Source organism: Lucilia sericata, unplaced genomic scaffold (assembly GCF_015586225.1).
Source record: "Lucilia sericata isolate MDLA Ls3-8-SP2 unplaced genomic scaffold, ASM1558622v1 Contig000292F_arrow, whole genome shotgun sequence".
Classification (NCBI taxonomy): Eukaryota; Metazoa; Arthropoda; class Insecta; order Diptera; family Calliphoridae; genus Lucilia; species Lucilia sericata.
In genome coordinates, this window is record NW_023994317.1 from 59,948 (window position 1) to 132,036 (window position 72,089).

The 72,089-nt window shown below is 30.5% G+C and overlaps 2 protein-coding genes across 2 annotated transcripts; one reads left to right on the forward strand and one right to left on the reverse strand.

Annotated features, from left to right (window-relative positions):
• The first annotated feature begins 3,760 nt into the window (after positions 1-3,760).
• On the forward strand, positions 3,761-30,074 carry LOC119603310. Its single transcript, XM_037955313.1, has 5 exons — positions 3,761-4,304; positions 25,517-25,817; positions 25,889-26,202; positions 26,288-26,572; positions 29,979-30,074. The coding sequence occupies exons 1-5, from the start codon at positions 3,761-3,763 to the stop codon at positions 30,047-30,049; spliced, it is 1,515 nt and encodes a 504-aa protein (XP_037811241.1). The 3' UTR covers positions 30,050-30,074.
• Positions 30,075-31,949: 1,875 nt separating this feature from the next.
• On the reverse strand, positions 31,950-44,706 carry LOC119603316. The gene is made up of 3 exons (XM_037955320.1): positions 44,614-44,706; positions 32,584-32,759; positions 31,950-32,523 (listed from the first exon to the last, which is right to left on the reverse strand). The coding sequence occupies exons 1-3, from the start codon at positions 44,704-44,706 to the stop codon at positions 31,950-31,952; spliced, it is 843 nt and encodes a 280-aa protein (XP_037811248.1).
• Positions 44,707-72,089: the final 27,383 nt, after the last annotated feature.

A 72,089-nucleotide genomic window follows, 5' to 3' on the forward strand; every position in this document is an offset into this window, starting at 1 on the left:
AGTTTTTATAACAAAACACTCATTTACTGTAAGATTGACATAACTTGAAATTCGGATTCTGAGAACGATTTGATAGCTAAAAAATAATTATTTAAATTTAGATGATAGTTTCAATTTTCAATTCCCATTATTTGTTAATCATATTAAAAAGTTATTTAAACAAATTAATAAAACAAACATTCAACAAAGTTTCCCTTAAAACTATTTTTTGGAGTTAAGTCAGTTTGGTAGTAAAAGAGCGACTTTAAAAACTTTAAACGCCTTAAAATTATAGCTGTGGTTTTATATTTATGCAACATGCAATTTTAGCATCACCCTCAGTAAATGTAGCAGCCAAAACAACATGTTGCAATTACTGATGCTGTTCAAAAAGTACACGCAGATTTTTAAATGAAAAACTAACTTTGAAAATAAAGAAAGAGTCAAAAGATAGAAAGAAAGAGAAAAACTTACACTTATGTATATTCACTTGTTGAAATGAAAACGATATGTTTAACTACTTCTTTTAGTTTTGTTTTTCAACTTATTATTGTGCGGTGTAATTAATACCTCAGAAGTAACCCCCTTTGGAAAGAAAATTAAATCTAATATCATTCACTATGGTTTGGATTTAGTCAAATAAGAAGTCAACTTCAAGAAGCCTATTTATTATGTAAAATAAAAAGTTAGTGCAAAAATGTTCAAATTGCAAAGTCAATATAAAAGCTTAGTAACCCATTTTATATGGTCCAATATGTTCTTAATTATTCTGTAAAGAGTAACGATAACCCCGCCCCTGATATGGGTATTATAGCCAAAAAACTAAAAACCCAATTTTTGGTATTTTTCAAATTTTTTTTTTTGGGAATTAAGGGATTTATGATTTTTATACCCACCGTCAAAAAAGATGGGGGGTATATTGTTTTTGTCATTCCTTTTGTAACGCATCGAAATATTCGTCTAAGACCCATAAAAGTATATATATTCTGGGCCCTTATTAAATTCTAAGACGATCTAGCCATGTCCGTCAATCTGTCCGTCTGACTGTCTGTTGATAGATAGAGTCCAAATGGAAGTAGCTAGCGAGCTGAAATTTTTCACAGATATTTTATATTGATGCAGTGTGTTTAGTATTGAAAATGGGCAATATCGGTCCACGATTTCGCCTAGGTCCCCTTAAAAAATTACTTTTACACTCATAACTGGCTAAAGGAAGATTCTATAGCGGTAATATTCGGCACAAGCATGTCATATAAGAACATTAATCTCTTTGTAAAATTGTAAAAGGATCGGCCCATAATTGACCCATATAAGGCCCCTTCCGAATATGACTTTAACGCTCATTACTGGCTTAAAAATGTGAGTATAGCGATGAAATTTTTCATGAATAAGTTTTGTGGGATCCAAAATTTCTCCACCAAATTTTATGAGGATCGGTCTATAACTGACCATACCCACCAGAATATGACTTTAACGCTCATTATAAACTTAAAAATGCGAGTATATCGATGAAATTCGATATGAACAAGTTTTATGCGAGCTAAAATTTATGTACCAAATTCTTAGAGGATCGGTTTATAATTGACCCTACACCCCATATAAGGTGTAGGGTCAATTCCAGAAAATTACTTTACCGCTCATTACTGGCTTTGAAATGCGAGTACGGCGATGAAATTCGACATGAAAAAGTTTTGTGTTAGCCAAAATTTCTCCATAAAATTCTCTGAGGATCGGTCCATAATTGAACCTTTCATAAAATGAGCGTTTATCGTTACTATCTGAGAAATACTAGTACGGCGATGAAATTCAACATAAACAAGACCTGACCCTAGTCAAGGCCACCTTGACTTTAACGCTAAATACTGGCGATGAAATTCGACTAAAACAAGTTTTGTATGAGCCAAAATTGTGCTACAAAATTCCACGAGGATCACGCCACAATTGATCCTACCCTCCATATAAGGTCCCCTTCAGAAAATTACTTTAAAGCTCATTATTGGCTTAAAAATACGAGTATAGTGATGAACAAGATTTGTTTGAATGAAAATCATTCTACAAAATATTACGGGGATCACGCCTTAATTAATCTAATGAATGAAAAAATTGTTTCCATAATAACAAAAGCATCGATTCTTATATATCAAAGTTTATTCTTGATATTTCGGCAATGATTTGATGGTGGGTATATAAGATTCGTCACAAATATAACTCTCTTACTTGTTTTCTTTTTACATTGACGATATGTCGATGTGCTTTACGTGAACACCTGCGTTGCGGCCTTATTTCACGGTGATCTTTTTACCCGGAGGCTGAGCTTTTTTGACGACTCACCAACATCCCTTTGTGTATCCTTTTTTTGTACATAGTTTTGTCGGTCCATGTACAAGCACTTTGCTGAAGTACTAGAGTTATCTAATTTTTAACCATTGCTGACCCGTTGCTTAACTTCCGAGATGAAAAACATCATATCCGTTTACAATCACGCAGACGTGATGGTCTCTGTTCAGTCGGCAACAGCGCCTAGAGACGTATTCGGTAGTCCGGAAAATGAATCCATTAAATAAGCCGAGGATTTTGTTCTTACTCACAGAGAACACACTGTGGTAAATCTGGTATAAACAGAGTTTTCTCTAAACATACCTGTACATGGAAGGAAAATTCAATGGTATCACTTGTATAAGATAACTTTGATCCAACACCATTCAATCCTGCACACTTCTCATTCATTCGACACACCCATAGATAACAATCTGTTGACTTCGACAACAGCATCGAACTTATCCATAATTATAGATTTCACCGTGTACCAGTCTTTTAACTGACATTCTCTTCCCGCGAATTTGGGTTTAAACCACTGCCACCACGTGCACCCCGAAGGGACCTCTCCAATAATCGGGACAATACAAAGTCCGAAACTCTGCCCTGCGGACTGACGGTTCCCGTGGTACCATATTATGTGGTTCTCTGGTTCGACCCCATGTTAAATCATTCCAAGGAAAGGCCGAGAATACATTTGATCATCACCAGTTTATAGTCCCGGCAGACTGGTAGTAACTCTTTTGCTCGGGATTGCAATCACACCAATTCACAGAATAGTCACTTGAAATTTGATAATGTTTCGTCAAATAGCTCAAAAGGAATTCTCTTGCTTATTATGTAATTTCAACTCTTTCCATCTGTCAAAAAATATTTTCTTTGACTTTTTTCTTCTCCCATCCCATTGTGTATAGCCTTAAAACTGCAAAATGCAATAGAAATACATTTTCTAAAACTAAATTATATTTAATCATAATAATGCAACAACAAAAATATCTTTATTTACAAGAAAAATATTAAATTGTAGTATTCTTCTATATACCTACTATTTGCGTTTATCTTACGCTTTTAGTTTTTTTATTAATAGTTGGTGCCACAGAGACAATAAAACTGAGTTGCAAGATTGCAAAAATAATTAGTCGACATTGAACAGCCACAACCATAAACTCACACCATAAAAACAATAGAAGCAAAAAAGAAACACTATTTAATAATACGCGAACGCGTCTTTCGCCCCAAAGTGGAAACTGGACATTTCAAGTCCAGGATAATAAATAAATGTGTGAATTATAACCAAAAAAGAAAATCCAATAGGATCCTATACTATTTAAAAGAAAATCCTTAAGTGTAAAATAATTCAAAATAGAAAAAAAATAAATAAATTAATAAAAAAATGGCTTATAAAAAATTCTATAAAAAGCAATTGAAAACGATAACAGTGTTGCTAACTTTATATTTGTGTTGTATGCTAATACCAACAGTTAAATCAGAAATACGTTCACGCGGTGCAAATAGTGTTAATACAAACAAAAATAAACATGAAAGCCATTTATCAAACAAATTAACAGACAATGGTGATGGTACAGCATCATCAGCATCTACAGGCTCATCGTCCGCAACATCAACCTCATCATCGTCATCATCAGCAACAACTTCCTCTCATGTTAATACGGATTTTGTCGATAAACTTTCTTGGAAGTGTGCCAATAATGCCAGTTGTTTGTATTCCTTGGCCAGTGGCATTTTAAGCTCATATCGTCGTGGTGAAACGGTTAAATTTGGCTTTTTAGATTTGGTGAAATTACCAACATCGTCGACCCACAAAACAAAATCTAAATTAAATTCAAAGCCAGCTGAAACCGGTCGTAGTATGTCGACATTTGTTGACTTCATCAGTGGCAATGCCATTCGTATACCGGTTGGTCCCATGGTCTTCAGTGTACAACGTGCTGAAGATGATGACAATTACATTGAAGTGGCTCTATTAAAAAAAGCTAGAAGTAGTACAGGTAGAGTAGTGCTTGATAGAAAAAGAAGAATAATGTTTTTTTTTTTTTTTTAACTTGTAACACAAGGAATTAAAGAAATGTTTACTTTTATTTGAGTGGATTATGTTGGTTTTGTAAATAGTTTCTATATTGTGATTGATGTTTTTGAAAAGAAATTATTTTTCTAAACGCATCGAAAGTGGATTAAGTACTTTCGATTAAATTTTTAACAGTTAAAAGGACACATGCTCTATAAGTAAATATTTCTAATAATTGAAAATAATGTGTTCAATTTAATAAATAAATAAACAATCAATAAAAACTAGTAATAATTTAAAGTAGATCATCCCAGCAAAATCTTTACTTACCCGGTAAATAGGCAAGTAATATTGGAGCAAAGTGTAAGTACTTACTTTTTGGGTGAATAACTACTTATTTTTGTTCGACGATGACCAACAAATAAGTGGTTACAAATGTGCTTACCCGACTTAAGCGGATTTAAAACCGGCTTTATATATATTTTCTGTGATTATTATTCTATTCTCTTACTCAATGCTCCATTTACACGTTATTTTATCGCTATTTGGAATGGTTTTTACATAAATGTAAAATTCTAAATTTGTTCAAAAAACTTTTAATATCGATTAGGTTTAGAATCATTAAGTAATTCCTTATTAGACATACGCGCTAGACGATTGGCTACAAATCTTATTAAAAAAAATTAATTGATGTTACTGATAACGACCACTCATTACCAAGTAATGTATGAAATAACAACATTACCTACATTACTCATTACCAAAATTTGAAAATATTTTGCTGGGATGGTCGACCTTATGATACCCTAAACCATTAATGCGGTACCAATTTTCCGCTAGAATATCAGTTAAAGTTCAAAGTATTATTAATTTTGGCAAAAGTTTATATGTATCACACAAATGATGATGTAAATGATCATGATAAGCTTATTAAGAAAGATCAATTTGTTTAGAATTCCAAAAAAGTGTTCAATAGGAATTTTATATTTTGATACGCACTACCTTTATGATTGAACTTTTTACTAAAAAACTGTCATGATCCTATATAAATTAAATTAAAACTCTTTTGTTTCCTTTTAAAAGTTATTTTAAATAAAATCTACTTAAGTTGCAAAAAATATGTCAAAAACATACACTTGTCAAGGGTACTTGAAACTTTTCTTTAATATTAAAATAAATGATACTTCTGTATAGTTTATCATAGTCACATTCTATATATGGGAATTTCCAAAATGTCGAACTCGACATTCGAACACATTTAAAGTGATAAAAATGTCAAAATAAGAGTAATTTTTATATTGGCAATAGGGGTTACTTATAGCTTTTAATTAGCCCTATAAGCTAAGCAATTTTTAATTTCAAAGATAATTCAAAAAACTAGGTGTTCGAACGCTACAAGAATGTCTCCTTAAAATTTTTATAATTTTACCGAAAAAAATTATTTTTTCCTTTTTTTAAATTAATTTTAACCATGTTCGAACGGGACATGTTGAACTCCACATTTTTTTCCATTTTAATTTTTAGGTCGTTCCGTTGATCCTTTGAAAATATATATGTATATACAATCGCTTAAACAAATACAAAAGATATAAGAAAATACAGTCGGGCATGATCGACCTATTAACATACTTTAGCAATTTATTGATAAAAATAAAAAAGTGGTGTTATATGGGAACTAGTATTAAACGTGGACCGATCCTCATGAAGTTTTGTGGTTGAATTTATGTTTATATAAAACTTACTTATGCCTAATTTGAAAACAATACTAATGTTTATGAGTGAGTTATGGACTTTTAAGTAATTTGCTAAATAATTACCTTGTATGGGGGCTAGGGTCAAATTAGGCCTAATGATTACAAAAATCTGCAGTACGGTGGACGATTATATAAGTTATATATCTGCCGATTTTTGTAAAAATACTAGTATATTTAACAAAATTATGAGCTCTAAAGCATAATTTAGGGGTCCGGTTGTATGGGACATATGTATGTGAAATAATGGACCAATTTTAAATATTTTCCACACACTTCATCTCTAGTATAATTGTAAGCCCATGTATCAAATTTTTAAAAATGCGAAAGATAGAAGGTTTTTTATTTGTTCAGCCTTGGTAGACCTTCTCATGGAAATGCCCATATGCTATTAATAATATTATGTCGAATTGAATGTTAAAAAAAAAACAATTTTTTCAAACGATGGTTTTTTATTTGAAAATAAATTTTTTTTCAATTTATTACTCAAAATTTTGACAGAATTGTTAATGCTTTTCATAACACTTGTACTCTCTTTTTGTTTCATATTCAAAGCATATTCTAAATAAACATTTTTAACAATTACTGGAAATTATATTATTTCAAAACAAAATTATGTCAAATGTCACAGAATTCAATTCCAATTAAAAGTTTAATTATTTTCTTATTGTGCTTTTTGAGAAAAAAAAATTTAAAATTAATTAATAATATTATTTTTAAACAAAATTTTAAAAAATTTAAAATTTTTTCTCTGAACTCCTTTGAACAATCTTTGCTAGGACCAATGGTGAAAAGTTGCACTCATTTGAATAAAACCCTGTATGACCAAAATGTCCAACTTTGACCCCCTCTAAGTCCGGCAGTTCTGGACCGATAACGATGAAAATTGTGTCTGGTCTACTATCCAATAGTACTAACCTTGGTGCAAATTTCATCAAAATAGGAAGACAACGATTTTTAAAGTTGGGTTACTGGACACGAAATGATCCATATATCTATTAGGTAAAAAGTTGTAAAGGGACCAAAAAAGTATCACCGTACGAATTTCGAAAAAAGTACCAGATGTAGATAATGTGCCAGATAGTAGGCTAATGAAGAAAACCAGTTTAACCCGTTTTGTTGTTTTTTGTTTTAAATTTCCAAAAATACATTTACATAACTAAAACAAGTACAAAATTATAGTCGGGTGAGGCCGGCCATATAATATCCTAAACAAGTTATAAAAATAAAATGTGATTTAGTGTTCATAATAAAGCATTTAAGTGTAATTGTACCTTTCCTCAGATACATTTGAGCCATTTATTGTTGAATACAATTGTCGACATTTAAGTCAGAAGGGAGCTTTGTATAGGGGCTAGGGTCAAATGAGGCCCTATAATTATAAAATTCATCAGGATTATCAAGGCTAATATAGAACTTGGTTTTGCAGCTTTTTGTCGAGATACGAGTATATAAAACATTAACTTAAAAGCCCTATTCGGGGGGCTTCGTCCCTGGCAATAGAAAATCATGTACCAAATTTTGATGAATTATATTCAAAATTGCGACCTGTTGATTACAAGGATTACATGGACGGACGGAAATAGCTACATCGAGTTTAAGGTGGATATAGTTCCAATATTAATGTGCGTTAAAAACGTCAGCACAAGTCCAATATACACTCTCGACTAACGTGGTGTAGGGTATAAATAAAACTACCGTAAAAATTTTATGATTTTAGCAAGTAAAATGTCAAAACCGATATGCCGATATATAGTTCTAAGAAACACAACCGAACAAATCACTGATTTGCAGATATCGTAACTAAATTTCACATGGTTGGAACTGAGGTATTTTCGATTTGATTGGCAGTGGGTAGCCCCTTAAAGTTAGTAGTTAAAATAACTACTCCTTGAGAAGTGTGTTATATCTTTTGCTTCAAGAGATATTTAAGTCAAACTTTTTTATTTATAATTTTTTCCGATCTTTTTTTGTATTTTTGATTTAGCGGGCCTATGGAGGTTCGTAATTTTTTAACAAAAAATCGTCTGGTTGGAAAATTTTCGAAAATACCCCAACCATGTGAAATTACGATATCTCCAATAGTTACAGACATACTGAATTATTTTCAAAAATGAATGTTTTTAAAGCAGTTTACAATCGTTTTAAATATTTTGCTCCATTTAAACCTGTTTTTGAAAAACTTTTTTTTACATTTTATATATTAAAAAACATGTATATGAAAAATGTTTACATTGGTTGCATTTTATAAAGAATTATTCTTAGTTACCCACTTGTTTCTATACATTTTTATGCAAAAACATTTTTATTTAGTTTCACATAAATGCCAGCATATAAATACTTCTCCATGGCAATAAAAATAAGAAATAGGATGTTACATACGGCTATGTCGAATCTTGTATACGCACTATCAAAACATTCGTTGTATTTACATTAAACAAGATAATATTGTTTGATATCTGCCCCAGAATATGAACTCCTCAGTACACCTAATCCTCGTATTGCACGATTTTTTACACGATTTTGCTTTAACACTATTTTTTATTTCTCGTGTTAAACGAGGGATGGAAATTACCTAGTTTTACACGATTATTTTTATTATTTACATTAAAACACTAGCTTGGGAAGAACATTTGGAAATTAAAATGAAATATGAGGTTATTTGGTACCTATCTCCATGGAACGATTATCATAAAATTTTACTAATTTCGTGATAGGCCAAATTTTAGAAAAAATACTTCAGCTTAACAATTTTTGTTTGATTTTGAATTGAATTTTTCTTTGTGTGGTATTTAATGTTTTTATAAACAATAGATACCTTAAAGGTTGAAAACAAGAACAACCTACAAAAGATATGTCAAAGTTAAAGGCTGCAGTCAGGGAGGCAAAAAATTATAAATAAATTTTCAATTTTTCTGGAATATACCACAAGGAGCCTTTTTACCAATTTGTTATCAACTCAGATAATTAATATAATTTTTGATGAGTGTAGAATCAATATTTTTGTATTTTACAAATATCAGTAATACTCTCCCAATAAAAGTGTAGGGTATACAATGTTATTTTGGTTTGTATTATTCAGATTGCATTTCAAAAGGTATTCCATAATATTCATATGTACATAGCTATAATATGAAATAAATTGCAATAAAAATAATGAAAAATTTGTAAAACAAAACTGTTACAAACTCAAAGAATGCTGGTGAAAACCATTTCAAAGCGACATCATATTTATTATTTCACTAGCTATACCCAGTGTGCTTTGCTACACTAAAAGCAACATAAATAAAAAAAAAAAAAAAACACTTTTGAAGATTCTAACTACAATAGTTTTCCACATATTCAATTTGGTACATATGATAGATGCCACATATGGGGGCCCCAAGCCCCCAGTTGAAAGTCCGCCTTTTTTTCTCCAAAATATTCAGATAAATATTAATAATGTTCTTCGTGCAAAATTTGAAGAATCTAGTTCTATGAGTTTCCCATATAAACCAAATTTTGTATTTAATTCATATGGGAGGTGCCAATCACTCCATTGAAAGTCCGCCCGTTATTTTCTAAATGTTTAGATGAATGTCAAAGTTCTTCATGTAAAATTTGAAGATTCTAGTCCTAATAGTTTCTCATATATAAGAATTTTTCTATTTAATTCATATGGGGGCTCCAAGACTCTCCAGACGAAAGTCCGCCCTTTTTTTCTCCTATTAGTTTCCCAGATAAACGAAATTTTGTATTTAATTCATATGGGAGGTGCCAAGTCCCCATTGAAAGTCCATCCGTTATTCTCAAAATGTTCATATGAATATCTATTTCTATTTAAATTATTTGGGGGCTCCAAGCCCCCAGATGAAAATCCGCACGGTTTTTTACAAAATGTTCAGATGAATATTAAAGTTCTTCGCGCAAAATTTTAAGAATTTCGTTCTATTAGTTTACCAGGTAAACGAATTTTTGTATTTAATTATATGGGAGATACCACTCCCGCTCCCATTTGTGGTCCGATAATTTATAACCCAAAATGTTTACATGGATGTTAAAGTTGTTCGTGCAAAATTTTAAGATTCTAATTGTAATAGTTTCCAAAATAAACGAATTTTTCTATTTAATTTATATGGGAGGTGACACGCCCTCTGCTGCTAGTCCGCCTACTTTTTGTCCTAAATAATCATATTGACACTAAAGTGGCTCTGACAAAATTTGAGGACTCTAACTGTTATATTATCTCAGATATACTGATACTGATTTAGTATTTTCTTAATAGGGGCGTGGCTCCTCGCCCACTTCAAATTCAAAATATAAAGTAGCCTATAACCTCTTCCAGACATACAGGAATATACTGTGAAATTTAGTAGTCAATAAACTTCAAATATACAAACATATAAACATATAAACATACAAACACACATTCATTTATATACATATATATATATATAGATTTATATAGAGGAAAATACACTTTTCTAGAAAATTTATTTTTAACAAAATCGTTGAAAATAATATTACGATGCTAGGTTTTCTAAAATTCTCCTTTTTTCTTTTTAAAGTGAAGTAACATTTTTAATAAGGATATGATATCCTGGATGCATACTAGATTGTTCCGAAGAACACTCATGTAGGAGTACCTCTTAATCGATGCATTTAAATGTACTGAACTCGAGAAAAATAAAAAAATAATTTTTTTCGGAAGGGATCCTCAGTTCCCTACCATCGATTGAAAATCTTGATCTCAGTACAATATGTTAAAAGAAAAATTGCTGCAATCTTTTTTGAAATAGTCCGTAATAAAATTACATATTTTTGAGCTGAATATGGGAAAATACTTTTAAAATCATGTTAGAGTACTTCTGATTCACAAAATGATTTTGACACCTATTTCATAGTTTTAGCTGTCAAAATTATCGTAATATTCAGCTTATACAAACAAATATTTGAAAAATTGTTTGGCATTTAGTTCAGTCCATTTTAGAATTTTTTTATATTGTTTTGGAATATTCCCGTTATATTGAGATCAAAATCGTTTTGCAGATCAGGAATATTCTAAAAAATATTTTAACTATTTTTCTCGCGATAAGCTCAAAATAACGGAATATTAGGGACCCATTTCGAAAAGATGCCAGATAATATAAACTTGTCAAATAACATAGCACAAAACTGGTTGATACACCACTGAAAGCACCTCTTAAAGACCTTTGTCTGAAATATGAACATACATAATTACTTGACATCTAATTAAAATGTACTTCCAATTATATATTTTTTTAACTTATAACACCGTCTAACACTCAAAATTATACACGAACCGGATGATATACGTCTGAACCTAGAAATTAAATGGAGAAAAACTGCGTTTTTAGTTTTTCATTTCGTGATCCTGCGTCCTTTTTAAAAGAATTTCAAAGTTGTAAAAAGTACATTTTTCAAAAAATATTTAAAAATACTTTAACTGATCAAAAAACAATGCCAAATTGATGTCAAGAGAACAAGAAGAGTTGTAAAATATTTTGTGTTATTTTTATTTTATTCTGCCAGGATAAAAAGATGGTAAAAATGTTTTTAAAAATTTTTTGGAAAAAATAATATTGAAAACCTTAATAAATATTAAAGGACAACAATTTTAAAAGACATTTTTGATATATTTTTATCCTGACACTATAAAATAAAAATTATACAAAATATTTCCCAACTCTTCTTGTTCTCTTGACATTAAATTTGGCATTGTTTGATCAGTAGAAGTATTTTAAAATATTTTTTGAAAAATGTTTCTTTAAAACTTTGAAGTCCTATAAAAAGGATACAGGATCACGAAATAAAAAACTAAAAATACAGTTATTCTCCATAGAATTTATAGTTTCAAACGTATATCATCCGGTTCATGTCTAACGAATATTTTCTCTTTTTGTTGGACGGTGTAATATTTCATCATTTTCATTAGTAATATACTACATATTTTTATATAATCCCCCAAACGTCAGATTCATGCTCTTTTTCATCACATTTTTTTAACTTATAAAATTTTTGCATCAAAAAAATTGTCTAATCTCACACCTGTGGTGTTCATTTGATTGTACCATGGTGTAAAAGGCATACACTATCGGACAAAATAAAGTGCAAAAGTACTCATGCTATATTCTTTCATCGAAAAATCGGTTAAATGATTATTGAATATGGAAATTTTTTTCAAAATCATTTAGTTAATATACAACGCTACAATAATAACAATAAAACTAAATTATTGTAATTACAATTTTTCTGTAAAACTTCTAAAATAAAAGTAAATTCAATTTTTTTGTCGGACAAAATAAAGTGTAAATTTTATATATCATTATTTAAATTTCTTGTATATCAAAATTTTTTATCTATTTTGGTTCTGATTTGAATATCTGGATCTACTTAAGCCATTTTGGTAATTTTGTTCACCATTGATATTCGCAATCGCCTTTCCTTCCCCTTGCTTTTCGCATATGATTATTTTCAAAAGAAATCCGTTTTTGATCACTATTTCATCGGAATTTTTTGATCAATTGTGGTCCAAAATTAATCTATTGGATTTAGGGCGGTGCTCTGAGCAACTTATTTAAATTTTCAGTGTTCTTTGCTACAGTAATGCTATTTTTTAACTTTATCAAGCGCTTAAGCTTATTATCTTTCCGAGATATAAAGTTGCCCAAGTCCATTTCGAAGGCACTGATCTTAAGATTTGACTGTAATATGCTCACATAGTGTTCACTAGAGCTTTTTGAATAAATTTCCCCTAGGTTCCCCACAGCTAACATTAAAAATTAAACACATACGAAGAGTCAACTGACCCATACGTTCAATCTTTCACCAACACATTTAAAAGCATGGAGATTTTTTTTCGGTTTTAGTATTTAATTTTGTATTTTTTACCTCAAATTTGCGTAGATAGTCAGATGATTCCTAATTTGTACCGAAAATTTTAAAATGTCGACAATGAGTGTGAGTTAAACCCTTCAATATAAAAACAATACCCCAGGTTTTAAACATTATGGTGGGGGGCTATCGGTATTGGTACATTATTCAACCTTAGGAGCGGGAATCTTAGTGAAGATGGAGTAAACAATAACAATTGAGCAATTCACGAGCGTATTTAATAATTTTTTTTTAAATAAATGCCGTAAAAATGGATTTGGGACACTTAATGCCTCAACAGATTTATGACTTCAAACACACGACAAAGGTTAAAAACATTACTGTAAGAAAAAAAAAAACACTGAAAAATTGGAATGACCTACTCAGACCATCGCCCTAAATCCAATAGATTAATTTTTGACCACAATTGATAAAAAATTCTGCTGAAATAGCGAACAAAAACGGATTTCATTTGAAAATAATCGTATGGGGGAAAGCAAGGGGAAGGGAAGGCGATTGCGAATAATAATGGTAAAAAAAATTTAAAAAATGGCTTAAGTAGATCCAGATATTTAAATCAGAACCAAAATAGATAAAAAATTTTGATATACAAAAAATTTAAATAATGATATATAAAATTTACACTTTATTTTGTCCGACAAAAAGGTGAATTTACTTTAATTTTGGATGTTATACAGAAAAATTTTAGGTGGAATGATTTTGTTTTATTGTAATTTTTGTAGCATTGCATATAAACTAAATGAATTTTAAAAAATTCCATATTCAGTAATCATTTAACAGATTTTTCGCTGAAAGAATATAACATGAGTACTTTTGCACTTTATTTTGTCCGATAGTGTATGTTAGACAAACGTTATTATATTGTTTTTAACTTTTGAACGAAAAAAAGGCACACACTCACGATATATCAAACATAGCGTTATAAGAAATGGGAAAAGGATATTTTTATAAAATTGGATATATTTCAGTCCATGGTATAATTATAAGGTAGTGTCGTCTGCGAATTCAGCAAAACAGAGCAAATTCATTTTATTTTATTAAAAGGGTCAGAACGATGTCAATCTATGCAAAAAACAATCTGCTGTTCTCTTAAAACTACCTTATAATTAATATACCACGTTTGAGTTAAAACCGAGTTAACCTAAAACTAGGTCTTTAGATCTGAAATTTAATATGCGGTCGGATTCAGAGAAATTATATAACAGAAACATGTGGGGCAGTGAAAAAAATTACTGTACAGAATGAAAATCTCATACTAAATTTAAGTTTATTATATATTCTCAAATCAATCTAATGATTTCGTCAACATTTAAGTACGATTTCGCCAAGAAACAATTAAAATAATTTGAATTGAGCGTAGAAATCTGTTTAATTTCAAAATACATTTATCATTTAAGGGATTTCATATTAAGTGACCCAACTTTTGAAACCGATACCTTCCGATCAGGATGTAATTTGCTCTTTCACATGCCGCCGACTTCTTTTGGCTCAAAAGCCGCTGATAAAGATTGGAATCGCATAAGTATTTCAGAAAATAATTTCACTAATTTGAACGGAGTTGCCACTAATTTAAATTCTTATGGCAAATTGAAAAGAGTTGCCACACAATATTGTGCTAATATTAAAATAGTGAAAATTACTATAATAATGTCCATTTTCTGCAGAAAAAAAACTTATATAGAGACAGGTTTCTATATAACAGACTATTATACAGAGATTTTTCAATATAATAAACGCTTATAGGGTAAATTTCTGAAGTAATAGTTAAATTGACCCGACAATATATCCGCCGCCGATATTTTCTATAATAAGCCGCCGACCTAAAATGGTTGCGCCGCCGCCGCCAATAATTTTGTATCGGCCTGTGTTAAAGTATAAGAGAGCGGAATTTATAAAATATGTTAGATATATACATACCTGCACATTAGGGTGTCCCGTGGACCACTTTATAGGAGGAATACCTCTATAACGATGCGTTTCAATGTACTAAATACGATAAAAATAAAAAACATTTTTTTTAAAAAGGTCCTCAGTTCCCTGCGATTAAAAAACTTGATCTCAGTACATGTTCAAAAAAATTTTCTGCAATCTTTTCGAATTGGGTGTCAAAAATTCCGTAATTTTGAGCTTGACGCGGGAAAAATGATGAAAATGTTTGTTAGTACATTTCTGGTCCGCAAAACGACTTTTGCATATAAATTTCAAAAAATTTAAAAATTATCTGAAATGGACTAAACCAAATGCCAAACAAATTTTTAAATATTTTTCTATATGACCTAAAAATTACGACAATTTTGACACCCATTTCAATAAAATACGAAAACAATATGCCTCTCCAACCCACTAAAAATAATTTTGTGGACCAAAAATATTCTACAAAAATTTTAAAATTATTTTTCCCGTAATTACCTCAAAATTATGGAATTTTTGAGACCTATTTCGAAAAAATCGAAAATATTTTATTTTTCAAAATTTATACTGAGATTAGGATTTTTAATCGCTGGTAGGGAACTGAGGACCATTCCAAAAAAATATTTTTTTATTTTTCTTGCGTTCAGTACATTAATAAGCATCGATTGTGTGGTATTCCTACATAAAATTCTTAAAAACGCTGTTCCTCGGGACACTTTACTGTAAATGTATGTATGTACAGTAGGATTATAACTATTAAAAAATTTTTAAAAATTTCAATTCGGTCCTACCCATTCCATATAAAGTATAAAAAAGGACGTCGAATACAGTGAAACAGCAAAGATAGGGGCTGCAGTCAATCCCTCTTTCAATTTTAGTACCCAAACATATAGATTTGGGTACTACAATTACAAATTGTAGTGATAGGGCCAAATTTTGGTTATACCCTAATATACATCATACAAAAAATGTATATAAGAATTATTGTGCATTTCATGATTATTTGTCAAAAATTTTTTTATGTGGTTTCACATTCCTTTAGAGCTTTTTGTGTTTGGGTTGACCATACATAAAATATCTCTCATAGTAGAACAATACCAACAATTGTTCTCATAAACCCAGATAAATGAAAACGTAGAGAATATATTATGAATATATTTGTAGATACAATTTAATAAGCTCGACAATAAATAATATACAAATAACTTTTGTTTGGTTTGTTTTAAATAAAATGACAAGAACTATGCGAAACAACAGCTTTTCATATACATATACTACTATGCACTGTGGTTACAAATCAAGATCTAGGTGGAGAAAATTATTTGGGGCTCTTTTTTATAGAATTAGTGTCTGTGAAGATAACGAAAATGTTAAAAAAAATTGCATAAGCTCTTTTTGAAGTTACAGGAGGATCTAGATATGTATCTGAAACTAAATAAAAAAAACATGTTTTTTAAAAAAGTTTCCAACGTTTTTATAAGGATTTTGTGTCTCTGAATCTAATAATAGGATGTAGTAAAAAATTTCCCGATATTACATTTTATTAGAATTGAAAAATCCTATTTCACTGGGTCTTAGCGATTATAAATTTACTGCAGAGAAATTTCTTGGATGTTTAAAAGTATGGACCTCTATTAAGATACATTTAATTTAGTTAAGCACTTATATGCACATTAGGGTGGCCCCGTTTGTATGGAGGAAAAATAAGGTGTCGATGTTCCCGACTAAAATTAAAGTTTAATTGATTATAAGATAGCGTTTCTTAAAATTCCTTGGGTCAATATTTGGCGAGCTGGATTAAAGGATAAAAAGGTCCTTTTTTGAGGTTTTCATGATTTTTTTCATATTTCCTCCAAAGGAAAGATATACAATTTTGGTATCATAAGAAAGGTCTTTGATAGACGCTTTCAAGGGGATATCAGACAAATTTGTGTTACAGTAAAAGTAATCGAAATTTTCTAATTTTTTGTAAAATTTTCAGATTTTTTACATTTTTACATAGATGAATTTAATATAATTCGTTGAAATTAATTCACAATAATCCTCAATAAAATCTACTGAAACGGTTTTTTCCGTTTTTCAAAATTCAATCTAGATCAAATTTTATTTAAATTTATCGAAGCCTATGTACGCTACCAAAACATTGCGAAATAATGTAAACAATAACATAGAAACCGTTATTTACAAAGCAAGCTTAACAAATAAGTAAATGTTTGGAATAAATTGTGTTAATATTTCAGTTAAACTGAAAAATTTGATTGATAATAGTATGAAACCGTTAAGTGTTATATATCATTGTAAAGCTAATAAAATTACGCGTATGATGTACATATTAAGTACGTTAGATGAATATACATAGGTAGCAGAAAACCTGGGACAAAATAGAGTTTATAATATTAAAATAAAATACAAAACCCAACGAATTTCGAAAAAAAGAAAAAACCATTTGGGTAAAATTGTATGACGTTTACAATGTAATAATTTCAATAAATTACATTAAATAATTCTATGTAAAAATTTGAAAAACTTAAAAATTTTCCAAAAAATTACGACATTTGTAATAATTTTGGAGTTATATACAAATTTGTGTTATATCATTGAAATCGTCTCCCAAAGACCTTTCATATGATACTAAATTTGCATATGGTTTATTTGCCAGAAATATGAAAAAAATCATAAAAACCTTAAAAAATTACCTTTTTATCCTTCGATCCAGCTCACCAAATATTGATGGCAGGACAAAAATTTTGAGAAATGGTATCTTAGAATGAATTAAATTTTCATGTTCAGTGGCAACATCAGCAACTTCCATTTTGGGGCCACCCTAATGTACATATATTAAAAAAAAAGTTAAACAAAAATATTATCCAACATTTGTTGAATTTCTCGCGCTTCTCTTATGAAAACAAAACGTCCATATGATAAACCCTTTGTATACCCTACACCACTTCAGTGGGGAGGGTATATTGGGTTTGTGCTGATGTTTGTAACGCACAATAATATTGGACCTATACCCACCTTAAAGTATACCAATCGGCTCAGAATCATTTTCTGAGTCGATTTAGTCCGTCCGTCTGTCCGTTTGTCCGTCCGTCCGTCCATGTAAACCTTGTAATCAAACTACAGGTCGCAGTTTTGAAGATAATTCAATGAAATTTGGTACATGATCTTCTATTGTCCCAGGGACGAAGCCTATTAAAAATGGTTAACATCGGTCCATTATTTCACCAAGCCCCTTACAACTGAACCCCCGAATAGGGCTTTTAAATTTTGTAATCAAACTACAGGTCGCAATTTTGGAGATAATTCAATGAAATTTGGAACATGATCTTTTATGGTACCGTAAACGAAGCCAGTTGAAAATGGTTTACATCGGTCCATTATTTCACCTAGCCCCCATACAACTGAACCCGCCGAATAGGGCTTTTAAGTTCATAATTATGTTTAATATACTCATATCTCGAAAAAAGGTTGCAAAAACCAAGTTCTATAGAAGATTTGATGACCCTCACGAATTCCAAATTAATAGGTCCTCATATGACCCTAGCCCCTATGAAAAAAGCCCCCATCAAAATTTCACTTAAATGTCCACAATTTTATTCAACAATAAACGGCTAAGTATGTACATCTGAGGCAAGGTAAAATTCAATTTAAATGCTTTATTATGGCAAATAAATCACATTATATTTTTGTCAAAGGTGTAGGGTATTATATGGTCGGCCTCGCCCGACTATAATTTCCTACTTGTTTGGCTTGGAGAAGAGCAAATTGTTAGCAATATCGAAAAATCTTTATACAAATTCAAAGATACAGATCTTTTATTTTTGTCCACATAGATTTTGATTTGGAACCACAGTGCTATGGCATAAATAATAATAAAATATAGATAGATTCAACTGAATAAGGAAGTAAATTTTAAATAACACAGGCCAACGACTGAAAGACTTTTTAAATAATTTTCTCTAATGGCAGTATTATTTAGCGTGTTGATTCGTAAAATGGAAAAAGACGTATTTGCGTATATTTTTTAACTTCTAAATTGTCTGCTTGTTTTTCTAGCTATACTTATGCTGTATAGCCACACGTCAAAATTTTTATAAAAATTTGTGTACGTGTTGTTTATGGTTCTTCTTCTTCAATGATTGCTGGTATACATATATTACTAACACAAACAAATTTTGATCAAAATTTTGACAGCTTTAAAATTTTAGATTGGTATTCCAAATAGTTTCCGAACTGGCAATGTGAAATTGGAATCTATTGCTCCAATTTCACATTGTAGCTTATACGATCTGGCAATGCCGGGCTTGCGATAAATGAACATATTAACAATAATGATTGATTTATTTTTGTTGATAAGCCTAAGCTTTAAGTTTATAAACATTGTATTCTCTATTCAAATGATTCGTACTAAATGTGTCTCTATATCTGTTTTTAAGATACCAAAAATATCCCATGTTTAAATATTACATGAACTGACAAGATTATCCCTGCAGTTAAAAAATAGTCAGTGTGTTTCTTTAGTGTTGCTTGGTAATCTTAACTAATTATGTATGTATTGGGCCAAATTTTATGATTTGGTTATATCAAATAATATTTAATACGTAGAATATGAGTCTCATACAAAATAAATTTTCACTAGCGGGTCGTTATACATAAAGAATACGTGTAAATTATAACAACCCGCACGTCGAGATGCGCATTCTTGTAATAAATATCCTTTGGTTATATGCAAATATGACAAAAGCTGAAAAATTGTTAGTGTATTTAAACTATTTGGAGTTAAGAATTGAATTAAATCTTATAACAATGTACTACATAAGTAAACAAGTAAGAAATTATCGACGGGCGAGGCCGGCCATATAATACCCTAGACCTGTTACAAAAATAAAATGTGATTTAGTTTTCATAATAAAGCATTTAAGTTGAATTGTACCTTGCCTTGAATTATACTTAATCCATATATTGTTGAATAAAATTATGGATATTTAAGTCAAATTTTGAAGGGGGTTTTAAATAGGTTCTATGGTCAAATGAGACCCTATAATTATAAAATTCATTAGAGTCATTAAGGCTAGTATTGAACTTGGTTTTGCAGCTTTTTGTCGAGATAAGAGTATATTAAACATAATTATGAACTTAAAATCCCTATTCGTCAGGTTTAGTTGTATGGGGCTAGGTGAAATAATGGACCGATGTTAACCATTTTCGTCTCCGGTACCATAGAAGATCATCTGCCAAATTTCATTAAATTATCTTCAAAATTGCGACCTGTAGTTTGATTACAAAGTTTACAAGCCCTATTCCGGGGTTCAGTTGTATGGGGGCTTGATGAGAAAATGGGCCCATGTTAACCATTTTCAATAGGCTATGTCTCCGATACCATAGAAGATCATGTGCCAAATGTCATTGAATTATCTTCAAAATTGCGACCTGTAGTTTGATTACAAGGTTTACAAGCCCTATTCGGGGGTTCAGCTGTATGGGGGCTAGGTGAAATAATGGACCGATCTTAACCATTTTCAATAGGCTTCGTGCCTGGGACAATAGAAGATCATGTGCCAAATTTCATTGAATTATCGTACGTAGCTAAATCGACTCAGAAAATGATTCTAAGACGATTGGTATACTTTAAGGTATAGGACCAATATTATTGTTACAAACATCAGCACAAACCCAATATACCCTCCCCACTAAAGTGGTGTAGGGTATAAAAACTGGTAACTACCTCCAAACTAGACACAGTACTAGATCTGTGACGTTTCCGGACAAAAAATATACATCGGAAAGCACACCCTAGAACTCCGAACTGCAGGTTAATTTTACACTACGAATGATTGTGGGAGTGTGTGAAAAAAATCTACAAATAAGCATTTTTTATACAATGTTCATGCCATGAACAAATAATGATGATGATTGTGACATTATATTCACTCGACTGTATAAAATAATGACGTATGTAATATATAAATATATCTAGCTTAAAATATACATATGTCACCTTTATACTAGACAGAATACATGTACATACATATTTTCCAATATTGTTTTTTTCGGTTTTTCTACATTTTTCTTTACAATAAAGTTATTCACCAGAACAAACAAATATTGTATGTACATACATATGTATCTATATACATATGTATGTATATTCATATAAGTATTATACCGGCTCACTCTGTAAGGATAACAAAATCGTGATGAAGGTATTTTTTTTTTTAAATTTTAATACTTTTTAAAACAATATATTCAATAATTCAATAATCCTTTGTCATATTCCAAAAAATCTTAAATTTTTAAGGTATTTTGTATAAAAACCATTTAGAACATTAGAGCCGTTTTCGAAATCCATTTCAAATGATATCGCACATTATATATTTTTTAAAAAAGAAATCTAAATTTTCAAAAAATAATTAAAATATAAATTTTTTAAAATCGTTCCAGCAAATCGGTAATCACAAAACAAAGATTATTTAATGCAGCCTAGAACTATGAATTACACATGAGAAATTGTGTTCTCATTAGAAAAAAATTAGATTTTTTGAAATCGGTTCAGATCACGAACAGACCTCAAAAGATTTTGGAAATCATCATATTACAAAACAAGTTTGAATTAAAGATGTAAAAGAGTGTATTATTCCGGATAAAAATTACACTTTTACCACTTTAGTAGGGAAATGGTAAACATCGGTCCATTATTTCACTTAGCCCCCATACAACTGAATCCCCCGAATAGGGCCTTTAAGTTCATAATTATGTTTAATATACTCGAGATATGAAAATGCTGTAAAACCAAGTTCTATACTAGCCTTGATGACCCTAATGAATTTTATAATGATAGGGCCTCATTTGATCCTAGCCCCTATACAAAGCCCCCTTCAAAATATGACTTAAATGTCCACAAAATTATTTAAAGCTTTAGGGCCTTATTCATAACAATTTATCAGAGGTTCATAATACAAATTTTGTATGAAAATTTGTTGCAAACTAGACCGTTTTCCAAAAAAAGGTGGAACTTTTTTTTAATTTTTATTAAGAACTTTTTAAGAGGGTTATTCGTAATCTGGACAGATTTTAACAAGTAAGAAATTATAGTCGGGCGAGACCGATGCTTTATTATGAAATCACATTTTATTTTTTGTGAGTCGGTCTAATCTACATAGCTGCAATATGTTTTTATGAATATAAAGTATACTAATTTTCTATTTCTATATATGAATATTGACATCAACATTAATAGGCTATCAGTTACACATATCAAATATTGGGTCCTTCGTTGAGGATAACTTATAATTTCACAAAAGCAAAAAGAAACATTATAGAAGATAGTTATTTTTTTAGTATTGGTATTAAAAATAATGCAAAATTATTAAAGTGTTTTACAGAGTAATTCTCTTAAATAATTTATTAACACTCTACGTCACTATATCAGAAAGGAAATAATGATGTTCTTGAGTTGATGTTGAAAATTACAGGCGAAAACTTTTTCTTTAAAATATGTACATTGTAAATATATCAATTGTTTTTAAATTTATTTCTGTGTGGATTTAAAAGATGTAAATTTGCTAACAATTTTAGTATTTTTTTTAATGAAACACCAAAATACATTTATCTGACTTAAAATGTTTGTAAATTTTTCCAACGAATATTTTTCTTAATTTGAGAGATTTGTAAATTTAAGTATTTATACAATGTTAACATTTGTTAGGAAACGAATCTATTATTTTTAAGCATTTATTTGCCTTTATTAATCACTTAATTCAAATAAATTCTATAGGATTTTATTAAGACATTTATGTAATTTACGTCAATTTCGATAAAGTGATAAATGATAGCTAAATTCCTACAATTTATTTTGTAGACGTCATAAAAGATTGTTGTTCACTTTTGTATAAAGTGGGAAATAATAATCTTCAAAGAAATGTATTAATTTTTATATTAATGGCACAGGCCAACGAAATGAAGGTTTTTAAAACCAATTTGACTAAATTTCATTTAGTTGCTGAAACCGAATCTTGTATCGGTTTTTATTTATCACTCACAGTTTTGAATTGAATATTTAGTTCATATATTACTGACATTTCATATAATTATGAAAATATATTTACGTTTAAGGGTTAATTTCTATTTTTTCGATGTCATTTTAAATAAGTATCTTTATAACATATTTTTCTTAAGTTTCATTTAAATCAGTTGAAAACTAAATACAATTTCATTAATGCTTCATTTCCCAATATTGCCCCACTCAGTTTATGGGTTAACATTGTTCGGTAATATTAAAACTTAAAATACATATTTTCTATTATCTAAAAGATCTTATACAAAATGCAGAAATGTAAAAAATTATTTTCAAAAAATTTTGGTAAAAAATTTATTTTTTTCGAAATCATCAAAATTCAAATCGCAGGTACCGTTAATCTCTAAGAGATATTGACCTAATATTTTTACCATTTTTATCCTTATTTATTGTCCAAGCATCACATGGATATTTTCTATATTTTTTAAAATATAACGTTTATAATAAAATTTTTGCAAAAATCGTTTTCCCTTTAAGATCCGTGGTGCCACCAGTTAACGTGATTCTATCGCCCTAAATTTTTCCAGAATCCATTTCTGTAAGTTAGAGTATAAGTCTAGAGTCAAAGACGGAATTTTACATTTGGGACATAAGTATACAGTCGCAAAGAATAAAAAACAAAATGTGGAAAATAACAAAATAACACTGGGATTTAAGATCTACTTACGTATGATTGTTTGCCAGATGGAGTTGCTAGAAGACTGAATATTTCCACATATACATACATATTATCAACTAGTCTACATACTTATAAATGTACCCCAAAATAAAATTTAAATCGTCATTAATATAAATACCGCAATCGTGATAAAATTTTGAACAACTTAGCTTGTAGTACCCAGTAATTGTACTGAAAATGTTATTTTCCTATTTAGGGAGGAATCAACTTTTCTCCATCAAGTTTCGGTCCATAATTGGTTCCTCTCACATATCACTGCTCATATTCTGTAGTGTTCGGTTCATAATTGTCCCACGCCCTATAAAAGGCCTGTTTAGATGTTGACTATATAAGAAGCCAATTAACAGAACACTCTTACTTATTATACCCTAATCAATATTAGCGTTGAGGATATATTGGGGTTAGACCCGGTTTTATAGTTCACACTAAGGGAAGAAATTTTACTCAAGGATTGAAAATCATAAATTTTTCAAATTTGAAGTATAATTTCTTCCCTTAGGGAGCATTGCTAAACGCGGCCTTAGTCCTATACCTAATGTATACCAATCGGCTTATAAACATTTTCTGAATCGATTAAAACCAGTTCGTCCGGCTGGCTTTTGAAAATTTCAAATCGGCCCTATCCATTCCACATAGAGTATAAAAGAGTACGTCGAAAAAGTATATCACTTTTTCCCGAGTGTTAAAAAAGAAGACAATAAGGATTTCGTTATTCAAACTCTACTAGTGATAGGACCAAATTTTAGTTATAACTCTGTTGTACTGTAATATTTGTGCGTCAGGTACATGTCGCAACTTTCAAGATAAAATATTGAAATTTGCCACATTCGCCAAGGACGAAGTCTATTGAAAATCGTTGAAATCGGTCCATTGTTTCAGCTACCACCCATACAACCGAACCCTATGTTAAATATACTAATATCTCTAACAAAATAACTAACTCTGTATTATTCTACTGACTTTTATAAAAATCGGGCTTCATTTTAACCTAACCCCTATAAAATGTTTCCTTCAGAAAATGGCTTAAACATTGTTATGTTTTAAAATATTCTTTTAATTTTTTGGTAAAAAAAATTCCCCGGTAGGCTACTTATATGTGCTAGTACTAGCCTTTCAGTCTGAGGGTTGTGTATGGTCATCGTCAGCCTGGTTTATAGCTGATATAATTTCTAAGAAATACAAGGGATATGATAGGAATAGTAGGTTTATCATTGGAGGAAGTCCTATTATAACCTAACATATTTTCATGGTATAAAAATTGATTAGATTTTAAAAACTTTGAAAGCTAAAATCGTTTAAATGCAACAGTGCTAAATGTACCTTAAAATCTTTGTTATAAATTTATGCTTTCGGAAAGTTTAAAAATTAAGTTGACGTATTTATTAACTGAGAGATTTCAGAGCAAAACATCCACAGTCGTATTTAGCAAACTGAAATGTCTGTCCCTGGAAATTAAATTTTTTGCTCTAAAAATTCTCTATTTAAAATGCTATTGAGCCTTACTCTCAAATCGAAAATAACATTCTCGTTCTTGACAATGAAAGTGTACTAAATTGCAGTTGATACTAAATTCTGTGTAAATTTTCAAGTTTGCATATTAGTTGATATGGGTCGTAAAGTTGAGGGCTAAACTTACACTTAATTGGAAGTAATAATAATGAAATTGTTCATCAATTTATTCAATCCTTGAACATTCAACAAAAGATTTATGATTTTGTGTCGTATATTAAGACATGTTTCACATAGATTAAACATCAATCACAATTAAGATCCTACATACATACATGAATGTACAAAAGCCAACTAGAACACAAATGAATTGCGTAGTTTTTATTATTAATGATACAACGTATGAGTGATATGAAACTTAATATAATCTTTAGCTCGTCTGGGTGGTGGAGGTGGCGATAGTGGCGGTCTATTAAGTGGTGGAGGCGGAGGAGGAGGTGGAGGCCATGGGCATGGTATTATACAACGCATTAAGGAGAACAAGGATAAGGATGATAAGAAACAAATGCAAATGTATATACCCATGTATTTGGCTGCTACTACGTTTGGTTGGACTATGGTGGCAGCCAAAGCGGTTGGATTATTAACACTCAAGGCCCTGGCCATATCGAAGATAGCATTTGTGGTGGCCGCTATGGTTCTAATGAAAAAACTTATGGAAAATGCATCGGAAAAGTAAGAGAAATATATATATTTTCAATAACAGAACTTTTGTTGGTCAATATGACAAAAACCCATAATTTCAGAATGATGTATCAATATCCGGAACAATCGCCTTATATGATGCCTTATAGCATGGATTACGGCATGCATTCAATGGCTGGAGCTCCTCCTGATATGGCTGCTGCAGCAGACATGTATGGTGGCGGTATGCCCATGCATTCGGCTGTAGCACCCATGCAGGCACATCAGGGACATCCGGGCTATGAGCATTTAACAGCCGAAAGTACGATTCATCAAAATATAGCGGATATTCAAAATAACACACAGGTGCTGGCAGCGTTAAATGCAGTGGGCTTAGGTCAAAAAGTTAAACGTGAAGACTCCTGGCTGGCCAGAAGTATGTATTAAATAACACCATATCAATTTGTTATCAATTTCAAATTGTTATAACTCACACTCACTTTTTAATTGCACTTTGTCAGAACCCCTTAAGCACATTGCACCTACTACTGCACAATTATCGCACAAAAATTTACCTCCATATAGTATAGCAAAACAAAAAATCTATTTAAATGAGTTAAAATCTTATGATGATTTTATCACAGTGGCAGCAGTAGCAGCTGCTGAGGTGGTGGTGGAGGAAAATGAAAAGCGTCTAAAATTTAAATCGGATTTCTTTGGTGAAGACAACGACGACGACGAGGATGAAGAAGAGGATAAAATTTTTAATAGCGAAGAAAGTATTAGAGAAACATTGCAATTTTTGGGTATGGAAATACGTAAAAAGAGGAAGTAGTTCACTTTTATTTTTAGTTTAAGTTTTAAATTAAAGCACATAGAGTTGCACGTGAAATGAAACAACTGTGATAATTTTTTTAAGAATTTTTGTATTTGTAGTGTTTATTTTCAATATTTTAACTGTTCGGAGAATTATTAACAAAACGAATAGTGAACAGCAATTTTTGGATTTTTTCATCTTTTAATGAAATTCACTACATACATACATATAAATATTGCGTATTGAAAATGTTTCTCAAATCAATAATTTAGTAAATAGTATAAATAAGTAAGTTTACCTAATCATAACACAAGCTTCCAGGCAGAAGTACGAGCAATAACGGAATGTGTAAATTGGATTAGAATAAATATGGCGCCCACAGGGCTTAATATATTTACCGACAGCCAGAAGGCAATTTGTGCGATATCAGGTGATAGAATTAAATCTAAGACCGTATTGGATTGTAAGAAAGCTTTAACTGAATACTCTCCCAGAGGTAAGGTTCACATCATATGGGTACCAGGCCACTCGGGAGTAGTCGGCAACGAAAGGGCGAATGTAATAGCTCTAAAAGGGAGGGAGCTCGATGTAGTTAACCTGACAAACGCAAAACCATTCGACGCAACAAAAGCTGAATTAAAAATATGGATGAGAGAATCCCATAAGGCCTCTTGGAATAATGAAACGGTGGGTAGAACCACAAAGATTCTGTGGGGTGACCCTGATGAGAGCAAGACGAGAAATCTTCTCAAAATGAGCAAGTCTGAGGTTAGTATGATGGTACGTATATTATTCTTTGGTACGTATTCTGAGTGGACACACAGAATTACGAGCACACCTATACAAAATTGGACGTGCGGATTCAGACGAATGTAGAGCATGTGGAGAGGACAGTGAAACTCTGGATCACTTTCTTTGCCATTGTCAGGCATTCGTCGAAGTTAGATCCAAGTATCTTGGAAGTGATGTTATTCCGGAAATAACATTCTTAACCAACACCGATTGGAAGATTCTTAGGAATTACGTCCAGGAAACTGAGTTTCTGAACATGGAAAAATAATACATTCAGTGAACAATTTTTTTTTTCTTTCTTGAATTGGAGCGCACAACAGGCCCGATAGTGGCCTAGGTGTATTTCCGATCAGAAGCGAAAATAATTCCACTTTCGATCGGAATGGAATTCTGTGACAGGCCTGTATAAAAACATAAATCTCTGTACCATATGTTTAGAATCACTTTCTGAGTCGATTAAGCTATCTATCCGTTCGTCCGTATGTGTGTCCACGTAAACCTTGTGCGCACGCTACAGGTCGCAATTTTCGAGATACTCATACTCTTTTTTCAATCCAAGTACGAGGCCTATTGAAAATTATTAAAATCGGTCCATTATTTCGCTTAGTCCCCATACAACCGTTAATAGCCCAACCGACCAATTGTAATTTTGGTAATTCAAATTGCGTCGAAACATAATAATACAAACTTTTTAAAGATATAACATCAATGATGTAAAACTATTAGGGGTCACGTGATTTACGTTTAACATTGCATAGCTCTGAATGTACCTTAAGAAACAAAACTAATTTTCAAATACGATTGTACTAACCTCAACAAAGCAATATTAACAAAAATATAAAAATAAAATCAACATATTAATTAAAAATATTGCAACGATACATAGCATGTCCCTTTTATCACATACTAAAACACAAATTCCTGTAATTCTATTGTCAAAAAATTATAAAATTAAAAATTAAGATCATTAATTTTGTGCTAAATCCCAGCAAAAACATTGTAATAACCAGGGAAACCAAAATATGCAAATGCATGTTTTTAGTGGTGCGTCGTATGGACTCATGGATAAGATATTTACACGTTTCAGACCAATTTAAGAATTTTGGCATCGATTTGTTTGAGCATATTTTTGCATATTTTACCCATAAGAGCATGATTTGACCTTTGTAGCATATTTAAGGCATATTTTCGAGTTTTTAGAGCATATTATACTCTTTTAGTGCATATTTTAATGTTTTTCGCTGTTTTTTCATTTTTGTACATTTTTAATTTTCTTTTCAAAATTTTATTTTTAGAAAAAATAAAAAAAAATCAAATTTTATTTTTTTTATTTTTACCCCCTTATTCACAAACAAAATTTTTATTTTATAAACGGTTTATAAATTAGATTTTGTATAGAAATTTTGTTTTATAAACCTTTTATAAAATAAAAATGTTGTTTGTGATTAAGGGGCTTAATCTTTTAGACTATTTTACAATTATGAAAAAAATTATTTTCGTTTGCAGAACTTGAAAACAGCATAAAATACATTAGTCTCATGAAAACCAACATAATAGTTTTTATTCAATAAAGCATTAAATTTTAAATCGGACATAAAACCGATTACTTTGGATTTCATGAGACCAATCCATTTTTATCGTTTAAAAAACTAGTAATGATAATTAGTGGATTTTATGACAACACCGATTAAAATGTCAGTTTAGAAGCTATGAATACCATTGGAAGAAATGTGTCAAACTTTGTCGTTTGAAATATATATTTTTTTTAGGGACCAAATGGTTTCATGTTATTTATTGGTTATCTGAACGTTAAACGGAATTCTATTAAACTAGTTCTTCAAACTATGAGATGAATCAATTATAAAAAAATCTTGTAGGATGAAATATGACATTAAATATTTATTATTTCATTATAATTTCAGGTTTTTTGCGCTTTCAATGTTAAAAAATAATTAAAAATTTTATTTTTAGAGCATATTTTTTAAATTTTTAGAGCATATTTTGAGTTTTTTACGGCATATTTTAAGCGCTTAAAATACTTTTTTTAGAGCATATTTTCGGTTTCCCTGGTAATAACATATACTTACTCAACAACTTACTTTTCAATTACTACTACATACCGTCTGCATTACATAGAATGAGTCTAGTAATAACTTACAAATAATTTATTATGTAAGTACTTACTTTTCATAAGTTCCAAAACTTTCTTTTTAACACAAGCGAAAAAAAATGTTTTTTTTTATCTGAGAAACAAAACTACTTACTTTACTCCCTATTTGTAAGCGTTCGTGATATATACTTGCCTCCAATGTCACCCAAGTGTTAAAATAACGAAAATGCTTTTGTGTTGGTAAATTTAAACATTTTAACTCCTTACTTTTCAATGTAAGGTTTTGCTGGGATGTATATATAAACATTTTATTGCACTGCACCCGATATACTACATATATCGCTAGTCGCTAATTGTATTACAACTTTATTATTGCAATTTTTCAATTATTATTCAAAGCCACTCATTGATACTAAAGCAGCACTTCCACTACTATTCAACACCCTTCCTAGAATTTTGAATATGTTTTAAAATATTTTAAACAATTTTATAGCTGGAAATGTGGCACGAAGGCCAATGGTTTACAACTATTTAAATCCACATGCTGCATATTATAGACAGTAAAAAGAGTAATATTTAAACACAACAATTTAAAAGGAAGGCATAAATAACATTATCAACCAGGACATTGAATGACATAAAATTAATGGAAAATATTTAGAATATTTAGTTGCTGTTAAGTTCATTAAATTTAATTATTTAAATTTATATTAATAAAATATTTAGTCATTTTTTAAATTATAAAAAAATAGCAAAAAAAATACAGATTAATTTTATTTTAATATTTTTTAGCTTTAGCAAACACACACATAACAAAAAGTTTTTATTTTGTTAAAAAAACAAGTAGGTTTTTTGTAGTTTTATATAATAACAAACATAAAAAAATTTTAAACCAGCATAAAATGCTAAAAAATAACAAAAAAAATATTAATTATAAAAATCAATACGAAGAATTATTATTAATTAAATTAATTAAAAGTTAATTCTTTAACAACAAAACATTTAAAAGCTAAAATAAAGCTAAAACAAGATTTTTTTTCTGTAAAAAATATTTTTAATTATTCTTTATTATTTTTTAGAACAATATTTGTTTTAAGTAATCAATACATAAATATATTAGTAAAATAAATAAATAAATAAATTATTACAAACTAAATAAATTCATAAATTATATAATTTTTTCTTATATTTTTCATATTTTTTATTTGATTTTTTTTATACATTTGTTTAATTAAATAAGTAAATAAATAGAGGATAAATTTTTGGTAAAACAAAATAAACAATTGAAAAATATTATAGAATGTTTAAGAACCTTAACCTTTGAAAGAAATAATTAATATTTTAAAATAAATAACGAACAATAAAGTTCAGAGTAGAAAAAATAGTTTTATTTTGAAATAATTTGCTTAACAATGGAATAGTTTCGTATACTATTGTATTTAATTAATGGAAAGTGTGTGTTATGGTATAAATTGACCCAAGAAAGTAATCCGAATAATTTTCTTATTTGAGAGCTAATACTTCCCTTTTTGCTTAAGTGTTGAAAAGCTGAAGAAGATTTCTTTAAAGAGTAGTACCGAATATCATGATTATTGTAGACATTTTTTGTAATAGGAGTATAAAACTAAGAGGTTTTGGTTTTTTTATATTGATTTGATCAGATTAGAAAAATTTTATCGGATTTTATTTTTTCAAATGTAAAAGAAATTAAATTATTTATTATACATGTTCTGAAACTTTGTAAGTCAAAGCTCTCATATTTACGAAGAGAAGATTGAAATCGTTATAAACAATTGTATTACCGAATGCATTTTACACCCGATTGCCTATGGTTGCTCCTTGTATATTATCTCTTTTCTTTGCCTCATCTAAGCATACATTGTGCCTATTCTGATTTCACTGAGAAAGTAAATTTCAAATCTGAACCGTTCATTGTAAACATTTAGTTTTCGAGTAAAAATTTAAAGCTAAAACTTTTTCTCTTGGACCCTATAAAACGGAAAGATTTGAACTCAAATTGAAAATAATTTCAAATTAAAACAGTTCATAAATGTAAGACTTTAGGATTTAACTTTCTTTCTTTCTTTTCTCAATCCTTCTTAAAAGGCATTCGATCACGAAAGAGTCTTATTTACACCAATAAAGTTTGAAAAGCGATTAGTTCGCTACTTAAAAATCAATCACGAGAGTTTTATTAGTTCTGTAGTTAAAAGAAAATTAGCATTTTAAACATAAATACATGATCAACAAAAAAAAAAAAATAACAACAATAACAAAGAAAAAATAACAATAAATAAATAAATTATTAAAAACAATAAATAAACCCAAAGACCTTATATTAAAGACTCTAAAAAATATATAAAAAGTACACAAATATTATATTAATAAAATAAAGAGATAAAATTAAAAAAGAAAGAAAAGAAAAATGTTACTTTATATCTACACCATAACATTTAAATTAGTTTTATGATTCATCCGGTTTCTGACCATTAAACGCCATATCATGAGCCTCTTCGGCTAATATTTTTGCCGGCACCTCGGCCATGCCCTCAATAAAACCATCTAAGGCACGAGCCCAACCACTGCTGGAATAGCTATCATGATGCGGCACCTCTACAACGTGTTTTTTCTGTGACAACAGCTTTTTCAAGGCAATTATCACCGACAGTAGTAAAGCTATTTTGGAAACAATTAATGCCTTACCGGCCAACAGGAAGAGACCCTTAAGTAGTATGGCACCCACTAGACCTGCCTTGCCGGCCATTAGTAATAAAATCGGAGCCAAATTTTTCATTTTACCACGACCCTCTTCCAAGGCCTCCACCGGACTAATGGAAACACCAAAATTTAAATTACCTTTTGGCTCGGTATTCACAACAAAATCAGCATTATCACTAAATTTATAGCGTAACGTGCGTGATCTAATAAATTTCCACAGTTTATTAGCCACTATTAGACCCAAGGTTTCATCATCTGAATCTATGGAACGGGCCAATAATATATCGTCATCCGGGTCATTGGGTATGTCATCAATATCGCTAAAATTTGAATAAGCATTTAAAATATTAACACATTTTCTTTTCTAAATCACAACTTACCGGTTTTGTGTTACTGTTACTTTCTTATTCACTTCTATAGATGACTTTTTAAATATTCGATTCATATATACAATTAATTTCAACATCATACATGAGTGATTATCTCTTTGACTACATTTTATATTCAACTTTCTTAGAAAGCCCTCCTCCAATTGATTGCGATTAATGGCGGGAATCTGTAGGAGAAAATAAATATAGGTTACATATTATAAATATTTTTTACTCATCATATTGTGTAAGTATTTTCTTTTAAATCATTAGTCTTCTAAAAGCTAAATAAAAAACATTTTTGTAAATCAATACCTTAATGTATACAAGCATGTTTTAACCCTGGACCATGTCATTTACCTTTTTTATTCGACTTGATAATATTTTAAAAATGAATGTAAAAGATTAATATTCTTGGAAAAAAATAAATATAATATTTGTAATGATAGATAGACAATAGAAAAATTTCTTAACTAAGAATATTAAATGGCTCTTCATATTGAGTAAGTAGCAAAAAATTCGCAAAATTCTGTGGAAAACAATAATATTGTAAATGTAGATCTGTTTAACATGACAAACATTTATTATTGAAGTACTGAACTGGGTATATACTTTATCGTAATTAGAGATTTTTATATGAAGAATCATAATCTTAAAGAAATCTAGAGTTAAAACTTACTTTTATTTTTTAATTACTTTTCTTCATTAATAAAAACTACATATCTGCCCTTTGAAGATTAATGTGCAAATTTTGAAAATGTTAAATGATTCCGATGTTATCTCCATTTTTTTTGACGGTGGTTGTAAAAGTTATGTCATTATATTCCATCCCTCAAAAAAACTGGAAAATGTAAGGAACAACTTTCAGGAATTGAGTTTCTGAACATTAGACAAAAATCCCTTTTTGTCTAATGGGGGTATATTGATTTTATCATTCCGTTTGTAACACGTCGAAATATTGGTCATAGACCCACAAAAGTATATAAGTATATTCTGGGTCCTTATTATTTCTAAGACGATCTAGCCATGTCCGTCTGTCTGTTGAAAACACGATAAAGACCAAAATTTATGAGGATCGGTCCATAACTGACCCTACACCCATATAAGATACCCTTCAGAAAATGACTTTAACGCTCATTACTGGCTTAAAATAAATTCCTTACGAGCTAAAAGCTCTCTACCAAATTTTGTGAGGATCAATATAAAATTGGCGCTATCTCCCATATGCAGCAACACTGCCAATATGTCTCCTTCAGAAAATTACTTTAAATCTCATTACTGGCTTTAAACAAAGGGTTAATTCATAAGTTCTTATACTTACCCCCTTATTCACAAACAAAATTTTTATTTTATAAACAGTTTATAAATTAGATTTTGTGTGGAAATTTTGTTTTATAAACCTTTTATAAAATAAAAATGTTGCTTGTGAATAAGGGGGTTAATATATAATTTTTTGTTTTATTTCTCTTATTCCTCTAATTATATAGAGCATTATTCAAATAGATAGTATTTTTTCGAATTTTTGAACTTTGGTGTTAAATTGTTCCCAGGTGCCTTAAGGGGTTAATCTACCATTTTTTTTTCACTATATTTTAAATATCGGACTATAAACGATAAATTCCAGTCATTTTTGGTAAATATGGCCGACAAATAAATATTATTTCGATATGGTACACTAAGAATTCCCTAATATTGCAAAATTTTACCTTTGAACTCCACAGTTTATGGGTTAAGAATGTCCGATTTTAATAAAACTTGGGATATATATTTTATATTATCTGGACAATAATAGTCTGAAAATACTTTATTTAAAATGTACATTAGTAAAGAATTAATACGTATTCTCTAAAATATTACCAAAAAATTCGATTTTCCCGAAATCCGCCGAGTTCAAATCGCAGGTGCAGCTAAACTGTAAGAAATATTGATCTAATTTTTTTACCGTTTAATAGCCTTATCTATTGTCTATAAATGTACATGAGATCTCCTAAAAATGTTGTAATTTGTTTAACAAAGTTTCAAAAAAACTGAAATTGGAGATTTGAAACGGCCGTTGAATAAATCATACCTTTTTGACCATAGCTGAGAACAGGTTTGCGTTATCTCATAAGGACAAAAACTAATATTCGAGTAATTATAGATATAAGTATTTTAAAGAACAAAATGTTTTTTTAGAATATATCCCAACAAAATTATATTTTTGTCACATTTCGAATTCATGTGCTGTGAGACACGTTAATGGCCTGGGGAATTCGCAATAACTTTTAAAGATTTCAAGCAATTTTTGTGTTTTATATCTTTCCGAAATGCTTACTCTGTGCATATTACGATTCCTTTACAATAAAGTTCAAAATTTATTACTAAATGGCCAAATTTGAGCAAAAAATTAAAAATATCGATATTTTCCCCTTGTAAATGCACTTGGAAACTTCAGAGCCGTTACGGCATCTGTTAACGTTATCCTATCAGCCTAATTTTGTGTATGTCATAGTTTTACAACCCAGAGAACAATTCTAGAGGGGGGACGGCCTGTCAGATAAAATGTTTTTCGTTCATACAAGCTTGAATCACTCTAATATAAAACCACCTTCAGAGTATGGTGATGAAAATCGACATACAAAGTTTTATGGGAATATAATTCCTCATTCCGAAATTAATTAGGATTTATCTATAACTGACCATATCCCCTATATTAGGTAGGTATCCTTCAGGAAAGGGTTTTACTTATTTGAAATACGAATAATCCTTCTTCAAAAATACGAAAATTCGATATAAACAAGTAGAGTCCGACCGAACTCAAAATTTCGTTCGGTACCGAACACCGAACCCGAACTTCGGTAAATTTTAAAGTTCGGCCGAACCCGAACTTTTTTCGGTTTTCAAAGTTCGGTGAACACGAACTTTTTTTAAATGAAAAATAATACTTTTTTATTTTTGGTTTTTAAACGATTTATTGACAATGATATAATTATCTGTAAGAGCTCGCTGAGAAAAAACATGGTTGTGATAATCATGTTCTAAGAGCAACATATTATGATTGTAGTCTAAACATATTATCGTTATTTTAAAATATCATATGATTAAATACCGTCAAAATATTTCATCATGATATTTTTGTATTTATCAAAATATTGTTATACATGATATTATGATCCAATGTGATCAAAATTTCGTTTTAAATATGTATCGAAGTCAAAATGAATTTTATCGAATCAGTAAAATAAGTTTTTAAAAAAATAAAATATATATATACAATACTTAACACAATTCGCAAATTTCAATTTGCCAATTTATATGAAATTTTGGTTCATAAAAAAATGTAAGTATAATTTCATAAAAATACTAGCATTTTTAAGCCTGTTATGAACGTTAGTAATTTTCTAAAGCGAACATTATATGGAGGCCATGTCCAAATGTAAACCGATTTTGTCCATTTTGAATACCAATCAAACTGCAACAATAGTTTAGATCCTACCGTTCTTTCAAGAGACTGACAGACTGACTGACTGACTGACAGACATGTCTAGATCGTTTGAGAATAAGAACCTAGAAAATTTCGATGTTACAAATGAAATCAAAGATTTATAATCGAAACTAGATAATTCAAATTAAATGTTTTACTTTTCTTAGCTTTTTAATCAGTTTCTGGTTAACAGTTTTTCAAATCAGCCGAAAAAACGAACGGTTAAAAAGGCGTTTTGTACCTATGTATATCCGAAATTTATTGTACTGCCAGGAAGTATGATAACTCCTGTAAACAGATTTTTAGCATTTTTAAAACTTTTTGATTATATAAAAATATAATAAAAAAACATTTTATAAAAAGTTCCGGTCAATGAACCTCACTTTTTACCGAACTCCGAACCCGTACCCGGGTCGGGCACTATAAACAAGTACAGCGATGAAATTCAAAACAAATGGTTTTATCAAATGTCAGGACTATCTAACCTTACCGTCCATATACATATGTATGTATATAGATATGTTCATGTGTTAAAAATTGGACAAAATTATTTCGTTTTTAAAAATGAATATTTTGTTAATATGAAAGATTTCGGTCCATAATTGACGTAAATCCTATTCCAAATATCACCCTGATGTTTATAGGGGAGCATTTATTTTACGGCATACGGTTTGATGGTGGGTATATAAGATTCGGCATAGACGAATATAACACTCTTACTTTTTTAATATAGATTCTATTATAATCTTAAAATACTAGACGAATTTTTTAAACAATAGGATTTATTAAATCCAAATTTTAGATGTAGAGTTGTACAGCAGTTGGCCCACAATTATTTGTGAATTTGATTTTTAAATTATAACTTTTCCATAAAAATATTAACAATTTGTTGCAAAAATTATAATTTGCATTAAATCTCATGTGTGCAATAAAAATTATGTATAATTTTTTATTTTTACACATTTAAAAAAGTATTTGCCATCTGTTGGTGCATGGCAAAATAAAACAAATTTTTTATAGTCATTGAGAATGTGCCTAATAATAATTTCAATTGAATAAAATTACTAGCAGTATATTTCATAATTCTTCATATTATTAATAAAATATAAGAAAAAACAAATAAATTAAATTCCTCAAAATCCCACAATTTAGGGAAAACAAGTAGGAAAGTATAGTCGGGCATGGCCGACCATATAATACCCTACACCATGAATATATTTTAAAAATTTTTATTTTTCAAAAGAAACTTTTATGTTGAATTTTACCTTAATTCCAAAGTATTTAAGCAATTTATTGATAAAAAACTAATTTTCTAAATGAGGCTTTATATAGGAGTATAGGCAAAACATGGGCCGATCCTCATTAAATTTGGGAACAGGATGTATTTTTAAATAATAGTTAATTATGTTGAGTTTCATTGCGATACAAATGGTTACAAGTCAATTTTAGACGTTTAAGACATTTTTTGAAGGGGGGTTTGTATGGGGGCTAGGGTCAAATAAGGGCCGATCATTACGAAAATCTGCAGTGTCATTTATACTTATATAAAACGTATTTGTGCCAATTTTTAGAGAGATAATAGCATATTTGACGTAATTAGGGCATAAAAAGCCCAAATCGGGAGGTACGGTTGTATGGGGGCTATGTGAAATAATGGACCGATTTCAACCATTTTCAATAGGCTTCGTCCTTGTGCCCAAATTTCATCAAATTATCTTGAAAATTGCGGCCTGTACCTTGCGCACAAGGTTTACATGGACAGCCAGCCAGCCAGCCAGCCAGCCGGACAGACGGACGGACGGACATGTCTTAATCGACTCGATTCTGAGTCGATCGGTATACTTAAAGGTGGGTGTAGGACCAATATTTTTGTGTGTTACAAACATCAGCACAAACGTGTAATACCCTCCCCACTATAGTGTGTAGGGTATAAATATTCTCGTTAATACTGAACAAACCCTATCAACTAGCCTAATGTGTGTTTATAAATTTGAAATTGAATTAAAAGCGAGCTTAAAGACAGTACGAACCTTGGTACAAATTTCATCCAAATCGATTTTTTAAGTTGCGTCACACTTGACATGAAATGGCCCATATATAGTATATTGCGTGTTTTCACAATATTTTACAACAAAACTCATATAGAACATACGACTATGTAATCAATTGAAAATTCCTATCTTGATTTCAAAACAATCTATGAGGACTTTTAAATCTAGGCTGTTGAATAATAATTAACAGTTAATGAATATTTATTACCAAAAATGTCAAATAATACTATGTCACAATGCACGTGTATCCTGTGTAAGACAAACCACGAATATGTTGATATAGTTTAAGAATAGAATAAAAAAATCATTCTAGGAAATTTAATTGCGCATAATTATCCTTGTTGATCTCTTGTTGGTCATCGTAATGATGATATGGCGCAGTAAGCAAACGTGAGATATCACAATTTAGAGCATTTAAATAATTACCCAGTAAAATATTTTCAAATTTTGGTAATAAGTAAATATGGGTAATGTAGTTATTTCATATATTACTTGGTAATGAGTGGTGGTTATCAATAACATTAATTCACTTTTTTGAATAGAATTTGTACCCAATTGTCTAAAGCGTATGTTTAATAAGGAGTTAGTTAGTGGTTTTAACTAGGGTTCTATAAATCGACTTTCGAATAATCGAACAATCGACTTTTTGTCGAAAAGTCGAAGTCGACTATTTTGTTCCAAAAAAGTCGATAACTCGACTATCGTCTATGAAAAAACTCGAAAAGTCGACTTTGTAAATAAAAGTCGGAAAGTCAAAAAAGTGGAAAAGAAGTCAAAAACTTTAAAATAGTCGGAAAAACTCGAAAAAAGTCAAAAAACAGTCGAAAAAATAGCCGAAAGAAGTCGAAAATAGTAAAAAAATCGAAAAGTCGGAAAAAAAGTATAAAAGTCAACTTTTAATTAAATGAAAAAAGTCGAAAAATCTACTTTTCAAAAATACGAAAAGTCTAAAAGTCGACTTTTAATTAAATGAAAAAAGTCGAAAAATCTACTTTTCATAAAATGCAAAAAGCGAAAAGTCGACTTTTAACTAAATGTAAAAAGTCGAAAATTCGACTTTTCGTTTCAACTATAGAACCCTAGTATTAACCCTAGTCGATATTAGAAGCTTTTTGAAAAAATATTGATTTTTGCATTTGTGTAAAATCCATTTCAATTAACTTTTTATATATACCTACAAAAATAGCCACAACTACGATTTATACCAGCATAAATGATACTGCAAAATTTCGTAATGAGCGGCCCTTATTTAACCCTAGCCCCTTGCAAATTCCCTTATTAACGCCTGTATTTCAATAAAATTCGGTATAATTAACTTTAATGTCAACAAAATTTTTTTAGAATCGGTTTATCAGAAAATCAGTTTTTCATCAATTTGTAACCAGTTATTTTTTGGTCATCGTAAAACAGAAAATAAGTACTTACCTAAAAATTAAGTGTTTTCTTACTTTTTGCTTCAATTATTACCGGGTAATTAAAGATTTATCTGGGACCTTTGTCATTTTATTTTGTGCTATTAAACATTAAAGATAGCGTGGTATCCTTCTTTCAAAGTAAATGTTTACCTGGTAGTCTTTATAGTTAACATTTGCAAATTATCGTACATATCAGAAATGGGGGAATTTGAGCAGGCAGCGGTATAATTCCCATACTATTGGAAACTTATGTTATTGTTTAGTGATAAATTAAGGTCTCGATGACAGCAACGACATTTCTAACTTCGTTTTTAGAAATATTTGAACCAATGTTGATCAAAAATAAACATTTAACCGTTACCTTTTAAACATGAATTGTACACATTTTAAATACAATCACACATATGTGCATAAGGGTGCCCCGTGGACCACTTTTCTCTCAAACGATGCCTATTATGTTCTAAGTACGAGTAATATTTTTTGGAAAAGAGCCTCAGTTCCCTACCAGCTGAAAATTATGGAATTTTTGATACCCATAATGAACTGAGGCCTCTTTCAAAAAATATTTTTTTATTTCTCTCGTGTCCAATGCATTAATATACCTGTAGGTATTCCTACATAAGATTCTTCAAAAGGGAATTCCTCTAGACACCCTTATGTACATATATTGTGTGTTTAGAAGCAGAAAGTATTTTAACTAAAAAGTTGAAGGTCAATCTCTATAGATACAATAGAAATTGTATTATACTTTGTTTTGTTTCATATTTTTAATGTATCTTTTTATGCAAATATTTAACAATAGATTAATTTGTAATATGATATCAATTTGTTGAAACTGAAGATCTTACAATACAACAAAATCGCAAATCGCAGACATTTTTCATACACAAACTAAGTGGTCATTAACTTTTATACCTGAACATATGAACGTATTTTATATTCATTGATTCTAAGAAAGACATTTATTTAGTTACATACATATGTACATATCGCTTATTTACTATAAGACTGGCATTATAAAAAATCGGGGTTTTCATCTGAGTACTAGAAAATGTGTCTGTATCATATTAAAGTCTATTTTCAAAAAATTATATTATTTTTGGTATGTAGCTTCTTTTTACCTATTGGTCCTAGCAAAAATTGTCCAAAGGAGTTTAGATAGCTATTTCATCATTATTTCCAAAAAAATATTTATTCAAAAAACTACCTTTTTTCTCAGAACAAAGCTTATACAATTTCCTATAAGGGCTTTATAGTCCCATAATGGGATGCTAGTGACCGCCTCTAAGTCCGGCAGTTCTTCACCGATAAAGCTGAAAATTTTTGTCTGCCCTATTTCCAATAGTACTAAACTTAATGAAAATTTCGTACAAATATATTTTTTGAGTTGGGTCACTTGACACGAAACTGCCCATATGTATATGCTTTTAATAACTTAGTAATCTTTAAATAATGTCACTTGACGGTCAAACATCATTGGTTTTCTTTCAAGAACAGAATTTTACTTGTCTGTGCAGTTTTATTTGACATTTTTGAATGTTATATTTATTATTGAAATTTTATAGGTTCTGTGTCTATACTTATAAAAGAAAATACTTTTGAAAAGGTTATTTTATGTACATACATAGGTAACTAAAATTTTATTTATTTACATATTTGTCTATTCTCTATATAGTATGTATGTATGTTAGGGTGGCCCAAAAATGGAAGTTGTTGATGTTCCCACCGAAAATGGAAATTTAGTTCATTTTAAGATACCGTTTCTCAAAATTTTTGTCCAGACGTCAATATTTGGTGAGCTGGATAAAAGGATAAAAATGTCCTTTTTTAAGGTTTTTTTGACATTTATGACAATCCAAATTTTTTTTCCTTCATACAAACGGGGTCACCCTAATGTACATACATATATATGCCGAAGGGTATTATCTTCAGCTACCAAGTGTTACACGTCTGTTCAGGATTTTCTAAAATAATAAAAGGATGTGTCTTTACTTTTACAGTTCTAGTAAAAGTAGACTTTAACATTCCAAAAAAATCGTGACACTCTAAACTTTTAAAAAGTTTTCTAGAAGATCTGATGAAAAGTTGTACATAACTTTAAATAGTTTCGATTGTGCTTCTTAGACGGAAACTTGGAGGTTACACTGCATTTTGATTCTAAAACAAACATTTTCGAATTTGATGAAACCCAGCAAAAATAAAACGAAGTACTTCCAAAGGAATAACATTTATCACCAATTCAAAAGTAGCACTAAGGGATTTTTTACCTTCTGAGGAAGTGATATTTAAAGACTTCCGAAGAAGCGAAAATAATTCTATTTTTTCAATGTTAAAGATATATTTGTTGTTCTTACATTTTTATAAGCTTTTGTATTTAATGTTTCTATTACCCTAGTTAATGTTAATATTATTTAATTCAAATTAGTTATATTCTATAATACTACAATTTCACTTCCGAATAACTTCCAAAAAAGAGCAATAAAATTATTTCTTGAGAATGACTTCCGATGTAGTGAATTTGAAATTAAATAAAAAGGACATTCCTCCCATGACAAGCCTGTGTTAAAATCATTACTTCTTCAGGTCTTTTTCAGTACTTCCATGGAGTAATTTCTACTTCTTTTTCGCTTCTTTGGAAGTTCTTCCATGAAAAGGTAAACCAAGACTGAAAAAATAAAACCCTTATAACTTCTGCATTTTTGAAGATAATTCAACAAAATTTGGTATATGATCTTTTGTAGCACCAAAGACGAAGACTGTTGAAAATTTTTGAAATCGGTCTATTTTTACACCCCGCCGCCATACAAACGGAACCGAAAATATCACTTTTTAGCTCATAATTCTGTTAATTATAATACTATCCCTCCAAAATCAGCAGATCTAAAATGTTTATAAGCCTAAACCTTTATGCCGATTTTCATAACGATTGGACCTCATTTGACCCTAGTTCCATTCAAAGTTTAATTTCAGAAAAACACTTAAACGTCCGTAACTCACCTCTAATCACTATTATTATGATAAAATTTGGCACAAATAAGTTTTATATGAATTAAAATCACACCCTAGAAGTTTATGAGGATCGGTCCATATTTGACCCTAGTTGCCATATAACTCCAGTTTTTTATTTTTATCTATAAATTGCTTAAACATTTATATAGGTCGGCCATGTCCGACTGCACTTTCCTACTCCTTTTGATTTGTTGAAGTGTGTGTATGACGATGTGTCACGTACGATATTTAATTATGTTCATTATAAAATTATATTAATTTCTTTTTTTATTTAAAAATTATGGATTACTAATGAAAAATATGTCCCATAGTGTAAGAAATTAAAACAAAAAAGATACACCTACAGAATTCGCAGATTTTCGTAAATATTTACATGTACTTTAAAAACACTTCCGTTTTTTTTGTCACGTATGATATCGCCATATTTTAATCCATATTTTGGAAAACAAGATTCCGAATGGGATGATTCCTTTTGCATTCCATTTAAAGAATACTATATTTCTTTAAATGGAACAGAATGACAAAATTGTTTTTCAAGTACTCCTAATTTTACAAAATCTATGCGAATGTCACATACAATCGTATGGAATTGCCCATATATGAATTTATTTAATTTTTTAATAATAATGCAGTACATTTAGTATTTAGGTGAGATTGTATTAGTTCAAGTTGTGAAATTAAAATATTTGTGCAAAATACCATATAATATTTGTTCCCTGTAGCTTCTGAAGTATAAAATTATTATATTCATTGGTGTATAAATTGCACATTTGAAAGGCAAAAGACTCAGAATGCAAATTAAAATACTCCTTTACCTCAACATATTAGTTTATTGCTCTTTTAATTAATTTCCTTAGATAAATACATCTTAAACATTTGATTACATTTCAAACTTTCCTTTCTAAAAATATTTCAATAAATTTGTTTAAACTTTAACACACAACATACTGTTGCAAGTTTATTTACAATGTTCACAACGCAACACAGCAAAATGGAATCATAAAATTGTACTTAACACCCCCTTAAGAAATATGTATGTGCATTTGTTTGCTTAAAGACAAAGGGAACAAAAAATATTGAGCAAATGTTAGAGAAAATTACACAGTTTTAGAACATCACATAAAGAAAAACAAGTAAGAAAGTATAGTCGGGCGTGGCCGACCATATGATACCCTACACCAGTTATGAATATTAAATGTGATTTATTTTTCATAATATCGCATTTATCTTCAATATTCCCTGGTTCCGATACATTTAAGCAATTTATGGATGAAAAACTAATTTTCTGAAAGAGGCTTTATATGGGGGCTAGGGGCAAATATGGACCAAGCCCGATAAAATTTTGTGAATATATTTATATTTACATAATATTTTATTGTGCTGAATTTCATCGCGATATTTGTGTTTATAAGTTAATTTGGGACATTCAAGTAATTTTCTGAAGGGGACTTTGTATGGGAGCTAGGGTCAAATGGGGCCCGATCTTTATGAAATTTGGCAGGGTTATCAAGACTTCTATAAAACTTAGTTATGCCGTATTTTATCGATATATCTGTATATTTAACATAATTATGAGCTCAGAAGCCCTTTTCGGGGGGTTCTGTTCTATGGGGGCTAGGTGAAATAATGGACCGATTTCAACCATTTTCAATAGGCTTCGTCCTTGGGTCAAATAAAAAGTGCGTGCCAAATTTCATCCAATTATCTTTAAAATTGTGACCTGTAGCTTGCGCACAAGGTTTACATGGACAGCCAGCCAGCCAGCCAGCCAGACGGACGGACGGACGGACGGACATAGCTTAATCGACTCAGAAAACGATTCTAAGCCGATTGGTATACTTTAAGGTGGGTCTAGGACGAATATTTTTATATGTTACAAACATCAGCACAAATCCAATATACCCTCCCCACTAAAGTGGTGTAGGGTATAAAAATCGTCTCAAGGACGTGATAAATATCCTTGAACAGAAATATAAACAACAGTAACACATAAAATCATTAACAGAATAAACAAACAAACAAACAAAACCTCTGCAAGAGTTTAACGATTATAATTTTTTTATTACAACGAGAACAACAAAAAGAAAGAAAGTAAATTAATTACCGTATTTTCGTTAGAACTGATGGCAGGAGTAGCGCGCACTGCAAGGGCAATTGTAGACACAAAAGCACACAGAAATACCAGTGTTGTCTTCATCTTGCCTCTATATTTTAAATTTCTTGGATATAATTTGAACTTAAGCTTAGTTTTTGGTAATTTAATTAAATAATTCTGTTTTCACTTTTGTTCGTTTTTGGTTAATTGTATAATTTTAACTTTTTTTTAATTCTAAGTTCTTTTTATATAAAGGTTTTATTCTCTGTTATTGCACTTTATTTTTGGAATTTAAAATATATTTTGGATTTTAATACAATTAACACTGTTCGTTTACAATTTATTATCCTTGCATTCCCAGAGCACTGTTAGAATTTTCAAATGCACTGACTTATACACTAACTAAATACTTAGTAAGCATAAAGTTTTAATCCTTTTTGTTGGGATTAAGTTTTTTGTTGTTGTTGTTGTTTTTTTGGTAACGTTTTATTTTAAATAGGTTGTTCTCTACTACAACCTTTAATATTAACTTCAACTGCCACTACTACTGCTTCGTCTACTTCTACTACTACGACGACGACAACTAAGTGGATTGAATGCGTCGAAAATGTGATGACATCGTCGTGATATATGAAAACCTAATGCAATTTTTCGAGAGTGTGATTAAGATTTTATATGAACCCCAACCAACCGCTGCAGCAGCAATAGCAACAATTGCAAATGTTTAATAAACTTCAACTTTTCGCTTTGTCTTTACTATTTAGTGGCTGTTGTTCCAGTTGCTCCTAGCTGGAAAAGCAAAAGCAAAAGAAAAAAAAAATACAAGGAATTTCCATTAACAAACACTTTTAGCCAGCATTGTCTTGTTTATGATACATGGCTTTTTTTAGTTAGTTTTCCACAAGATTTTTTTCTATATTGTTTTTGGATTGCAATATCTAACTCGTTTTGTGTACCATCACAATCTATTTGCAACAAGACTTTTTTTTTCAATGATACATAAACCAAACCAAAAAAAAAAAAAAAAACACACATTTCATTGATTGTCTTATAAAATTTCCCAAAACAAAATACAACACATAGTGTCATGGATTTTATAGTGACTTAGTATTTACACATGCAAAGGGGGGATTTCATATACAAATACTATACCAAGCAGCTTTCATAAGTCATCTTAAAAGACGTCGATATATTTATTTTGACATTTCGTTTGTAAAACATCGAAATATGGACGCAGACCCATAACTGTTTTTTTTTTTGGGTTTAAGGTGATGAAATGATCCCTGATTTCAGCCGTTAACTGTGAAAAATCTTGTCAATAATAAAAACAAACCAAAAACATATGAAGTATGGTTCTAAGCGTTCTTAGAACGTTTTTAATGTTGCAATTTTAAATTCTTAGTTATCTAATTTATATGCTGTCAAAATTTGGTTTAGATCCGTCTAGTTTAGTTTTGGATCCACAAAATATGTATCTGGGTTCCTCAGAAAACTGATTTCAACAGACACACGGACATAGCTTAATTAACTCCGCTTTATATAATGATCCAGAATATATATGTATACATATATATTTTATTAGGTGAGAAAATTATCCAAAATTTTTCGATACCCGTCTTTTCGCATTCGTATTTCACAGTCATCAATTTAGAATCCACCAAAATGACATGTTCTAAGATTTGAATTAGTCAAAAAATAAGGAGAATTTTTGTCTTCAATATGTAAACCAGGTTCGTTTCAAGTTTACCTTAAGTTTTAACTTCACTTTAAGGATTTTGAAGATTCCATATGTTGGGTGATTTCTTTGGTTCTACAGAGTAATAAAGCGCTATAATACTATTGGTGTTGATTTTACATCAGATCCCTCCTACGTTGACCAACTGACTTTTATTTTCGGAAGTTGTGCCTTGAATGGAAACAATGCTCAATACTACGGTTAGGAAATTGGTAAAATTGTACTTTTTTGGTACAATTCAATCCTCAAAGGTACAATGGTACACCAACGAGCCATTTTGTACAATTTTTAATTTATTTTCTTATTGAAATAATAATCTGAAATTGTACTTCTGACACAATGTTAAAAAGTCGGTAGTCCTTCGATAAATTCTGAGGAGGAAAAAAACAATTCTTGTTTATATTCTCTAATATTGTTTAGAAACCTGGAAGAGATTACAACGAGACAACAAGCAGTAATAACTTTCAATAAAGAATATTTATTTAGGATTATTTTTTTATCCGATCGATAAAATTTTAAATATTTTTAAGAACGCTATTTTGAAATTTAAAGTACCATTTACTATACTTTGGATTACTCTAATGAATTGTCTATGGTCTGGTCGATAAATTAGTCTAGGGACTAGGCTATGAATTAGTCTTTGCATTATATACCTATTATCTAGTTTCTAGAGTCTATTCTATAGAATATTCTATTATCTAGTTTATAGACTACTCTATGAATTTGCTATTGGACTAATATACTACTACTCTAATGTCTAACCTATAAACTAGAAAATGGATAGTCTATAGAATATGCTATTGTCGGGTTTATAGACTACTCTATTGTGTAGTCCATAGGGAGGCTATAGACTGTCTAGTCTATGGACCAATCTGGTGATCAAATGGACTTGTTTAATGCCTAATGATTAATCTATGGGCTAATACAAGTGAACTGTTAATTTTGAAAGTGCTTCATATTAATATAAAATTTCCAATAAACTTGATTAGGTACCAAAGGAATCAAAAAAGTGCAATTGTTATTAAATATGACAAAAAGTATTCAAAAAAAAATGTGCTTTTGCAATTTTCGTTCCATGTGCAGCATACTCACTAAACTTTTGATGCTTTGGCATTATTCAATCCTTTAAAAGATTATTGTGGCACAGTTACGACAAGGTTTCAAATGTAACTGAAACATAGGAACAAATAGAAAATGTTACTTTGCAATTTTCATCTCATGTGGAGCACTTTCACTAAACTTGTGATGCTTTGGCATTAGCTCAAATCCTAGCAAAAAATGAACATTGGAAACTAATCTTCTTATATGGTATAACCTTTTGGGAACTATAAAGAATTTGAAGTTATATTTAAATGTGAAAAAAAAAATTTGCTGCCAATAAATTTTATTTCTAAAAGAACTGGAATTACGCACTCATGCATCTTTGTTTCTTAAAAAATTAATCTAATTTCGAATGGCATAAAATTTTGCAAGGTAACATTTAAGGGTTCTTCCTTAGGTTAATTGACGGCATGATATCATGCTAACTAACTAACTAACTAACTAACTAACTAACTAACTAACTAACTAACTAACTAACTAACTAACTAACTAACTAACTAACTAACTAACTAACTAACTAACTAACTAACTAACTAACTAACTAACTAACTAACTAACTAACTAACTAACTAACTAACTAACTAACTAACTAACTAACTAACTAACTAACTAACTAACTAACTAACTAACTAACTAACTAACTAACTAACTAACTAACTAACTAACTAACTAACTAACTAACTAACTAACTAACTAACTAACTAACTAACTAACTAACTAACTAACTAACTAACTAACTAACTAACTAACTAACTAACTAACTAACTAACTAACTAACTAACTAACTAACTAACTAACTAACTAACTAACTAACTAACTAACTAACTAACTAACTAACTAACTAACTAACTAACTAACTAACTAACTAACTAACTAACTAACTAACTAACTAACTAACTAACTAACTAACTAACCTAACTAACTAACTAACTAACTAACTAACTAACTATCTAACTAACTAACTAACTTAAACCAAATTATGTGTGAGTTCCGTATTAGTTTTAGTTTCATAAATTCATTGATAAAGACTTTGATATTCAGAAATTTCAGTTTAAAATTTAAAATCTTGACAATATCCTAGTGTATGGAATGCCCTCTTCTACATAGTTTATAAACATACGTATCAACTAAGTCTAAGTCACACAGATCTTTAGCTCTCTGACTTGTTTTTCAAGTTCAAGGAGCTTTGTGGCTTTTAATGTACAACATACATACATACTTATATACAAATGTATGTATGTATTTTTCTTGTATACAATCGCATGCCACATTTTTTTTTCTTTTTCATTTTTCATTCATTTATCATCGACTAACAAATACAAAAAGAAAAACTAACTGTGTTGTTTACAATACTGACATACATTGGTTTGTTTATTTCATTAATCTGAGTATTGATTGCAATCATACGAACGAATTGTAATTCATTTCATTTTTAATTATGTTTTGAAAAAGAGTTGGGTGTAATTGATTTATTTGAAAAATGTGGCTTTCGAAAATGTAAGATAAATAATTGGGAAAAGAGTTGTAAGAGAGTAAAAAAAAATACACTTAGAGGTTAAACTATCAGTGGCGCATGATGTGTGTGAATTTTGAAATATAAACTTAGTAGCACTAAATAAGTTTATTGACATTAAATTTAATATGACCACATAATTTATATTGAAATTTCTAAACACTAACTTTCGAACAAATGATTATTAAAATAAAATTAGAACTTATACCCACTTTTCTGGCCAACCTTTGAGCTGTTAATATATACATATGTATGCTAGTAAATATGTACAAATATGTATATTATACTGTAATCATAAATACCTGATGACATGTAGACAGTTTAATCTCTTAAGGCCTTCTTAAACTAGTAGTTTGAGATGAAAGTGAGCATTAAATAAAATCTAATTCTCCAAATTTCGTCTACCAGTAGATAGAAACCCAGCAAAAACATGGTATTGATTTGTACTTAACAACTTACTACTACATACCGGCTGCATTACATAGAAGGAGTCTAGTAATGACATGCAAATAATACAATATGTAAGTACTTACTTTTTGGCCTTAACATTAACATTTTGTTTTTTACACAAACGTAAATAAATTAAAAATTTTTGCTAAAAACTAATAGTAGACGCAGTGGACGTATCCTTGTAGGGTATTTTTTTTTCAAAAACAAAGCTACACTTACTTAACTCCTTATTTGCAAGTGCTCGTTATAATTACTTACCTAACTGCCTATTTGTAAGCAAGCATGATAAGTACTTGCGTCCAATGTCATCACCGTGTTAAACTAATATTAAAGTCCGACCGAACACAAAATTTCGTTCGGTACCGAACCCGAACTTCGGTAAATTTGAAAGTTCGGCCGAACCCGAACTTTGTTCGGTTTTTAAAGTTCGGTGAACACGAACTTTTTTTAAATGAAAAATAATACTTTTTTATTTTTGGTTTTTAAACGATTTATTGACAATGATATAATTATCTGTAAGAGCACGCTGAGAAAAAACATGGTTGTGATAACCATGTTCTATTATGATTAAAATTATAATTGTAGTCTAAACATATTATCGTTATTATAACAATTGTAAAATATCATATGATTAAATACCGTCTAAATATTTCATCATGATATTTTTGTATTTATCATAATATTGTTATACATGATATTATGATCCAACGTGATACAAAATTTCGTTTTAAATATGTATCGAAATCAAAATGAATTTTATCGAATCAGTAAAAGCAGTTTTTAAAAAAATAAAAAATATATATACAATACTTAACACAATTCGCAAATTTCAATTTGCCAATTTATATGAAATTTTAGTCCATAAAAAAATTTAAGTATAATTTCATAAAAATACTAGTATTTTTAAGCCTGTTATGAACGTTAGTAATTTTCTAAAGCGAACATTATATGGAGGCCATGTCCAAATGTAAACCGATTTTGTCCATTTTGAATATAAATCAAACTGCAGCAATAGTTTAGGTCCTATCGTTCTTTCAAGAGACTGACAGACTGACTGACTGACAGACATGTCTAGATCGTTTGAGAATAAGAACATAGAAAATTTCGATGTTACAAATGAAATCAAAGATTTATAATCGAAACTAGATAATTCAAATTAACTCTCACTTTTTTAATCAGTTTCTGGTTAACAGTTTTTGAAATCAGCCGAAAAAACGAACGGTTAAAAAGGCGTTTTGTACCTATGTATATCCGAAATTTATTGTACAGCCAGGATGTATGATAACTTCTGTAAACAGATTTTCAGCATTTTTAAAACTTTTTGATGATATGAAAATATGATAAAAAAAACATTTTATAAAAAGTTCGGCGTTCGGTCAAAATTTCGCCTAACACCGAACATTGACCGAACCTCACTTTTTACCGAACTCCGAACCCGTACCCGAACGATCGGTCGGACACTAACTAATATCTTAAAATGCTTTAAGGTATGTAAATTTGAGCATTTTAACCCCTTATTTTTTAATGTAAGTTTATGCTGGGTACTGACTGTTGATAATAACAGTGCTAGAGTTGAAATTTGCACGTATTGGCACAAACCCCAATCTCATCTTTTGAAAGTTTTTATGCTAAATTCTTTTGCCTAACAGTAACAATCATCGCATCTTTATTTGTTCGAGTACCATAAGTATGAGAATTTTTGTCTAATCTATTTACAATGTAAATTTTACATACATATACTTCTTTACTATTTCAGCTGTAAAGCACATTTTGTAATTCTTTGTAATATAGAATGTTGTCTTGGGGCATGTAGATTTTAACTGATTGTGGTTAATCAACTTAAATTTCTTAGGAAAAAGCAGATGAAGATTATGACGAAGTATCTGGTAATAAGAACCTTGTGTGTTCAAGTGTTTGTGAACGATAAATTACAACAGTAACTTGACACTGTATTAATTGTTAATTTAATCATAAAAAAAACTGAGAAAGTTATAAAGTTAAAGAATTTTTTGGCATTAGTAGGCATAAAATTGGGTAATATATATATTTTATAATGAATAAAGTGTCTAACATCAGTATCAGCCAATGTAAATTAAGTTGAAAAATGTTAGCGAATGGGGGATCTAAAAATGAACACATTAAACTTTATTATATTAGTAAAAATGTTGAAAAAGAAACATAAATTAAATAAACATGAAATTTTAGTTTAAAATTTAAAGGAACATTTTCACTGTTTCCTCACGTCAATACTATTTTTTAAAATTTCAAATTCTTTACATCTTTGATATTAGATATATATAAGATTATTCTTACAAAACTTTATCCCTACTTTTTCGGGAGAAATGGTACCCTAGCCGCGACTGTTATGAGCCTTCTTTTGATCAGTTGCAACTTATTTTTGAATATTTTTTTTTGTCATTAATGATTCGAATTACTAGTCGTTTTTGAGTAATTTTCGAATCATATTTTAGTAATATTTGAGTCTTGAACCTGGATAATCTATATATGATTGCTGTACATTATGTAATTTTTTCGAATAAATCACATTTTAATCATTGGAATAATTTTTTAAGCTCGCTACTAATTAATCAGTTAGGTGACTAATCACTTAGTTTAGTGATTAGTCGCCCAACTATCTTCCGTAAAAGATTGTTAAATACATCATTTTAATTTCCTTTACAGAAACTCTACTTTTTACTACACAAATAAATAATTATATATTTAATATTATAAACGAAATGAGAATTATATCAACTCATTTTAGGCCACATAATTTTTTTCTAAAAGAGTCTTTTATGAGCTCCCTTTCTAATCAGTATCGAATCATTTTTGAATCGTTTTTGAGTAATTTTTTAGTGTAAGTGTTGCTGTTCAATTACAAATAAAATTAATTACATAAGAAACCATTTTAGCTCTTCAACTGCTTCAAATATGATCACAAAATAAGTTTTTAAAACCATAATTTTTTAAACACCAGGATGATCAATTAATGATTGCTATACATTTTGTCATTGTTTTCAATCATATATCGGATCATTTTCGAATAATTTTTTAAGCGCTCAACTTATTAATCACTCCTAGGTCATCAACGAAACAAAAAAATATATTTGTTGTGATTTTTATTTGCAGGCGATCGTAGTAAGTACTCACCTAACTCCCTATTTGTAAGTGAGCGGTAAGTACTTGCCTCCTCTGACGTCACCGTCTTAAAATAATAACTTCAATGTTATAGTGTATATTTTTGCAACTTAACACCTTACTTTTCAATGTAAGTTTTTGCTGGGTAACTTGTTTTAAATTTAATAATTCGACAGTAATTATTTGCTAACATTCTTGTTGCAATACTGATTACTGAAATTAGTTAACACGTGAATTTATTTGCACTTAACATTGAATATACATAAGTGCACATACTTAAAAACAACTTTATTGATCTTGATGTATTTTATTGAATGAATTTTAAATTTAGCAATTATTTGTAAATCAACGACTACATCACTAAATGACAACTTTTTATATCATTTACTTTATTTCATTCATTATTTAAAGGATTTAAGTGAAACTATTTAAAATACTCGATTTGTGTGGTTCGTTAGGAAAGAAAAGTAAAACATTTGAAACCCACACACCAAACAGTTGGCATTCAGTCATATATACACACCACATGCAGATAGATATTTAGATTTTGAACGTAAAAACCAAAATAATAGAAATAAAATACATACGTCCACTGATCTAATATAAAATGCTTAAACTGGACTGGATGGACCGCATTTTCCAGAAGAAAGCGACCGGCTGCAAAAAAAAGCAATACAAACATTGGCCATGAAAAAAATAAAAATAAAAAACATGTAAAATGCAATGAAAAAATATTTTTATATCAAATTGAAGAAAAACATTATAGTTGCGAACAAGAAGCATCAATAGTTTTAAGTAACGGCGCCAAAACGAAATGAAAAAATACACGAGAATTAAACAAATGCAACCATATACTCCTTAATGAATTTGATCACATGGAAACTTGTTATAAAGTGTTGGTCTATATGCATCGGTAAATCCTCTACAAATAGAAAAACGTCTACTCGAGTCATGGTAGCCCTGATGCGGAATGACAGGCAGCATGGGATCAATCCCAATGCAGACCCCGACAAGTAAAAAGCAATCACTGGCCTCAAGTCAATAGTAGGGGAGACTACCCCAACATTAGGTGAAATCAGTCTCCGGTATACCACAAGGTGACCACCCTTATAATGTCATGAAAAATTGCATTATTTAAAATGCAATCCCTTTCAACTAATTACCCATTCCAGTGCATTCCTTAACCTTTTAAAGCCCGTGCAACCAAACCACTGAGATGGGCCTGTTGATTCGGCAACAGCACCTAGAGACGTTTTTGGTAGTTCGAAATACCTAGCCAATAAATCAGGATCCCTCTGTATGTCAGATAATGTGACAAAGGATGTAGGAATTTCCAAAGTCAATTCGAACCCAATAATTGCCTCGACAAGTTGAGTGGCGGCACCGAGCACTTTCCTGAAGTAAAAGGTCTACTAAATTAGTACTAGTCTCCTGTCGGGCAGAGGAGTCTTTCCCGATCGTTCACCAACTTACATCAGTTACATTCTCAGATCATAAAGAACGATCTACAGAATGACAGGCAACTACCAAGCGTTAACCTCAAAATTCCCCAACATATACTGGCGCCCTACTACGCGAAGAGTAAGAGATACTGAACGGGTTCAGGAATCCAGCATAAGTTGCTCTGTCACATCACCCAGTGACATCTGTTGAGATGGCAACATCACCGGAGAGAGAATCCAGACATATATATGGCATACGTATATACATTATGGCATTCTCTCCCCGCGGATTTGGGTATAAACCACAGCCACTACATAGATCCCAAAAGAAATTCAACCAACTAACCAGCCAGGACAAGTCCTGCGGGCAACTGGTGCTCTGGTAAGATCCATTCTTACGAAATTTAACTTTATAATCGACTATTGCCCTAATAAGCATCAGTCTGACGATAAATATGTTAACCTCTGATGGTTCCGTATTAGTACACCTGGAAGCTAGTGTTGCGATTAGAAAGACGGTCTCATATCCCAACTATTGGGTTTTCGATATCCTTTATGTGACCAATGCGATACAATTGCCGATAATTTCTGCTTCCGGTTCGCGATCAAGTATAACCGTTCAATAATGGGTATAACCGTTAAATATGTCCAGTATATATTAATGACATGTCCCGTAACCGACTTTCGCCCAGAAATAAGAGTCGACCGGCTGTAAGTGAAGCATATTATAATTTTATATCGGATTTTCTTATTAATAAGACGTTATTAAAGCACTTCTATGTAATCAGAACGATATGTAGTAGTCATTTAGACTGGGATCTTATTATCAATCATTTAATTTACAAAATGGTATGATATTTTTACACTTTTCACGAAGACGACTTTACATCTTTAAATATGTTTAAACCGGCCCAAATAAAGTTACACAGTTGTCACAGAAAACAGTGTTGCCAATTAAATGTTCTCTGCCTCAAAAAATCTATTCTAATATTTCCAACTGTAGGGTAAAACTTGATATCAAAACATTATTTGTTATTTTTGTGTGTGTTTTAAATTCACTTAGCCTTTAAGCAAACCACAACCTGTTGGTTGGTAACTTTCTGATGATGTTTTTTCATTCGTTCGGTTGCACCATTTTTCACACATCACTTGTTTCATCCATCCAGGTTTGGAACGCAAAACGAGAAAATCACAAGTAAATGTGTGTAAGTGGTATTTTATTTTCTTTGTTTAAGTATATCTGCTTTTTGAAATGGCTTTAACGCTCTTTTACAGTACATACACTTGATGTGATTTTGAATGGAAGGAGATGTTGTTCAAATGAAAATAGAAACACTAAGTTGAAACACAAAAACAAACTATCAACTTGCATGTTGTTGCCATATAATATTTCATTTTTTCTCTCTAACCGCCCCGACATAGCTTGTTGCAAATTGCAAGTACTTGTCTACATACTCGCACTTTTCTTGCAACTGTTGGATATTTTCTCCATAAGCTCCTTTTATTTATACAAAATGTGAAAAAAAAAACTTTTAAGATCTGACCCAGTTAAATATGTTTTAGTTTTGTTAACTTATTTTGGGTTGATTTTTATTTAGTTTGACTTATTTGCTTGTTCGCAGTTGCAACACTATATCTGTTTTGAATATCACTTTTTATTATATTTGTTTTTGACATTTTTGTAAATGAAGAGAAAAATTACATGTTATTTTTCTTATTATGCACATTAGAGTGCACCGAGGAATAGCCTTTCTAAGAATCTCATGTTGGAACATGTATCAATCGATGCACATCATTAAATTGTTCAAAATCGCCTCACGAAAAATGTCAGTGAACGTTGCTAGTTTCACAAAGGAGCATATGGGTGACTCTATTGGATTTCAAATTGCCCGCAGAAGGTTTAACAAAGTGTAATTTGCTTGGAAATGATTCACAAAGGAATTCCAGATTAGTAGAGTCAATAAAAAGTACCGCTTTGAGTTTGAGAAATGTGTTAAGCATTGGTCAGGTGGTACTGTAAATGCTTGACATATAATCAGTGATTTCATTGCGAAAATCTCGCTTCTTGCACCACCCAAAAATGGATTTTTCGACATATGTGACTATTAGACGAATATATTGTCTTTTTCTAGGCCATCTAGTAAGAAATTTATGGTATCGGAGCCAAATAAATTGTATTTGCTCACGTCGTCACATAAGACCTTAACCCGCTGTTCACTTGACCAATGCTGATAAGTTTCGCAAAATAACGGGGCTTGTTTTTCTTGACTCTACTGATGAGTGGTTCCTTAGTAAAACGTTTTCCAAGCTAATTACACTTTATTAAAACTTCCGCGAGCAATGTGAACTCCAATAGAGTCACCCATATGCTCCTTTGTGAAACTAGCAACGTCCACTATCTTCTTTCGTGAGCCGATTTTGAACAATTGTATGGTTCTTCAATTGTATGGTTCTTCAAAAAACTTTCATTCAAAACGCAATAAAAATCATAAATTTACTGTTATTTCATTGCGTTGAAGTTTTTGTGCTCGCGAAAAAGTTTAAAATCGTCCACCGGTCACCCTAATGTACATACATGTATGTATTTTTAATATAACCACTAACAACATCATAAATGTATTTGTATGGTAATACATTTTTATTTGCATTTTTATGAGCATGATATATTTTAAATTTAATTTAGAAAGTTATTGAATTTATTTTTAGTTAATAAATCAGTTTATGCAAAATACTACATGTAGTTCGTTTATTTTATTAGTGTGCTCTAATTCAAAACCTATAAAAAATTTAAATCGATCATAACCGTGCATAAAGAACTCTGTGACTCTTTATAGCGGTTCAGTTTGATTTCAAATAAGATTTTTTAAGTATTTGCCTTGTTATCAGATTAGGTTTCAGCACCTAAAAATACATGAAAATCAGTCGAATTAGTTTCAAAAGTTTTCACAAACCTTAATTTCGTTGGCCGGTGTAATTTATTATATTATTTATTTGCTAAACTATAAGATTATAATTATCCATATACAAAAATATTTCATATATTTTTTATTTTTTTCAGGTGAGTCAAGTAAAAATGTTCTGCTTTCATCTAAGTCATTATGAATTTGTAATGGTTATATCAAAGTAAGTTTTATTATTCGCTACATAAGAATATTTTTTAATATTTTCTGTTTTATCAGTCAGTCCAATATACATTTCGGTATATCTGCAATATCAAAAAGTCCCCTTTTATAGATTTTCATACAGGTTCCTAGGTTCAATCTATATATATATATTAAATTCTAACGTTACTGACTCACTGACTGACTGACTGATTCATTATCGCACAGCCTAAACGGTTGTATTTCATAAATTTTCAATCAATAATGATTGATTCTAGTCTCAATATTACAGGAAATTCAAAAAATATCAGTTGGAGAACGAAAATGTAAGAGAAAGTCCTCTTTTATAGATTTTAGTTAAATAAGGATGGAGCATGTTAAATTTTCAACCAGAAATTCCTCTCATACAGATTTTTATACATTCAGGAAGCTGTGTGTCCAATTTTATGTTTTTAGCTTCAATAATATAGAAAATTCAATAAGTTATACTAAAAGAACAAGAAAGCCTCTTTTTATAAATTTTCGTTCAACGTTTATATATTCAATATATTAGGTTAGGTTAGGTTGATAGGAGGATGTATACTACATCAAATCCGAAGAAATACACCTAGGCCACTATCGGGCCTGTTGTGCGCTCCAATTCAAGAGAGACAAAAAAAAATAAAAAAAAAAAAATTGTTCACTGAATGTATTATTTTTCCATGTTCAGAAACTCAGTTTCCTGGACGTAATTCCTAAGAATCTTCCAATCTGTGTTGGTTAAGAATGTTATTTCCGGAATAACATCACTTCCAAGATACTTGGATCTAACTTCGACGAATGTCTGACAATGGCAAAGAAAGTGCTCCAGAGTTTCACTGTCCTCTCCACATGCTCTACATTCGTCTGAATCCGCACGTCCAATTTTGTATAGGTGTGCTCGTAATCCTGTGTGTCCACTCAGAATACGTACCATCATACTAACCTCAGACTTGCTCATCTTGAGAAGATTTCTCGTCTTGCTCTCATCAGGGTCACCCCATAGAATCTTTGTGGTTCTACCCACCGTTTCATTATTCCAAGAGGCCTTATGGGATTCTCTCATCCATATTTTTAATTCAGCTTTTGTTGCGTCGAATGGTTTTGCGTTTGTCAGGTTAACTACATCGAGCTCCCTTCCCTTTAAAGCTATTACATTCGCCCTTTCGTTGCCGACTACTCCCGAGTGGCCTGGCACCCATATGATGTGAACCTTACCTCTGGGAGAGTATTCAGTTAAAGCTTTCTTACAATCCAATACGGTCTTAGATTTAATTCTATCACCTGATATCGCACAAATTGCTTTCTGGCTGTCGGTAAATATATTAAGCCCTGTGGGCGCCATATTTATTCTAATCCAATTTACACATTCCGTTATTGCTCGTACTTCTGCCTGGAAGCTTGTGTTATGATTAGGTAAACGGTGGTATATTTCTGTTTCTGGATCTTCACCCCAGGCCCACTTTGTCCCCTAATTTAGAGCCATCCGTGTAGCAACGGATTGCTACTGGTATTTGCTCTAATGTTCCGCTTGACTAAGACATTCTATCTGGGATTAGCGTTTCAAAGTTTCCGACATATTCAGTGTCTGGTATGCGATCAGGCACGTCCGATGAATGTGTATAACCTTCCAATGTGTCCAGTATACATTGATGACGTGTCCTATAACCGTTTTTGGCCAGTTCGCCTAAAGTAAAGAGCCGTTCGGCTGTAAGCGCCGCCTCATACCTTATATATGTTTCAATGGGTGGAATATCTAGCAACGTTTCCAGAGCCTTGGTTGAAGTAGTACACATGGCACCACTTATACCCAAGCAGCATGTACGCTGAACTCCCTGAACTCCCACCAGATTATTGAAGCATAAGCTAGAATTGGTCTAATTACACTTTTATAAAGCCAATTTGTCATAGTAGGACTAAGACCCCATTTCATGCCTATGGTTCTCCTACATATCGCCCAGCACCGATGTGCCTTGTTGATCCTATCTTCTATGTGGTGTCTCCATTTTAATTTCCGGTCAAGTATTACACCTAAGTACTTAACTTTGTCTGTCACAGGTATCTTCTTGCCCAGGAAGCAAGGTTCAGTATATGTAGAAATTTTTGTCTTTCTTGTGAAAAGACAGATTTCCGTCTTCGCCGGGTTAACATTGAGGCCTCTCGGTTGAGCCCAGCTCAAGGCCGTATTCAGAGCCTCCTCAGCACTTCTACACAAGTAATTTGGATCCTTTCCCTTTAAAAGTATTACGACATCGTCTGCATAGCAGACAGATCTAAGTCCTTTCTCGGTTAGGGTCCTTAGGAGGCTATTAATCGTGGTAACCCAGAGTAAAGGTGACAAAATGCCACCCTGTGGTATACCGCGAAATACCTTTTTCCTGATAGTTATATCGTACATCTCGCAGCTTATCCATCTGTTCCTTAGCATGTAGTTGATCCAGTTACGGAGCACCTGGTCAACATAAAACTGGTCTAGGGATTGGATAAGGGTATCAGTGTGCACTAGAGTGGGTCGGTCTCTATGGACAAAAAAAAAGTTGTGTCAGTCACCCCCTAGGATTAAAGGTATGTTAATAACATTTCCAAAAATATAAAAAATATTTTTTTGCCACGCCTAGAAATACCGCCCTTTTTGTTTTTTATATATTACGCCGCCATTTTAAGTCCGATCGTAAGATGTGATATCACTATATTTATAGCTTGACTGTAGCTATATTTCACCCTTAGAAAATTTTTTAATTCGACGTGATATTCTATGCGCGACTTCTGATATCTCGGATCCTTCCCCAAAATCTAAAATTGTGGCTATACTGGAATAAAGTACATTGAATTATATGAACTATTAGCTTTTAAAATGCTCACTTTTATGCATAAACACCTATTTTATAGATATTTGAAAATGTTCAAGTATTTATCAACCGTTCTTACAACAAACAATTAATTTGCCAGGAAAAACAGTCGAACATTTTTTAAATGAACTATATAAAACAGAAATCCTTTTCATTTTTTCAGTTACAAACCATTTCAGATCCTACTTCCTTTCAAAATAGCAGAAAGTTAACTATGTATGTATATCCTGCAGCAATATAGTGGTTTAGCTATGTCCGTCCGACTGTCCGTCCATGTAAACCTTGTAAAACTATAAGTCGCAATTTTCTAAATAATTTGATGAAAATAGGCTAAAATATTTCATTTTACCAAAGGACGAAGTTGTTTGAAAATGGATTAAATTGGAGCTCTTAATTGCGGCTTGTCGTTATTTCCCTCTTAAACAATTCCATTATGATGAAATTCTGCATATCTAACTCCTATATGAACATAAATCCCTCCACCATATTTTGAGAGGATCGGTCTATAATTGATCCTAGCTCCCATATATAGTCTCTTTCAGAAAATCAGTTTTTCATCAGATTTCAGTATAAATGCTTTATTAAATAAGAAATCACATTTTAGATATATTCATAACTGGTATCATATGGTCGGCCATTCCCGATTACTTTTTTAATAGTTTTTATTTCAAGAACTTCTTTAAAAATATATAACTATTTAAGAAAAGTTAATCTATCATTAAATAAATTTATTACATTTTATAAAAATTAGTATAAACATTTTTGAACATTGTTAAAAAAAAACAAGAAACATGCAAGTAATTGTATGGTAAAAACATGAAATATTTTTATAAAGCATAACTCTTTAATTTTGCACAGATTTTTATAAAATAAAATGTTTAGTTAATATGTACCTACGTGATTTTGTTATTAATTAATAAAATTAAATGCTGAATAAAATTATCATTCTTGTGTTAAGATAAGGACAGAATGAAATTTGTGTATTGTAAATTAATTTGAAAAAATAGTTTTCGACCATATCCCTAGCAAATTAATTGTTTGTAGTTAGAACTATACAGGTATTTTTAAATACCTGTAAAATAGCTGTTTATGCATAAAACTGAGCATTTTAAAAGCTAATAGCTCATATAATTAAATATACTTTATTCCAGTATAGCCACATTTTTAGATTTTGGGGAAGGATCCGAGATATCAGAAGTCGCGCATAGAATATGATGTCGAATTAAAAAATTGTCTATGTGTGAAATATAGCTACAGTCAAGCCATAAATATTGATATATTATATGTTACGATCGGACTTAAAATGGCGGAGTAATATATAAAAAACAAAAAGGGCGGTATTTCTAGGCATGGCAAAAAAATATTTTTTATATTTTTGGAAATGTTATTAACATATCTTTAATCGTAGGGGGTGACTGATTCAACTTTTTTTTTCGACCCACCCTAGTGTGCACGTTATTGAAAGCGCCTTCGATGTCAATGCATACCGCCAGTGTATACAGTTTGCTATCGAAAGATTCACCTATGTAGTGGACAACTTCATTTAAAGCGGTATCCACCGATCGTCCCTTTACATAAGCATGCTGCTTATATTTAAGGTCTTTGTATGGTATGCTGCTTTTAACCATGCTATCGACTATCCGTTCCAAGGTTTTAAGTAGGAAGGACGTAAGACTTATCGGTCGATAGGACTTAGGTGTCGCATAGCTAGGTTTCCCTGGTTTGGGTATAAATATTACCCTTGCATCCTGCCATTTAACTGGGGTATATGCCAATTTTAAGTATGTTATATTAAGCATGTTATTCGATACACCGGGTGGGAAATGAGAATCCATTAGGAGTTTCTGCTATCACTCACCTCTTTCACCATTTGCTCTACTTCATCCTTTTTGGGATTTGCTATAATGGTATTATTATTATTATCATCTGAGGATTCAGAGTCGGAACCCTCACCTATATTTAAAGGCTGAGGTAGCTTAGAGCTCTGTCCGAGTACATCCTTCTCTTTCACCCCCATATTTTTGCCAGCGGCATGCTGTACACTTGACGCATTGTCCGCCATGGAGGCCAAGGTACCCACCTCCGTAGTAGTATTTTGCTCACGATTGCAGGATGACGACGACACGTGACTCGCGAGTAGATCAACTTTTATCTTTTTATTTTTATTTTCCATATTTGTTTTTTCCAGTTTTTTGGTCCGCGGGGAATATAATATTCCCAGGTGGTGGACAATCTGCCCTCCCTCAGCTTAAGTGAAATTAAAGCTGGGAGAGGACAGATGGTCCATCACCACCCCCTATCCGCCACCCGGGGACGCGCTCGGTAGGAAAAAACTGGAAAACTCCCCCGAGTATTCAATATATTACAAATATAAAAATGTATCAGTTGAAGTACGAAAACATACCAAAATACATATTTTATTTATTTTTGTGTTTCTAATTTCAATAGTTTCAATGTTTCTAGGTTCAATGTTCAATGTTTCTAGGTTCAATATTATAGAAAATTCAAAAAGTATGTATTGAAGAACGAAAAAGTACCAAAAAGTCCATTTTTATAGTTTCTCATTTACTCCGGGCTCTACATGCTTAATTTTATGTTTCTAGGTTCAATATTATAGAAAATTCAGAAAATACTTTTTGAAGAACGAAAAAGTACCATAAAGTCCCCTTTTATTGGTTCTCACTTACTCGAGGCACTACATGTTTAATTTCACGTTTCTAGGTTTAATATTATAGAAAATTCAAAAATGACCCTTTAAAGAACGAAAAGTATCAAAAGGTCCCCTTTTATTGGTTTTCATTAACTCCGGACTCCACATGCTTAATATCATGTTTCTATGTTTAATTTCACGTTTCTAGGTTTAATATTATAGAAAATTCAAAAATTATCCTTTAAAGAACAAAAAAGTACCAAAAGGTCCCCTTTTATTGGTTCTCATTAACTCCGGACTCCACATGCTTAATATCATGTTTCTAGGATCATATTATAAAAAATACAAAAAGTACCAGTTAAAAGATAGTCCTTTGTACCGGAGTTCCAAGTAACACTCCATTGGTATATTTAGTGTTACTAAATATATCAATTTCTTCAAATTTATTAAAATTGGGTCAGTGAGTTTAAATAAAATCTAATTTCCCGTTTTTCCCCCTTTTGGTACTTTTTTCTCCGTATTGAAGTAAAAAACATTTTATTACAAAAAGTTGCAATATCGTAGTGGGAGCCCATCATTAAGTATTCATTCACTTGTACAAATCAATACATAGGAAACAATGTTTTATGGAAAAAGTACCAAAAATAGGTACAATTTTTGCTCCTTAAACGTCCGAATATCCAAAAGGTACTAAATTCATATTTTTATTTTTTAGTCAAGTTATAAAGGAGGCAAAAATATTGTTTGAATGTTCACTGGTTTAAAAGATACATGGGGTGCAACAAAAGTACCAAAATACAGTACCGCTACACTAAAATTCATATTCCCATATAATTTTTCTTAGTATTTAATTTATATGGGAGGAGCCACGCGCACTATTTCAAGTCGACTTATTTTTAAACCAAATGTATATATTAGGGTTGTCATTCGAATAAAAATTATTCGATTAATCGAGGAAAAAAATTTGTTTTTCGAATAAAAAATTTTCAATTTAGAATAAAGAATAATTCGAACAATTTTTGCCGATTAATCGAATATTCGAATAATATTTGAATGTTACTTTTTACGAATATTTTATTATACATAGCTTTGAAATTATGTTAATATTTTGTAACACAAATCTAAATATAAAGATATGTTATAATTGAAACAAAACTTTTACTACGTTTTGCAGTTTATAAAAATTTTTGTTTTGTTAAAAATGAAATGGTTCTAGTTTTAAAAGTGATATTCTTCAATTTTTTTAATGTTTGCTTAATTTTTGTTTAATGTTCTGTATCTGTCTTTTTACAAGAAAGACAATTTCTAAATATACTGAACCCTGTTTCCTGGGCGATGTGTAGGAGAACTGTAGGCATGAAATGGGGTCTTAGTCCTACTATAAAACATTGGTTTTATTAAAGTGTAATGAGACTAATTCTAGCTTATGCTTCAATAATCGGGTTGACTTCTTTGGACAAAAAGTGTAATATCAAACTACAGCAGGAAGTTCAGCATACATGCTGCTTGGGTACAAGTGGCAAGCAAGGCTCCAAAAACGTTGCTAGATATTCCACCGATTGAAACATATTTAAAATATGAGGCGGCACTTACAACCGAACGTCACATAACTTTAGGTGAAATGTCCAAAATCAGTTATAGGACACGTCATCAATGTATACTGGACATTGGAAAGCTATAAACAATCATCTCCTGATTGCATGCCAGACACAGAATATGTCAGAAACTTTGAAACACTGAGCCCAGATAGAATGTCTTGATCAAGCGGAACATTTGATTGGGAAATTCTTAGGAATTACGGCCAGGAAACTGAGTTTCAGAACATTGAAAGATAATACATTCAGTCGACACTATGTTGTTTTTTTTACCAAAAAACCTTTTTCTTCCATGAAAAGCAGCGCACAACGGGCCCGATAGTGGCCAGTTTCTAATACATTAATAAATAGTACGATTTTCTTATATAAAACAGTTTGTAAAAATGTCTGCAAAACAGGTTAGCTAAACATCGTATATATCATTATAAAGGCCTCAGCTTCTACTTTTAAATTCTTTGAGAAATTTAAAAAAGGTTGAGATTCAGCTAAGTTACTGATTTATAAGTGTATGTACGAAAACCGTTTCATTTTAAGATTTTGAAGGTGTTTTGCAAATTTTATTTATATTTTATTAAATTATTCGAATAAAAACTTTTATTCGTTATTCGTTCGAATAATCGAATAATTTTTAAAATTTAATCGACTACTCGAATAAAAAAAATATAGTACATTTTTATTCGAATAATTTTAAACACGAATAATTGACAACCCTAGTATATATTGATATTAAAGCTACTTAAACAACAGATGAGATCTCCTACCTCTAATATATTCTCAAATATACGAATTTTTGTACTTTGGGGATGTCACGCCCCCTATTGCTAATCAGGCAATTTATTACACTAATGTTCACTTGGATGTCAAAGTTATTGTTGCCAATTTTGAAGATTCTAGCTCTAATAGTTTCTCAGATATATTAATTTTTATACTTAATTCTTATGAGGGTGTCATGCCCGCTATTGCTAATCTGCCAATTTATTAAACTAATGTTCACATGTGGCTCTCACAAAATTTGAGAACTCTAACTTAAGTATATTTTTTCCCTGAAATACTTATTTAACATGTTCTGTATATAGTAAATGCCACGCCCACTATACCCATTCCGTATATTTTTCAAACAAGTGTTCATACTTGAAATATAAAAATAAAAAGTGGCCTATGGTTGCTTCCAGACATACTCGTATAACATTTAACTGGTATCATGGTGGGCTATGTCCAAACATACTTTCCTACTTGTTTATATATGTGCTACTTGTTTATATATCGCTGTTATGCCTTAATTAAGTAACCCGTCATAGTTTAAAATTCTATAAATAGTTCAAAGGACAAATTTGGTACCTATGCGGAAAATTGTAATAATTTTTATTCACCATAAACTGCTTATTATTTTTATCATTTCCCTTGCCAAGTCCTTAAGTATCCAGGAAACTAATTATACATTTGTTTTACCCAAACATAAGAACTAAAACAATTTAAGTTGTTAAATATCTATAATTTCTAAGAAAAGTTTATTGCTAAAACTTTAACTTAATAAACTTTTGTCATGTTGTTTGTATGCGCTACACTATACAGTGGGCATACATGACTTTTATGAAGCGATATGTAGTATAATTTAGCAAGTGAAAACAATTTTGTAATTTTAAAGCCACTTTATTTAAACAATTTAAGGTTATTTAACTTATATATTCAAAAAATGTACTCTTCTTTGTTATAAAGTTTAAAATAGTGCCCAGGTGTTACCTTTAATACTTACTTTCATAATAACTTTATGTATGTATGTACTTTGTATTATTTAATCTTCCAGAAGTTGTAATTTAATTAAGTAACTTTTGTAGCAAGTAAAAGACAATAGCCACCAACAATCAACCATCATCACCACATTTAACACCCACTAATTGCACAAATGTTAATTAACTTTTTTAGGTAATACAAAAATAGCAACAAACTTCTTATAGTAGAGGGAAAAAGGGCACACACAGTCTTTAATTTAGCATAATCAAATTTTATTTGTCAATTTTGTGTAATATAAATACGTAGTCAAGTTGTCAGTAAAATAGTAAAAGAGAATAGCATTAATATTAATTATATTTCACATGCCAATATACATATATCTAATTTATGGCGAAAAGGGTGTTAGAGGTTATATTTGAATATACGTAAGTAATAATTATTACAAAAGAGGAGAGGAATAAAATTTCAATAATTGTTTGCTCTAATCAATAATATGAAAAACATTGAAGGAATTTAATTAAAAATTTTAATTACAACAACACCAGTCTCTATCTGGTCCAACTTTCCAAAAAGGATATAACATACCAAAATTTACAGCAAATGTTTTCTAAAGTTGGTAAAGAGATTTTGTTTATGTTTTGAATGTAGAGGTAATTTTTTCCCAACAAACCTCATCTGTAGATAAAATATTTAAAAATTTTCATTTACATTTTATTATTTAACTTTTTCGTTCTCCTTTAAATAATAAAGTTTGTTTCTGATTTTATTACATAAAATCTAAACGCACATTGTATTTATGTATCTCTGATTCTAGTAATTCCTCAAGATAAATTCGAAATTAACATTTATATAAATATAAGACTTAACAACAAGAAAAATCGTAAAAAAAAACATTTTCTCATATCATATTTAAATATCCTTTGGCAGTAAAAAATTTTTACTAAAAATAAGTATAACGAGTGGTTATTTTTTAACTTTAATTTGATTTCCTTCATTTTTATCTTCTTTCTGTTTGAGTAACTCGATAGATTTAATAAAAATGTTAATTTTTTTGAAATGAATATTATGGTGGTTAAGACGACGACGACTATAGACACACGTTACTTATATGAATTTCAAAGTGTTAAACAATTTAACACCCTTCTATAATATTTCTATAATTAATTCTGAAAAATTCTGAAAACTTAAATATAGAAATAATGATCTAGTTAATATTTTTCGAAATTAGGCGAGATGTCACGGCCATATACAAAATAAATATTAAAATTAGCAACAGCTAGAGTCCTTAAATTATATTTGATATCCATGTGAAAATTTGTGGATAAAATCGACTGACTGGCTATAGTGGGCGTGACACTTCCCATGTAAAGAAAATATTAAAGCAATACATCGGAGAAAATGTAAGAGTTAGAATCATAACAGAGCCACTTTAGTATAATATATTAAGACAACATAGGCGGACTAAAATAAAGGCGGCGTGGTACCTCCTTCATGTATTAAATACCAACATTCGTATATCTGCGAAACCTTCCTAGAATTCTCAAATTTTGCATGAGCAACATTAAAATGCATATGGGGGAAAATGGCCAGACTAGCTGTAGAGGCGTGACACCTCACGTATGAATTAAAGACAAAAATTCGTATATCTGGAAAACTATTTTAGTTAGAATCCTCAAATTTTGCACGAACAACTTTGACACCCATTAGGAACACTAGGGTAATATATTGGCGGATAAAAAATAAGGGACATGTCTACCTATATTTTGATTTGGAACCTCAGTGCACTCATATGAATTTAATATTAATACTAGTTTTACATTATTCAACATTTTGATCTTTAAAAAAATAAGTTTTTTAAAGCAAAGTTAGCAAACGTTAATATCCGACCGGTTACGCCCTTGTGTACCATATGAATTTTTCTGAAACAAAGTCTGTTCGTTTTTGCAAAATTTTTGAATACAAGTTTAAAGTGTGTGTGTTTGTTTGTCTATAGACTGATAACAGTTAAACCAATTTTCTTCACATTTTATAGTGTCTCCTATATGTTTAGGCGTAACTAAGCGCCACATTTTTTGAAATTTTTAATGGGCGAGGTGCCACATTCACATTAAAAATAAGTATTAACAGTCGTATATATAAGAAAGTTCAATAGCTAGAATACTAAAATTTTGCACAGAAAATTTTTACATCCATATACCCAATTTGCATTTAGCAATAGTGGGCGTGGCACCTTCCATTTGAATTAAATACTAAAACCTGTAAAGCTAGTGTCACTAAATTTTGTACGTTAACTTTAATTTTAATATGAAACATTGACGTACAATGGATGTGGCAGCTTCCATTTTAAATTCGTATATCTGGAAATTTAAAATCACTACAATTTTCAAATTTTGTATGATCCCAGCAAAGTCTTTACTTACCCGGTAAGTAGGCTAGTAATATTGGAGCAAAGTGTAAGTACTTTCTTTTTGGGTGAATAACTACTTATTTTTGTTTGGCGATGACCAAAAAATAACTGGTTACAAATGTGTTTACCCGACTTTTCCGGATTTAAAACCGGCTTTACAGTTATTTTCAGTGTTTATTAGTCTATTCTATTACCAAATGGTCCATTAACAAGTTGTTTTATCGTGCTATTTGGAATAGTTTTTACACAAAGGTACAAATCAATATTTCTAAAAAAATCTTCTAATATCGACTAGTTTAAAATCATTAACTAATTCCATACGCTCTAAACATCTGGCTACAAATCCTATCCAAAAAAATGAAATAATTTTATTAATAAAGATCACTCATTACCAAGTAATGCGTGAAATAGCTACATTACCTACAATACTCATTACCAAAATTTTAAAATATTTTACTGGGATGAACCTTGATATCCATATGAATATTTAGGAGGAGAGGTGTGGTCTAGCATAAGGGTATGGCACCTCATCATAGAAGTAAATATGTAAAAAATTATAGTCGACGGTACAATTCCCTATAGGTCCGCAAACACTAATTGGACGTTTATGGAATTTTATGAGTTTGACAGAGGCTATCCAGATGTCAAACTAATGAGGACCTTATCAGTATTTTTTGGGCACTTAGGATCCAATATTCGACAAAAATGGAAAAGTAGGAAGAAAAAAAGTACTTCTATTGGATTAGACTAAAGTCTTACATTTTGGTTTTTTACAAGCCAGTTAATTTTCTTAAAGGGACCTTATGTGGTGGCTTGGATCCGATATGGCCCAATCCTCAATTATGAACATACTATCACACAATTTGACGAAAAAAATTTGGATTATATAAAACTTATTTATGTTGAATATCGTTTCTATGCTGTAATTTTGAAGTAAGTTATGAGTGTTTATGAGTTTATATGGAAGCTAGGGTTAATTATGGACCGTGCCTCATAAAATTTGACATAGAGATTTTGATTGCTATATACAGTCAATTGCGGACCAATACTCAAAAAATGTTATTTGTTTATGTCAAGTTTATGCCAGATATGGGAGTTAAAGACATTTTCGGAAAGGGACCTTTTATAGGCGGTCAATTATAGACCGATACAGAGATATTTTATTGCTATAATATCAGAGCTGTTATCACAAAATAAGTGTTTTTTGAGCAAAAATAAAACTTCTTTTCTGATTCTTATTTCTTTAGGCAAGAATTTTATCGCATTTTCTTAAAAACAAGTCCACTAGGAAAATAAATATTATTATCGGCCCCTGTATAAAATATGTCCATGTCGAATTTCACAGCTATACATGTATTTTTTTGGAGGAGACTTTATTTTTTCTTATTTCGATAACGATATAATTGCGTTATCGGTATTTTGGATTATTTCGGTATTAGTATTTTAGAGATAACGGTATTCAGACCTATTTCGGCATTGGTAGTTTTGCTGTAACATTAGTGGTGCTGAAAAGGTATTTTAGCAGTTACGATAGCTTAGCGATTACGATTGCCATCCTTGATTTAAGTTATCTTTGGGTTACTCGAATCAAATTTTTAAAAGCCATCATTCATCTTGCAATATCAGTTTTGGTTGACTTTGATTTTTAAGCTGTAAAACATATTTACTTATGTATGTACATATATAACAATAGCCTTGTAGGGTGAACAGTTTATTATCAACAATAGTTAAATGAGAAATGAAAATTTTGTTTACAATGCTTAATGAAGCTTAAAAACAAATTTTATCCATTTTCACAAGTACGTACTAACTACATTTTTATGATATGCTGATAAAGAACGAACTAAATTTCTAACTTTTTTAAGTAAAACAAGTAATAAGTCTATATTAACTTTTGCCGAATCTTATTTACCCTTCACCATAGTGTGTTTAAATAAAGATTAATTTTATAAAATTTTGATTTCAAATAGGAAACTTCTCGAAAGCTTTCTGATAGTATTATTAAAGATTTGGATCCCAGAGAATTTTGAGGTCTTCAGAAAATTGATTTCAACAGACAGACGGACATGGTTTAGTCGACTCCGCTAGCTATAAGGATCCAGAATATATATACTTTATAGGTTCGGAAAATTAAATTGTAAAAAATTACAAATGGAATGAAGGGTATAATTAATATGCAAACTACCACATCGTTCCGTTGTTGATGTAATTATTTTATGTTTATTTTTTATTAAATAGTATGATAATACTTTTTTAAAAAAAAATTAATTTTTAGGGCTTAAAACTAAAAACTCACTTTTTCAACTTAGAATGTTTTAGTTTGGAGGCGTCGTTACCGTTTTTATATCCTCCACCACCATCAGTGGTGTCATTCCGTGTGTAACACCAAGAAATATTCATCTGAGACCCAACAAAGTATATATATATTCCGGGTCCATATCAAATTATGAGTCGATTTAGCTATGTCCGTCTGTCTGTCTGCCTAAAACACGCTCACGTTATAACTAAGCAAAAGAAATAAACCAAATTCACCAAAAATATTCATTGTTATCCTAAACAGTTTGGTATTGAAAATCAGCAAAATCGGTTCACAACATTAATAGTTATGAGTAAAAATTTCAGACTACCTCGAAAAAAAAAGTTTTTTTTCGTAATTTTTAAGTCGTTTTCTCAGAAACTACAAAAGATAATTCGATGAATTTTGTCAAACGTTGTCAAAACAATCGATCAATTTCCCATAGCCTCCATACAGAGGTACATATTTCCGGAAAAGGATTTATCGTTAATAACTTCGTCAAATATATCGATATCAACTTAAAATTTTGCACATATGAATAAAATATAAACTGAAATCATACTACAAACGTAGATTTGTATAGGTCCACAATTGGTCATTGGTCGGAAGGCCCACTTCCGAAAATCACTCAAACGCGCATATTTCACTGATAAATAAAGCTATTGAGATAAAATTCGACATGAATATGTTTTGTGTATGTAAGTATAAATCAATCTACCAATTTTTTTTTCCAAATCGGTCCATAATTGGTCATAGCTCCCATATAAGGTCCACTTTCGACCTTATGTGGGAGCTTAAACGCTAATATTTTATTAACTAATAAAGCTATTGGGATAAATATGGCCCGAATATGTTTTTAATATGTATTAATCACTCTACGATTTTTTTCCGGATAAGTCCGTAATTGGTCATAGCTCCCATATAAGGTCTACTTTCGAAAATGACTTAAACGAGCATATTTCATGGATAAATAAAGATATCGAGATAAAATTCGGCACGAATATGTTTTGTATATGTATCAATCACTCCACTGCACGATTTTCTTTCCGGATAGGCCCGTAATTGGTCATAGCTCTCATATAAGATCAACTTCCGAAAATCACTTAAACGTATATATTTTATTAACTAATAAAGCTATCGGGGTAAAATTCGACGTGAATACGTCTTGTATATATAGATAAATATTTATGCGAAAATTTTCCCAGATCGGTCCATAATTGGTCACAACTCCCATATAAGGATCATTTTCGAAAATAAATTAAATGCTCAATTTCATTGACAATAATAGTTATCGGTAAAAAATTCAACTTGAATATGTTTTGTGTATATATCTAAAAACTAGATAGTTATATGGGTTTTAATAAAATGTAGCGTGCTGGTGAAGGGTATTTAAGATTCGGCATAACCGAATATAGCACTCTAACTTGTTTAATTTAAAATATTCTAGTCCTTTGCTTTC

Excerpts from the sequence above, each read along its gene's own strand:
- LOC119603310 (XM_037955313.1), top strand. The coding sequence starts at position 3,761 with ATGCTAATACCAACAGTTAAATCAGAAATACGTTCACGCGGTGCAAAT. Across the intron at positions 4,305-25,516 it reads AAAAGCTAGAAGTAGTACAG|CTCGTCTGGGTGGTGGAGGT; the intron begins GTAGAGTAGTGC and ends TATAATCTTTAG. Across the intron at positions 26,573-29,978 it reads AGAAACATTGCAATTTTTGG|CTGGAAATGTGGCACGAAGG; the intron begins GTATGGAAATAC and ends ACAATTTTATAG.
- LOC119603316 (XM_037955320.1), bottom strand. The coding sequence starts at position 44,706 with ATGAAGACAACACTGGTATTTCTGTGTGCTTTTGTGTCTACAATTGCC. Across the intron at positions 32,760-44,613 it reads TCAGTTCTAACGAAAATACG|ATTCCCGCCATTAATCGCAA; the intron begins GTAATTAATTTA and ends TTTCTCCTACAG. Across the intron at positions 32,524-32,583 it reads GTAACAGTAACACAAAACCG|CGATATTGATGACATACCCA; the intron begins GTAAGTTGTGAT and ends TTCAAATTTTAG.